Source organism: Neolamprologus multifasciatus, chromosome 16 (assembly GCF_963576455.1).
Source record: "Neolamprologus multifasciatus chromosome 16, fNeoMul1.2, whole genome shotgun sequence".
NCBI classification, from domain to species: Eukaryota; Metazoa; Chordata; class Actinopteri; order Cichliformes; family Cichlidae; genus Neolamprologus; species Neolamprologus multifasciatus.
The window spans coordinates 24,146,408-24,218,496 of record NC_140454.1 but is presented as its reverse complement, the minus strand read 5'-3'; the positions used below and the strand labels follow the sequence as shown (position 1 = coordinate 24,218,496).

General features: G+C 37.3%; 1 protein-coding gene across 2 annotated transcripts; it reads left to right on the top strand.

Moving 5' to 3' along the window:
• Nucleotides 1–31,306: 31,306 nt before the first annotated feature.
• Nucleotides 31,307–38,649, top strand: stx19 (syntaxin 19). 2 transcript variants are annotated; one of them, XM_085136219.1, is made up of 6 exons: nt 31,307–31,514; nt 33,693–33,850; nt 34,531–34,827; nt 34,947–35,183; nt 35,582–35,794; nt 37,912–38,649. In XM_085136219.1, the coding sequence occupies exons 3-6, from the start codon at nt 34,606–34,608 to the stop codon at nt 38,146–38,148; spliced, it is 909 nt and encodes a 302-aa protein (XP_084992345.1). In that variant the 5' UTR covers nt 31,307–31,514; nt 33,693–33,850; nt 34,531–34,605; the 3' UTR covers nt 38,149–38,649. The 2 variants fall into 2 exon arrangements, with proteins under 2 accessions (XP_084992345.1, XP_084992346.1); XM_085136220.1 differs by lacking the exon at nt 33,693–33,850.
• Nucleotides 38,650–72,089: the final 33,440 nt, after the last annotated feature.

Here is a 72,089-nt window from a genome sequence, read left to right as displayed (position 1 = left end):
GTACCATACATAGTAGGATAGTTAGGTAAATACATGGAATAAATAGAGAGCAAATTACCATCACATTCACGGAGAACATACAAGTATGACCAACCTTAAAGTATGAATAAAAATACAGCCTAGGTTCATGAGAAATCTATTTGTTCATTGAATTCATCTATTTCTTTTCTTTCATGCTTATATATCAGTGCCCTTACTTCTTCTCAACTTTTAGTGTAAGTCCCTGGTTGTGTATTTGTATTTTCCTTTTGAATCGCTGCCTTAGTTCTACAGTTTTATTGCAGAAAATAGAAATTAACAAAAGGCATTCATTGAGTAAGAATGCTGAATTAGCGAGTTCTTAGGATCTTTCTATGGCAAAAAGCTGTAAATGACTGTGTACACTCTTGTGAAGTGCCTGTTTACCTGCCATTGTCTCAGGGGCACCGTCAAACCTAATCCTGTTTGAGCCTTGCCTCTCGTGTTCCTGCTTCAATTTGACCGAATACAAATCAGTTTTGCTTCAAGCAGATAGAAACGTTGTATGTAGAATTAAGTGCAATGAAGCCAACAACAAGCATACAAGCAGTAAACACAATTTATTTTTTTGTGGGTGTGATACTAAGATACTGATTGATTAACTCTCAATTAGCAGGCTGTCAGTCTCTTGAGTAGCAAACCAGTTGCAAATTATGGATGCCCTAACCAAGACTTGATGTACAGTATAATTTATCTAAACTAATAGCAGGGTTGGATTCAATATCCTGTTGAATGTACACTGCTCCAATGTAGACTAAGTGACGTAATTTGCAACTTAATTCACAGTCAGTGCCTCTTGCTATATTATTCTGCGAGCAATCATAACGAAACATGTTTTTCACTCGGGAAATAGTGTGGAATTAGTTGTTCCAAGTGGGAGAGAAGACTAATCTAGAAATGGATGTTTATTGACAATCTCTCAGTGCTGTAGAAGAGCAGCTGCTGCCAAACGGGAAACACAATACTCATTGCTTGGCTCACTTGACACGAATACACAAAAATGCACACACTTCCAAGAATGTTTGCCAGCTGTCATACGCCCAACCATGTGCCAATTTATCATTAAGATGAATGTGAGTTTTCCAAGTCATCGTCATCCTGTCACCCCAACAAGACAGAGTCCGTGGAAGTGATATCATTATTGAATATCAGCTTTTCTCACAGCAGGTGTGTTCACTGTAGGGGGGCTGAAGCAGTCAATGTCAGTGGTCATGCCTGTGGAAGAGCAGAGATCAGAGAGAAAAGAGTTTGATAGACAGTCTGATCAAGTAGCCTAGCCAAGGGTTCCTAATGGAGATGTCCATCTGGTGCTTTATGTAAAGTACATCCTCAAAGAGCAGCAGTACAGGGTATGAATTACCGGATAAACTACTGCTCAACTAAGACAGTCACTGGATGTTGCGCTGGAATCTTGTTTGTCAGATTGATGTTATGTCATTGTCACTTTTGTTTCAGAAAACAAGATCTTCATATTTTAAGAGTCTGTTATGTCCTGTGTTTAAATGTAGCTTCTTGAAATAGTGTTTGCTATAATATTTGTTCAGATCAGTAGCAGACATACACCTGTGGAAAACATTGTTCCTGTCCATGGCAAAATGTAAGAGATCTGTAGCAACATGTAAAATGTGTGAAAGATGAAAATGACTTCAAGTGTAAAAATACCAGGTCTTCTATAGACACATACCATGACTGAATATAAATAAAGACAGGCAGGTCCATGAATCACTTCACTATGGAACTTCAGCCGTGTCCCTTTTATTCCCTGCAGCCTTGACGATAGCAATAACAGCTGCAAGACTGGGAAGACAGTGATCAATCTGCATTACATTTACAAACTACTAAAACAACACTCACCTTTTCTCCTTGCTGCACCATTGCATTGTAGCTGGGGCCTGAAGTCGAGGAGAGAAAGCATTAAACCAAAAGGTCAGCCCTCAGTTATTAGGCATGGCACTGTTTGCTAATAGCTCTGCCTGGAAAGGCAGCTATTGATCAGGATCTGTCCCTGCTCCAACAGTGAGGAATACACACATTTTGTTTGTACTACCTAATTGAGCAGGTTCACCTTGTGGGTAGTCCTCCTACATGTACAGATGTAGCTACAAGTCAGCATAAGTTCTTCTTTTGGACAACAATCAAAGTACACAAAAACACAATCACTGGCACATATATTTGTTACTTGTTACTTATTCAATTTAACCCAAAAGGTAAGTGCGTCAAGAGGGCAACACAGATAGCAATTTTCCTGCGGACTTCTACAGACAGACAGACAGACAGACAGACAGATAGATAGATATGACATAACTGCAGATTTCAAAGAAAACCTTCAAGGCATTGTGCTTCTAGCCACATCCCATTCAGCTCTATACATTTTGGGAATAAATTGTGATTCACAGTGTTGACTCTGTTTTCAGGTAATGCTTTGCCTCTACATTTGGTGAGATAAAAACACTTCTGTCAAATGAAGCCAAGAAAGTTTAAGTTGATAAATTAGTTCTTCAAGTTCAACCTCTTTTGAACTGAGCTGTTGCTGTAGCAGAGACCTGATGTTTGTAAGTCTGAAGGGTACCCAAGCACAAACTTGTCACAATTGATGATCTGTCTGTCACACTTCACCTCTAACATGCAATGTGCACTGCAGTTCAACTTTTTGCTTTAAAATGTCTCTTTGCAAATCCTAGAAGTTTATGGGAAGGTGAATTGAGAGCTGGTTTTGCACTCACATCAGCAACATCAATCAAATGTCAATCTGGCGGTTGAGATTCTCAGCTTCAATGCATGTAAAACGGTCATGCTCTGAAATGCAGTTTGCTGTACTACATGTGGAAGTGCAAGCAGCATTTGTTCTGGACAAAAAATGGAAGCCAGAGTTTCCCTCAATTCATAAATTTGTGTCTTATGAAAAGCCTTTTATCCTTAGCCATGAGGCATGTGATGAATTGCTGCAGTTCCACTAAAGCCTCTGTTCTGTAGGAGGTCAATAACTCATCTATGATCACTGAGTGTGACCATCGTGACGCACTCTGATCAAGAGAGTATAAGACTCTCTGATCTACTGCAAATAAGTCATTGCTATGCCTAGTGACACAACCTTAAACAAATCTTTAACAGCTTGATGCCTTTCGCGGTTTCATCAATGATACTGTGCTCGGCGAGAAAAGTTCTTTAGTCTAGCCGCCCCACACATAAATCATTTGATAATTATGCATTGTATGCAACGGCCTGGCATGTTGACAAATTAAGCAATCTGAAGAGGCAACAAAATGCAAAGGGTTTAAATGAACCATTAACAGATAACTTGGACTTTCGCATGCAATGTATAATCCCTATAAGTTCCTTTCATGTCAATATAGAATTATTTATGATGATTGTTCATGATTATATGTGATTATATGAAATATGTAAGACTGCGTTCTTCCATTTGCGCAACATCTCTAAAATTAGAAATATCCTGTCTCAGAGTGACGCTGAAAAACTAGTTCATGCATTTATTACTTCCAGGCTAGACTACTGCAATTCATTATTATCAGGATGTCCAAAAAACTCACTGAAAAGCCTTCAGTTAATCCAAAATGCTGCAGCAAGAGTACTGACAGGGACTAGAAGGAGAGAGCATATTTCTCCTGTTTTGGCTTCCCTTCATTGGCTTCCTGTTAAATCCAGAATTGAATTCAAAATCCTGCTCCTCACATACAAGGTCTTAAATAATCAGGCCCCATCTTATCTTAATGACCTTGTAGTACCATATCACCCTATTAGAGCACTTCGCTCCCGCTCTGCAGGCCTACTTGTTGTTCCTAGAGTATTTAAAAGTAGAATGGGAGGGAGAGCCTTCAGTTTTCAGGCCCCTCTTCTGTGGAACCAGCTTCCAGTTTGGATTCAGGAGACAGACACTATCTCTACTTTTAAGATTAGGCTTAAAACCTTCCTTTTTGCTAAAGCATATAGTTAGGGCTGGACCAGGTGACCCTGAATCCTCCCTTAGTTATGCTGCAATAGATGTAGGCTGCCGGGGGATTCCCATGATGCATTGAGTTTTTCCTTTCCAGTCACCTTTCTCACTCACTATGTATTAACAGACCTCTCTGTATTGAATCGTATCTGTTATTAATCTCTGTCTCTCTTCCACAGCATGTCTTTATCCTGTCTTCCTTCTCTCACCCCAACCGGTCGCAGCAGATGGCTGCCCCTCCCTGAGCCTGGTTCTGCCGGAGGTTTCTTCCTGTTAAAAGGGAGTTTTTCCTTCCCACTGTCGCCAAAGTGCTTGCTCATAGGGGGTCATATGATTGTTGGGCTTTTCTCTGTATCTATGAAGCACCTTGAGGCGACATTTGTTGTGATTTGGCGCTATATAAATAAAATTGAATTGAATTGAATTGAATGATTGTTTGTTGGGCTGGAGATTGACATTTCTTAGGTCTTTAAGTTAGGAGCATGAAGAATAAAAAGAAAAATGAAACATTAGTTAGCTGTGTCACTTCCTTAGCATTATGGATGAAAAAAATAATCTGCATGTCCCTCTTAAATGTTTTTATTAAAACAGTTTAAAACGTGAATGGAAAAGTTAATGTTTATATTAAAAATGTAGATGTAATAATAATAGATGTAACTCGTTTGTGCTGGAGTTCTTTGGAAGTAGTTATCCAGTTAGTCAAAGTTATCTTTGACACTTTTATAAAACACAACAATGTGGCAAAAACACTGCTGACACAAATGATGCTGTAGTTAGGTTTAACTTGTCCCTATTGTTATAAAAAGAAAAAAAAAAAGCCCTTTGGACCTAATATCACAAAAAAAGAAAGAATCATGACTGCAGTACAATATTGAACACATTGAACAGCTTGAACACTATATTGTATGGCATCTGTCCAGCAGAAGGGTGAATTTGGTATTCATTGTCAATGAAGAACATCACACCAGGGATAAATATTCTTCTTCACAGCACTTTTATGGGACAATCACGGGGGAGGGACTGAAATAAGAGTTTAGAGAGTGTATGTGAAAAAAAGAGAGATAAAATGACAAGGAAATGAGGAAGTGTACAGAGAGAGCAGAGGCAGCACTGTGGAGCTTATTAGGATTGACTCCCCCATGCTGCAGACATTTTAATAACTGTTCTTTATGTTATAATAACACAGGGCTGTCCTGGCATAGACGGTTTCAATTTCTCCACCAGTGTCCATCATCCACTAGGCAGATTAAGGGCCTTGTGTGGCCTAATCGCAGACAGAGTCAGATTGCCCTTAGCGTGGCTTCGTTGGCTGTTAATGAGTCAATTTTCTTGGAGTGAGCTCCACTCAGGGAGAACTAATCTTTGAGTGGTGTGAAGTAGGGGCTACAGAGGGGGCAGAGTACAGCACTGAACTCAGGGGAGGGGGGGGGGGGGGAGTTCTTATATCAGTGTCATCAGGAGGATCTAAGGATTGTAGATAACATCAAATATTAAAAGTTGCTAATGTTGTCATTAATAGTATAGGTGTGATGCATGCATGTGCTTAGTATTCGAGATTTTGCAGGATGAAATGTTTAGTTTCCTTTTTTTTTTCTCAAGATTTCCGTTTGTTTTTTTTTCATTTAAACTGAGCTTCATCGTCTTGTGGCGTGCCTTGTGAAATGCAATAATAAATTATTATTAAATTCCAGATGATACATCAAACAGAAGGATTATGGAGCAAAACCAGACACACTAGACACAGGACAGGGACTATAAAAGGAACAGGAAATACAGAACACAGGGACGCCACATGACAAAACCTATAACTGGACTCAGGAAATACTAAAGGGTAAGGGAGCAAGAGACAGTGAGGAAAAAAAAAATCAGTGGAAATCTAAACACAAAAAATGTACAAAACTCAGAAACACTGGGTCACCATCCCAGGACCAGGACAGAAGGACTGTGAATAGGAAGTTCACTTCCTGTGCTATGACATTATTGGATGTCATGGCATGACAGCTGGGTAGTGTTAACAACTGCTGAAATATTACAATTTAGAGTTATTAACTTTTACCAATATTAAATGTATTGAGGTTGAGGGGTGGTGAATTTTACCTTCCTGACTGCAGTTTTCATCCAATAGAGAGCTGCAATTAACATTTGCATTTTAAAATATTTTTCTTCAAACGCAGAAATTTGGAATGTCCTCTTCTAGCATCTAATAAAACCATCATATACAATAATCATTACTCTGGTTTAAACTCTACCTTTGCCTAACTCTTACTTACACATAAACATACATGTAACCTCACAAACACTAACCCCACTATAAAGCAACTTAGTCCCAAGCAAAATTTGAGACAATCCAAATGTTCCCAAGTATATCAAATTAGTCAAAGCACAAAGAGTACCAGAGCACATACAAAACTCTTAACTTCCTGTTAATCTTGATGTCCTAAAAAGTGAAAAACATTAAAAGCTTCCTTTTGCTCCCTGTCAATAGACATATTGGCAAACAAGTCTCATTTACTGGATTCACTAATACGCTGAAATAATCCACTTGTCTGTTGATGATTAATAAGAGCTTTAAAGCATCTTGATTCCCTTTATTAAATTTAAACCTAATCCATCTTAGCAGTCTGAGCCCAATGCGACTTTGTCAAATAATATATTGACTGCAATATATTATGCAACACACCGGTCTAACTATTAAAGACCACTTACTTCAAAAATGTCAAAATTGAAATTGATGGGTGGGAAGGAATAGTAGAAAGAGTTCCTGAAATGAGGATATAAATGTTATGTCTATGAAGGTAACAGTTTCATCATAGTTAAACTAAGGTAAGGAAGGTCAGTGATGTACAAAACAGCCACATGAATCATCTTTTTATACACCACACACTTTTGCACATGATAGAACATTTTTAGGTAAAACAAGTGTATTTACATAATTAAGTTTATCTTTAATTCTGCAGGTGTTACAACACCTGCAATAGTTTAACCATTTCAAATATATCAAAATATAATATGGAAATTCAAATATATATAAAATAGATCTGCAAATCAAATTCATGTTTTTGTGATTTAAATCATTTCTGATGCAAACCTGAGTTTGCAGTTGTGCTTGCACCTCTGTGAGGCATTGAAACTGAGCTGAATTCCATTAGTTTGAAAGTTTTTTTCAGAAAGTAAAGGATTGGATAAAGATAAAATTTCACCTGATGCTGGTTGAAAAGTCAGGAGACAACATTCCAACCTAAAGAACAAGTAAATGTTTGTACCGTATTTCATGGCAATCCATCAAGTAGTTTTTAGAGACATCACATACAAATCTCTCTATACTATATCAATTCTAGAAGGGGGCCTCCTACGTTATTGACCTTGAGGATTCCATATTTCAAAAGTCTAAATATAGAGAGTGTTATGTGGTGTACAGTTTGCAGTCCCTAAAAATGGTTTGCAATGTCTGATAGTGGCCCATGAAAATAAATCAAATTTACCCTGCTACGGCCCATACTTTACCATGCATTGTGAACTCTTACACAAAGATGGCATATTAAAACCTTACAACAGCCACAGAATTCACTGGCATTGTGGTTAAAAAGGAACAAAGAAGGCTAAACGCACCAAAAGAGATGGAAAGCAGCAACAGTTGAGGCTAAGAAGTGAGCTTACAGCATGATTGAGACTGTTCTGTGCAGTTTCCAGGACCTAATTTGTGGAACTGAATAAGTTGAAGACTTAAAAGGTAAATGCAACAGTGAGGACAGACACAGTTACAGGCTGCCTAGAGAAAGAAAGAACATTACCAGCGAGAGGGAATGATGTACTTGTGACACAGACCTTGGCAGGACAGGATATGTCTTTGTGTGACGGATGGCAGTTTGGACACTTAACAACTGGCCATTTACTTCCACTGACCTGCTTCTGTGGTGTATTTTGGGAAATCTCATTTCCTACTGCTTCTAAAAGGTTACCATCTACATTTAGGAAATGTGATTTTGATTAGGCATTTATTAGTGATGGTACAGACAGGCCAAAGGAAAAAGGAAGGTTGGGAGTGAAGGAAAATGACAGAAATTAAAGACTTGAAAGTTTATCCCATCCAAAAGTGAACCTGTGATCTTTATAATATAGTGGGTTTTTTTTCTCAAATATATATTGAAATATAATTCAATATATATATATATATATATATATATATATATAATATTTTTCCATTTCTCCCCCCACTTTGCCTTAAGCAATCAGTTTGTTTTATATTATAACTATATTATAACTAGATCATCTTTGTGTGTTTGTATGTCCACTATTTTATACTGTATGTTGGGTGTCCAAGGATGCCACGACAAAATTCTGTATGTCTGGCATGAAGCAGTCTAAAAAGTCCAGAAACTAGAACACATGATGTAACTTAGAATTATATTTTTCACCTTAGATTGGCCTCTGAATGAATGGCTTAGATACGTCCTAAATTAATACATTTGTTTATATGTCTCTCATATTGACCACATTAAACACATTTACCTTCATCCACTCCCACACACAGTCTCAGATCATTGTCTTGCCCTGTAGGGTGAGTGAAGGACAGTGTGCACCGGAGTGAACTCGTAGTTGATGAGAAAATCTGCTCTGGTGGTGGAAGCTTGTCCCAAATGAGTCAGTGCATGAGCAGGTGTGAATGAGTCAATTAAGAGTTTTAATGAGGGGGAGGCTAAGATGAAGGAAGGCATGGGGATGATGGAGAGAGGGGTGTTGAGGAGGGGAGGTGGTAGTGGATCTGCATACCTAAGTGAAGGCAGGATTCTGATCTCTGAAGGCTCTCATGTGGATCGGATCTCTGCCAAGCTTGGGCTCTCAGTAGTCTGAGAGCCTGTCTGTCTGCTTCTGCCAGTTTCTGTTTGCCCTGTTTGTGGAGTCTCTGTTGTAACTCAGTTGAGCCAAAAATGAAGATACTGACAGACTTTTGGTGGAAAAAACTTCTGATGTTCTTTTATCATCATCCCATAAAAGGCTCTTACTGTTCTTGTATGGTGAATTGCTTGTACTGCATTTTCCTTCAGCTTTCTAGGAAGAGTTGAGACTGCAGCTACAGTTTGAAAAAGTCCTAACAAAATCCACTAATAAACTTTGTATTTATGAGGATATGAAAGACAGAACTTATGTTACACATAATATTTCAAAAAAATTACAATATAAAAGGTTTGGATTTTGTAATTGTGTAATGTTGCTACCAGTGAGCCTTTTACGATCAATACTATTATTAATTCTTTAAGACTTCTTAAAGGTATAGTTAAATCTAGGCCATATTTTCCGGGTCACCTTACTTAAAATGACTGAAATGTATGATGTACTGATTGCTCAGCAAACCCGCTACATGTGCAACTAATCAAGTGTAGCCAAAAAAGTGAGGCTTTCAATTCTCACAAAACTGCAAGGTACCTACTATGCAGTTGTGGTTTCATAATTGCCTGGGTCAGCCAGTTTTGGATATATTTTTGTCAGGCTTGCCAAAAAAAATGGATGGAGCTATAGAAAACATTGACCCAGTTCTGAATAGAGTTCTTTATATTTCGTTTACTCTATGCCTTTCTCTGCAGAGCTACTGGTTTTTGTCTGTTCCATTTTCATGTGTGACCAGCTTCTTTCTCTTGCTCATTGACTGGGCCCTGTTCCCAGGCCAGTTGGGATAATTAGATGTGGGAATGCAGAGAATAAGTCAGTGCTCATTCCAATACACATCCGCACACACACACACATACAGACACAGTACATTCTGGATTATGCAAATTAGTAGCTCATGTTTCCTTTGAAATGTACAGAATGAGGAAGGAGGATGGTTTGCTTTAGAGATAAACACAGGGTTCAGATGGAGGACACGGAGAAAAAGTTAAACTTTATATGATGTAAATGAAGCTTCTAAAAATGGGTTGCGCTAATCAGAGGAACAACTCACAGTACAGAGCCTTTAATGCAGCGCGATGTGATGAAATCAGGTACAAATGGTATGCCAAGACAATGTCTTGCTTTTCACGTAATTTCACACCATAGAAAACACACTATCCTTGACTTTAGACCTGACCTTAACCTTTTTGCTTGACAGCAAAAAGATACATGAAAAGCTTAAAATGCCTAGACATGACAAAAGTGTCTGGATTGGGTGCCTTATATACACATTGTCACAAAAACACTGTGTCTTGTTATTATTAAGGCACCTGTTCCTTTCCATCGCACTATAGATGCACTATATATATTGGGAGTTAACAGCTAATTACCAATTCAATTGTGTTGTTTAATCACAATTATCTTCTTTGTATTTAACTGAATGCAGTTTTGTCCCTACAGTAGTATATTTCACCAGTGTTGGTGTTGTTGTTCAAAACAAGTATTACATATTATTTAATGTTGTATGTTACTTCATTTTTCACTTGAGAAAGTAATTTGTTACACTACTTGTTACATTACTTTCACGTTCACTTTCACACACTCTGCAAAATGACCTGAAAGGCATTGTCACATAATTACTAGTTCACAACATAAATCTTAGGCTACACTGTCACACATCAACATACATTCTTATCCTGATGAGGACACATATCTGGTCTAAGTATTAACATATGAACACAAAACTGAAAACAAAGCAAACAAAGCAAAAAAAAAAAGGTCAAAGGAACTTTATAGCAATCACAACAGTCCTCCTGTAGAAATATTTACATGTAGAAATGAAAGCCTGACCGCTCATCATTACTTTTGTTACCTGTTGAATATCAGCCTCTGATATGTGTTCTGCTTTACAATCATCCTGGTGGCTAGTTTTGCGCTAGCATGCTGTCTATGTAGATGTTTGCTAAGACCCGAAGTTTTGTTAGCAGTGTGAGTGCTAACACACTGCTGTCGTGGACTCAGTTTGCATATCACGATTACACTATAGTGCTTTTTGTGTAGTTTTGTGTTTTATTATTTAATGTAACATAATATTATATACATATACAATTATAGTTACATTCAGTGAAAGGTTGTATTCATTTGATCCCTGCCTGCTTATAGTCTGTATTTGGACCACAGTGGCTCATCATTCGATAATTCCTGGATTTATATTACTAAATAAATAATAATAGTATCTTTAGTGACAGACAAAAAAGAGACTTGTGCATGGGCCCACAGAGTGGTGGTGTTACAGAGTGCTGTAAATTTGTGATTTTATAATGACCTATGGATAATTTATGTTCATTTCTTTATACTGTGTTTAGTATGGCATTTGTGATTGCAGGTAGCCTATTGTGAATGAATGTCAATCTCAATAAACTGAATGTTTTGTGTGATGCTACACTAACGTTTTTCATGCCTTTCTTGTCCTCCACATCTTCAAGGTTGTTGCACATCTACTACCATTCTCTGTTCTTTTTTCACTTGGTCTGTTTTGTTGCCTGTCTGGACTTCTGTTTTTCCATTATCTCTGCATGTTAATATTCTTGTTAAAGCAAATCCCCTCTGAATGTATCCCTGTATTGCCATTTCCTAAATTTTGTTTATCATACTGTAAATATCAACAATATGGTGAGGTACAGCCATAAAGCCAATTATCCAGTGGATGGAAATTGCTGCAATCAAAGTTCAATTACCAGGACCAATACAAGGGGGAAATACTCCATTCCTTTGCAATGTTGGCTGTGGTAGAACAGTTGGTAAAGGATAATATGATCATCAATTTGCAATTCTCATATTGTTTCATTGTTTTATTTTTGCAGTTTGAGAAACACGGCTTTTGGTCACAACAAATGATACTAAATAACTTTTCTGGTCAACTGTAGTTTGACAACGTTTAGTTTTCGTGACATGTCTGAACTACAAAATTATACATTTTTTCATATTTTTGAAAATCTCTATGCTGATATCATACAGTGAACAGGATCTATGGTACATGTGGGCAATTAAACTGCAGAGGAGACAAAGGCGATACCACAGACTTGGGAATGCAGCCTCTATTGTTATCACCAAATGACCCATATCAGAATAATAGCAGTTTAAGTATGCATGAATTCCAAAGAATACAGGTAGAAAGAAACAATGGATCAGCATGGTGTGTGATTATTATTCATATGTTTGACAAATAGAAAGGAAGCTGCTGATATGCATCCAGCCAAAACAGAGAAAGAGTGAATGAGAGAGAGAGATAATTTATCAATCTGTTTGTCAGCACCTCTTTACCAACACTGGAAGTCTGGAAATCTAAGTTCAGTCTCATAGGAGACGGGGGGTTTAAAGTCTGAGAGGCAATAACAGAAGAAAAAAAAGTATATAAAATTGCATTACTACATATACATCATAAATAATTATTTTAATTTTATTTATTTATGTTTTAATTTAAAGACAGTTCCAGTGGCTGAACATGGATCTACCTAAGAAAAATTATTTACTCATTACCTTTGTTTGAAAAATCTGGTTGTGATTCATTTCAGTGATTCAACTTCTCAGTATTATGCCCAACAAAAGTCCCCTTAGGATCTTGTATCCTGCAATTCATTCCCAAGCCTGGGGAAATGTAGCCAGTGATGCAAACTGCTTTCCTGCTAAACACCCCCACAATCCACTGCTCTTGAGCTGTGTCCAGAATTCTTTCAAAGAAGATGATCAGGAGTATATATATATATATATATATATATATATATATATATATATATATATATACATATATATATATTAATGTCAGGTTTGTTTGAGATAAAAAGTAAATTGTGCACATGGTTGCGCATGGCAGCTGGAGAAAGCAAGATTCTTGGCAAAATGTGGTAATTGATGTATATTGTTCTCTTTAGTTGCTGATAATAGTCTGGTCTCTGTCATCTGTTACATAATCCTATTAACTGAAACTCAAACATCATGCTTCATCATTAGGCCATTACAACTCCGATGTAATCTTGGTTTATGAATTAAATTACCTGTGTCCTACATGACATTAATAGACTCTGAATGAGGGTTTATGCCAGCAGTGGGGCTAACGTTGATAGGAAATGAGTTATTCCTATGGGATTGCTAATGAAATAGCCTTAATGGTTAAAGTCGTATAGCAGGCACAGCATGACATACTTTAATGAACAAAAGAGAAAAAGCGATGACTAAGCAGAAATCAGATTGAGATGAACCCCCCCCCCCCTCCCCAAATAAAAAAGATTGTAGTTGCCCCGACACTGCATCAATTCATAGTTTTAGACATTGATATCATGATTTTGGATTTATTTTTATCCCTTCACACCTGTGGTGGCTTAAAGCTCAAAGAACCTGTCTTCTTTAGCTGACTTTACCAAGAGTTCATGTAGAGGGCATGACAACTTATCCAGACATAAACAACAACATATCAAGCTATCAATACCTGGCAACAACACAGAAGACATTCTGCTGCCAACTGCAGAGGAGCTATAAACACCCTTAAGGCATCTGCTGATGAGCCTTTTTACCTGGGTTAAACGAGGCCTGCTACACAACATTTGTTTTTCACCTGCTGCTCTGTTCGGGAATCTGCAGACATGAGTCATGGCAGGAAGAAAGATGTCTATAGGGGCTGTAAGATAAATAGGTGTGCTGGAAGATTTTAGTCTTTTCTTCAAAAGCAGTTTTACAGGTGGAAGGAAAAACAAACATACAAACAAGGAACCAAACTTTGAAAAAGTACATTATAGATTTGCTGTGTTAATAAATAACAGACAGGCATTCTTTGGGTGGAGATGGTGCTATTTTGGTTTTCAATAAGTGCTTATGAAATAAAATAATCAATCTTTGAGTATGTTTTCCCATTGTCATTAACCTGGACTTTTTTCATTAACCTGGACAATTACAGAAAAATAGGATAACATTTCCTAATCACCAGTATTCCTCTAAAACAGCAGAAATGGTGAAAACGGAAAGTGAATAGAGACAATGATAGAATAAAACCTTTTCCTTTACGGAAAGAGAATTGATATATATATACTCAAACAGGGCAATTTTATAGTGTGCATGCACTATGAATTTATTTATTGAGGTCAAACCACATTCATACGGAAGCGTAGAGCTGCCACCCAGGCAAAAGAAAAATACAAGTGTATCACGTTATAACGTGAAACGTTTATTGTTCTAACAAGATACTTTTCCTGTTTGTACAATATACTATCACGTTTGTACAATATACTTTTCACGTTTGAACAACATAATATCACGTTATTACAATATACATAATTATCACGTTCGTACAATGTAAATATCACGTTCGTACAATATAATTATTACGTTCGTACAATATAATTATCACGTTCGTACAATATAAATATATTGTACGAACGTGATAATTATGTATATTGTAATAACGTGATATTATGTTGTTCAAACGTGAAAAGTATATTGTACAAACATGATAGTATATTGTACAAACAGGAAAAGTATCTTGTTAGAACAATAAACTTTTCACGTTATAACGTGATACACTTGTATTTTTCTTTTGCCTGGGTGGCAGCTCTACGCTTCCGTACATTCATGCTATGCTTGGATCAATATGTTGTGACAGTTCCAGGTAAATATATTCATTGTCTCTCTAAGTATTGTCTATATCTCTCTGTGCAGTGTTATTAAAAAGTTCTAAGTATGAAAATCTGTCTCAGTGTTGTTCATGATTTTTGAAGTTTCACTATTCTGGAAGGTCTAAAAAAACATTAGCTCTTGTGGGGCCTTTGGGAATACAATGACCTGGCCGTTTGGCAGTCTTTGGAGCCATCAAGGGGTACTTAGCTACATGGTGATAGTATAGAAGTGGACTGCATTCTTTCCAGGGGGATGATACAAAGAAAACTGTCTTAGCAAACAATGCTTCAGTAGTAGTTATAAATATGCTCTGATAACACACGAATTTGCTCTTATTCTCTGTCTATGTTTTATAATACTCATCCATCTCAACTATTGAACAATTATTTTTGCAAAAGTTCCACATGGTCACTTCAGTAATTCACTAACAGCTATTAAACCCATAAACGTCTGTACCAGAAGTAAATTGGACTCAAGAATGAATACTGGAAAAGAATAAATGGTGCTCAGCTGAGCACAGTCTGCACTCACTCATACAACAGTAAAAACATCTGTCTGCATGGACCATGAGTTTGTACATGAGTTTTTATGTAAACTAATAAAAAGAATGTTGTTGTGGGTACTTTTGAGCTCTGAGAGACCCAGCATTATGATCTGTTAAAAAAGAAATAAAAGTCTGCACATCTGACAAGCTAGTTTGATCCAACCACTATGGTTGAAGAAAAAAATAAAATATAAGTGATGCAAAGTCCAACCAAAAAGTTCTGATGCTTGGCATCGGGTCGATCGTGGCTCAAGAGTTGGGAGTTTGCCTTGTAATTGGAAGGTTGCCGGTTCGAGCCCCGGCTTGGACAGTTTTGGTTGGTGTGTCTTTGGGCAAGACACTTCACCCATTGCCTACTGGTGGTGGTCAGAGGGCCCAGTGGCGCCAGTGTTCGGCATCCTCTGTCAGTGGGCCCAAGGGTGGCTGTGGCCATCACCCGTGTGTGAATGGGTGGATGACCGGATGTATAAAGCGCTTTCGGGTCCTTAGGGACTAGTAAAGCGCTATACAAATACAGGCCATTTACCATAAATAATAATACTCTTTAAAACTCTTGTGCACCCCTGGACCTATTTCAGTACTGCCGTTATTTTCAGACCTTTGCCTGAAAATCCACATGACCATTTATCCTTGGTCTCCGCAAAGCACAGTCCTTCTCCTCTGCTGTATCAAGAAAAAGAGTCTGACTTAATTTTTTCCAGGAAGTGGAAGCTGCATAGAAGCATCTGTGGCAAGTTGGTGGTGAACAGCTATGAAAACTGTCATTGTGACCAAAAACATTTTCAATATACTGTGTGCTGGCACACAGAATATAGTAAAAGACAATTAGCTACAGTGACTTCCTAGTAAAGTTAGAATGTTCAACATGTTGAACATACTTAGGGTTGCCAACTTTTTAACTATTGTACTCCCAAAGGACCCTACTTGGAGCAACTTTAAAGTGGAACACAACTCAAGTGTGTCCCACTTTAAATAAAAGTTTCAAGTGGGACAAAGTTTCGTGCACAGTGGCACGGTGGTTAGCACTGTTGCCGCACAGCAAGAAGGTCCTGAGTTCAATTCCACCATCAGGCCGGGGTCTTTCTGTGTGGACTTTGCATGTTCTCCCCGTGTTTGCGTGGATTCCCTCTGGGTACTCCGGCTTCCTCCCACCGTCCAAAGACATGCAGTTAGTGGGGATAGGTTAATCCAAATTGCCATAGGTGTGAATGTGGGAGTGAATGTGAGCGTGACTGATTGTCTGTCCCTGTGTGTTGGCCCTGCGACAGACTGGCGACCTGTCCAGGACATAACCCACCTCTTGCCCTATGACAGCTGGGATAGGCTCCAGCGCCCCCCGCGACCCTGAAAGGGATAAGCGGAAGCGAATGGATGGATGGATGGAAGTGGGACAAAGTATAATGCACATCCAGCTGGGCATTGTGTAAATATGCACTGTATGTTCACATTACAGTAAAAATGCAGTAAAATGTTGGTATTCAGTTTAATCAGTACCTCATCTAAAACATTAAAGAAAAATACAGTCAAGGATAACAAAAATGACATCGGCACTTCCTTTGAAAAGTAGGCATAAAAGAAATGTTTTTTTCAAATAAAACAGTGTAAATACAGGCTTCAACTGCGCAGTTTATTATGCTACACAGACCAAGTCACTGATGGTTGTGACTGGACACAAGCAATCGTCTGATACAACTGCGGTCAAATCTAATTTGGTATTTGTAACAGTGCTATCTCCTGGTCAGAATGTGACATTGCATTTAACAGTCAATATACAAGACAATTACGGGTAGAATAAGGGACAAACCAGTGCTCATTACACGCAATGTCCCAGCTAAAGCGGGACATTTGATAACCCTACATACATACTATGTTTGTAAGTTTACCCTTTTTCGCTGCTTCTGAGCAGTACTGGCAAAATGAAAGTTGCGCTTTTGCATAGTAGATCAGCCACAGAAAGTCCTTTCCCACTCTTTGTTGTGCTTAGAAACTTTTCCTTTCTTGTGAGACATACCTTGTGTGTCTTTGTTTCGCCCTGATGGGTTAATTTTCTTCTGTTTTCTTTTAAAGGTTTAAAATTTTGCTCCATTCTTTCAGTGTGGAAATACTGACTTCAAATTCCATTAGACCCTATTAGCCGCCTGCGCATACCAGCTACCAGTGGACTGGCGGAAATCACAAAGGAAATGTGGGAATTGTAGCATTTAAAGCTAATTATATTGATATGATAACAATTTGTTATCAGGATAGACTACAACTACTCTGTAGCATTGTGATGCATCATGGCTTCGCAAAAAAACAAAGTGGCTTGCAAAGCTGTTGCATGAGCGCTACATATGCAAAATAATTTGTCACACAGACAGTTTTTTTTCTAAAAGTGCAAGGTTTTAAAAGGTTACATTTTTGGGAATGTTCAATTATCATATTATACTGGGTTGAATAGAATAGGCAAAACATGAATTTTACATTTCCAAAGCATAAAATGTACATGCTTCCAGAACTGCTTTGCTGCATGCAGAAGTTGCATTACCAGCGGGGGAAAATATATGAATATCTATCTGTTACTGGACTAATGTGTAAACCACAGTTGCCCATAACAAACACCATGTTCGAAAATAGGGGTGTCCATAAGTGGCACCAGGACACCCACGGCCAAAGGTCGATGGTTGATTTTGCAATCGTATCAGACCTCTATGGGGGACCATGCAGGAGGAACAATGGCCCTCAACCACAAAAGAGTGGACTGCACACTCCAGGTCAGGGAAAAGTTATTGCCCCAAGTGGAGGAGTTTAAGTATTTTGGGGTCTTGTTCATGACTGAGGGGAGAGGGGAGCGGGAGATTAACAAACAGACTGGTGCTGTGGCTGCAGCGAGCATAAAAGTAAAAGTTTACAAGTCGATTTACGACCCTACCCTCACTTATGGTCCCGAGCTTTGGGTAGTACCGAAAGAACGAGATTGTGGAGACAAGCGGTGGAAATGAGCTTTCTTCAAAGGGTGGCTGGCATCAGATAGGGTGAGGAATTTGGCCATCCAAGCGGGGGTAGAGCTGATACTCCTCCATAGCAAAAGGAGCCAGTTGAGGTAGTTCGGGCATCTGACAAGGATACCTCCTGGGTGAGGTGTTCCAGACATATCACATATGGAGGAGGCTCTGGGAGAGACCCAGGACACACTGGAGAGATTATATCCCTGGGCTGACCTGGGAACAGCTTGATGTTCCGCCAGACAAGCTGGAGGAGGTGGCCGGGGGCTTCTCTGCTTAGGCTGCTGCCCCCCAACCTGCCCCTTGATAAACAGAATAAAATTGAAGGATGGATGGATGGATATTTTAGATTTGTTTTAAAGACAAAAAAATACAAATGTATGTTTCTACACAGAATAAAGTTAGACCTCTGTTCTACATTGAAATCATGTTTACATTTGTAAATCTATGGTTCCATTTTTGACTTTGTACCACAACCAGCGAGATGTTGGGAATTCAACTATATTTACTAGGCAGTGCTAAATAACTTATCTGAACAGGTCTTCCAACAGTCTAAAAATAGCGGTGCTGAACATGGTTCACAGACTCACAGCAAAATGATCTTGAAGAAAACTTTACAGCAATGACAGAGGAAGAGGACCCAAACAGACAGAGGCAGCTTAAAATCCAAAATTCAGTCTTTAATCTCTTTAATCCAGATGGTGGTCAATCACAGAAAGACAGTTAGAGAAGCCAAGCATTGTAGGCAAGGCGCAAGGAGAAATTAAAGAACAAGAAAAACTGGAAATGAAAATATAACCATATAGCTAAAAAACATGAAAACCGTGTCAAATTAAGACAAACTGTTAAGGTAGGTGCGAAAAGCAGGAGATGTATATATTAAGGAAACTAATAGGAAAGAGACAGACAAATCATGAGTGATAATAAGAATGTGGCAAAATAGCAAACACAGAAATAAAAGTAGGGTAACAGTATAAAAAGACCAAACTAAAAGAGGAAATATTGACAGACATCAAATCACATATGATAAATGACTTTAAAGACTAAAGTACCAGAATGTTATGATCACACCTTCTACAGGCAATTTACCGAAGAACTCTAGAAACTATCATCGATTTAAAAACTCTACTAAATAGTTTGCAAAAGAGTAAAATGACTCTGATAAACTTTAATGATGCTCACCTCTGACATCCAGTGAGGCTTTCAAAGTGCAAGAGTTACAAGGTTTTGTTTTTACCGTTATCAGAAACAATCAGGTTTCATTAGGAAATATTAGCAAATCCAATTTATTTATTAAATTGTAAAAAAACCCTTCTACATTGGGCCATTGGAGGAGAAATTGTCACAAAAGATATATGTTGTTTTTTGGAGAAGCTATTTATTTTTATCTGGGTTTCCAACTATGTCCTCCCTTGCAATAAATAGCAAAGCTACAACTTGGCCTTGTAGTGGGAAGGTGGTGCTAGTGGTTGTGTTGGTTGGTGCTTGAATGATGCATGCACATATTGCAGACAAGGGTAAAGGGAGAGAGAGAGAGAGAGATTTTTCCACATAAGTGCCTTTGGAGGTGCAGAAGGGGATGTGAAGGCCCTTGGCATTGGCTGGCGGGTCTAACGGACTGGAAACAAGGCTTTATATTCAGCAATTTATAGTCTCAATGCAGGGAAAGGAGTAGTAGAGGGAGGAGAGGAAGGAGTAGTGGTAGAGACCTTGGGAGGTGAAATGAAGGACATCATCCAAGACAAACCCTCATCAACAGATGTCAATGAGAGATGCTGGGCTAACAAAAATAAATAGGCTTGATTTGATCTCAATTTGACATGGCATTTTCAGAAAGCTTTTTACTCTGTTTTGCATTCATTCATTTTTCTCTGACATCCATCCACTGCGTATATTACTGAGCAGGCCAACTTGTCTGTTTCAGTGACAGCTAACAAGAGAAATCCAAAATATAAGGGCCTATCACAGCAAATTCAAAAGTGTTAAATGTTTTGGTGTTAGTAGTCTTAGAGTTAATTTTACTCTAAGTAGAGTCACATTCTTTTAATGTAACTCTGAGGTGTAAAATGATAGTAGTTAAAATCGAGTGTTAAAAATGAGTGTTTCTATTTCAAATCTGGAGGTGTTACAATGGAAACATTAACTCTTGACCTCTTAACTCTGAACTCCTACAGGGGCTATGACACCAATAGAGTAAATTCACAGACTCCGCCCCCAGCACGGCTCCAATCGAAGCTGAAGTGAAGCCGTTTCAGAACATTTTGCTCTACATATTTGAGTTGTTTGCCATGCTTGGTAAGTCATGTTTTCAAAGATTGTTTCAATTATTGTTATTAGCTTTTACTTCTGTGGCTCTTTGGAGTTGAGACAAAGCTGTGTGAAAGGCATTAGCCATGTTGCTCGCTGATAGCATCATATTCTGTTTTAGCTAGCTGAAAGGTATTGTTTGCGGGCAAATACCACAGCCTTGAAAAAAAGCTTGCATGTGAATTTTCAGTCAAATTTCTTGGTCAAATACACTTAAAACAATGTCTAGAATGTGAAATGTTGATATAATGGTGCTACTTGAAGCCTGAAAATGATCTCCCATAAAAAACGAGCAAACAGCAGTAGCAGACATCCCGACTGAGTTCTACGTTAGCATTTAGATCCCTCCAGAGTTTTGTGCACACGGTTTAGGTAAAAATGAAAAAGGTTGAGGTTTTACATTTAGTTCAGTATTACCTGTTGTCTGTGTCCTTGACTTTTGGGAAAATACTTTACACAAGTAATGGCTCAAAAAGGATTCTTTTTTTTCTTTTCTTTTACTGTGCTGCAATTGATTTGTGCCATTAATTAGTGTCAACTAATTTTTATTCAATCTCCACATAGGATATGCTTGTGAAGATGGAATATGGGGGAGAGCAGAAGTGCGTTGAAGTTCCACAAAGTGATGAATGAAGGACATGCATATTGTATTTTGTATTTATTGAAATAAGTGATGAGAATGCTGTTATTTGCATTTACCAGCTCACCTATGTCAGACCTTTTGATAAACGAAATTCTAATGAAAGTGAGAACATGTACACTGTTACATCTTTCAGAAAATGTTTTGAAATTGTGGTGCACAGTTCAGAATAAATGTTTTTCAAAAACCATTGCGTCTTTTTAGTAAATGTTTATTTCCAAAAGAAATTTCTAGAAGTTCAGAACAGTAAAATTCCCGCTTTTTAGAATTAATTAGAAGATAACTCTTACGTAGTTAAACTAAAATACTCTTTGAGAGTTAATATATAAACTCTTAACACCAAGTGTTAAATTATCAACTCCAGAGAGATTTGGTGTTTAACACTAAATCAGAGTTAACATACCAACTCTCCAAAAAGAGTTAAATTAACACTCTCTGGTGTGGACCCATATAGACACTTTAAAAGTGTTGAAATCAAATCTGACAGTGTTAATTTGGACATGCTGGATTTAAATGACAGTTTCCTTCAGAATTTTTTGGACAGTCATGTAGTAAAATCAAAACACACATTTCTAGACATTTTGATCTAATTTAAGAAAGTGAAAGCATAACGACGTGGTATCCCCAGTATGTCTTTTTTTTGGCATTGCATTACAAAATATGCAGTCCGAGTAAAGCAAAATGCATAGGCTTATTTGTTTCCCCTCTCAGTTCTCTCCGTCTTTCCCTGCTGTCTCCAGGTTTACTGTTGGCTGAGTCTCCCTATCTCTCTTGGATGATTATGTTGGCAGGTAGTTATGAGACCAGGTGATTAATCCCCCAAGGGAGGGGAACAACATTAACCTGCCTCTCTGCATTTGCCACCACATGACCTTAGAAAAAAACACATACCAATCCAATATATTTCCCAGTAAGGGCTGGGTTTTCCATGAAATCCTTGAAATAATTAAAACATTCAAACTAATGCTCTTGAATTGGGTACCTGTGACAATTACACTACCAAGACTGAGTGAGTGACTCCAAGTGACTCCAAGTGTAAGCTGTTAAATTGATTTAATTTTCGAGATAAACATTTTTCATCCTTTAAGCTCAATCGCTGCATGACTTGCATAAGAAAATTCCTAAATATGAGAACTGGATTTTATCATCTTTCAGCATACCAGATTTTTATGTAATGTTTAAGCTAAAAGCCACCTTGTGACTATGAATGATTTCTTCTAATATTAAGTGCTGTATTTTCCCCCTAGGGGAATATCTTATCTGCTGCTTGAGCACAGCTAAATAAGGAAGAGGATTGTTAGGAAACATGGTTCAGATGTCTAAGCTGTAATAGGAGATCAGTGACCTGTAAAAGACTGCCAGGGATAGAAAGGCTTCACTAGAGCAGTCTGCCCAGGAAGATAGAGAATAAACCCTCTACGGTAAGTATGTCTTCGAGCACGTGCAGCACTTAGGTGGCAGATTGGAGTGGCCTTTGCAGTGATATGTTCACTGTTAACACAGCATTTTTTTGTTCCACTGGCAGGAATGTTAGGGCCAGTATTTTAACAGAAAGAACTTGAACAAAGAAAAAAACTGGAAGAGCAATAAAAAAGTATAAAGAAGGGAAAGTCATATGTCCAATAAATGACCAAAGCCAGTTAAACTACATGTACATCTTACTAACAAGTTGCTCCTGGACCTTAAAACGTTATCACTTGTAAAGGTAAAGCTTTCTTTATTAACCCAAAACCTCATGGTAAATGAATGCCACTTTTCAAAAAAAGCTTTGAAAAATATGAGAAACTGTGCTTTTAGCCTTTTTAAATTTGAGTGAAAAACCTACAAGTTTTACTTCATTCATCAAACCACCAGATGTGGTGTTTGTATGTCTTGTCATGTTTGAGGACAATCATCTTGTGTCTTCAGCCAGAATGTCTTACTTTCAGACTTTTACATACTCTAAAAGAAACTCAGAGAGCACAAAAGAGTATTAGAATTAGGACACTATAACAATAAATGTTTTGCCTAAATATATAGTCACATTCACCTGAAATTTAACTTTCACTGGTCCTGAAGTCATGCTCATCCTTCAGAGTGAAATCTGACTGACTGAATTGAATCCTTGAAGGGTTGACTGACTGTGTTAAAGGACTCTACTCGAGTGTCAACAGGAACATTTTAGTCCTTACCTTTTGTTTTTTCAAAATTGACTTCAAAAACAGCTAAAAAAAAAAAAAGAAGCTGTTACTACATATACTTTCACTAAACAAATGGATTTATGAATTATGCATTTCTTAACCAAAAGCAGCGTTTATTTTGTTACCTAATATATTTTTCATTAATCATTGTCTGTCTTCCTGTACCTGTCTCCCTGTGCCACCCAGCTTTCAGCCTTGGAATCCATCTGTCTTCCTCTCTGTTTGGTGCAGATGGAGCAACATGACAAGGGCACAGGAGCCAATCCATTCCCACCTTGTCATCTGCAGGCATTTCGATCTGCCACAGCACTCTTCCATCTCGATTAGGGGTGTCCTGCAGCCGGGAGACAAGCCTGTGGATATGTATGTGCATGTTTATATAGCTCTGTGTCTGTGTATGTGTGTGCACGCACTGTGGAAATAGGGGCATGTGGTCTGTAACTGAGCCTGAACCACAATATCCTGTACCACAATATCCGCCTCTCGCTTCTTCCGGTCAGCCACTTGTCAAAGCCACCATCATTGTCATAACGCAGACCTGAAGAACATTTCCACTTTAACCACCAAAATGAAGTTTACTGTTCCCTTGAGATGTCAGCCAACAAAAGTCAATCTCAAATCTGGCATTTCTCATAAGTGATGAAATTGTATGACTCATTTGTATATTTGGTAGGAGTGGGGAGGGTAGTTTGTTTTGTCAACAACTCCAACTAGGGGAAGTTCAAGTTAAGGGGAAGGTTAAAGAATTTAACCACGTTAGAAATGATTAAAGGTCACGGATTTGAAAACCACAGCATAAAACACACGTGTTCAGAGATCTTAGCTGTTTATTTAAGCTTTAGTTTACGGTTTAGCTTTACCATATCCTCGTGGACCATACCCTTATTTACAGAAATGTGCTTTTTTCCCCCATTTCTGCTGTTTGCTTTATTTTTGTTTAAATCCCCGTTGGGGAAAGTATGGAGAGGCAGAGTAATACAGGGACCCAGGCACGCACACAAACGCTGAACTAACCTCCACTTTCTGTTTGTCCTGATTAAATATGTTTACTCATCTCATCAGGTGGACACAAATCTCAGCAGTCCATCCTGGATAAATTACATAATAGTGTACTGACATATTGATGTCCTTCAGAACTCGCTGACTCCACTACAGTAATTGTTATAAAATGTTGACATGGTTTTTCTGTGATCTTTGCAACATTGCATGAAATTGTAAATTAATTGAATATACTTTTTTTTTATTCATTAAGAGGTGCAGGGTTTATGGTGAAAGACAAAGGTAAACTGGAGTAAGAAGGATTAATAGAATATAAACAACACCAGAGATATATAGTTTTCATTGAAAGAAAACACAGCACCAGTAAAGCATAGAGAATGAAAGCACAACTAGGTTATGTGTCCTTCTGGTCTAACTTCATGCAGTGCTTTTAACAGTCTGCCCTTTTCTACACAGAGCAGAGAATGATATAACTGCTTCATGACACTAGGGGGTGAAATGACCCATGTTTGAAGTGCTAACTTAAGCAGAGGGGGAGAGTCCAAAGCTACACTGACATAAAATGTCCCGGCACTCATGAGTGGACTGAAGCTGACTGCTTTCAGCCATTTAACCAAAGTAGGTGCCGGTTTAAGGGTGATACAGTTAATTAGATGAAGCAACTGAAGACAGTTCATGTTTTTGTTCAGTTTGTTCTTCTTTAAAAAAAAACCAAAAAACGAGTAACAGCATCTCTTGGAATTTAAATTTGTAGCTCCTCTACCAGAAACAAAGACAATCTTTAGACATTGTGGCCCAGCACCCTGTACTATGCAGTCACATCATGTTTATCTTTACACACATCTGCACAGTATTGTTCTGTCATCTATCAAACTTACACAAGCTCTTGTTCATTTTAATGAAGTCAACAGGCAATTACAAGATAAAGCTGTCCTTTTTTATTGTTCTCTGTATTCTCTGTATATGGTTGATCCACTGAGTAGTAGCTATACTGAAAATAAAACAAGTGAACACTAAAAAACTGGTAATGCTTGTGTAGCAAAGAGAATTTTAGCACAGTTAGCAATTAAATTTTAAGCTGCTCAGCTGTGAATTAAAACCCCAAACGACCGAAGGCACAATACCGCACAGTTCCCACAGGGAACATTTAATATCCAGATCACTGATTGCCTCATTTTAGAAGGGAAAGCCACCGACCCCAGTATCAATCTTTCCGATTGGCTTAATGACAATGATTTTGACCTCATTATCCTTGCCCCTCTGACCATCTCTCTCTCTCAGCTCACTCATTTATCTCACCCTTCTCTTTCCTTCTTTCTGTGTGTCTATAACCCATATATCAGAGAGATACAGGTCTTATATTAAAAGTCGGATATTGCCCTGTCATGTAATTCTCATACGATGTGATGGAGGTACCTTCGTGGCTGCTGGTAATTTAAGTTTACACCATGGACCAATTGCAGTTATGCTTGCAAAGCAAAGTCATGAAGTGACTAAAATGTGCATTTGATGATACAAGTTTACCATTTTAACTCACTGTTTAAATATTGTCTTTGCAATACAAGATGTTTTAATATTACCGTCCTCCCTGTCAGAGGAGAACTTTTGGGATCTGTTGAGAAAAATGGTTTGTTTAAGTGCTTCTAACTCACACCAAGGCCAGGAGTTTATTTATTTTTGATTGTCTATTTTGGTTTTCTCTTATGATAATACTTAACTTCACACATATGGAACATATTATTAAGTTAACAAGAAATTAACAGTATCGCTATATCAGTGTATTTCCCTCGAAAGCCATACCAGTTCCTTGTCATCCTTCCTCCATGCTTTCCTTAGAGACACAACACTGGTCAAGACTGTGACCGAGAGGCTGTTTGGGAGTTTTTGTCTTTCCTTCTCCTCTTCCTAGCTCTGTGGACCTGAGAGTGAAGAATATCAAAGCACTTCTTGTGACATTCCTTCAATTAAAGAAATACCCAGAGAGCTCTCATACCGCTATATTGTGAGGGGAGCTCTGCTTGATACAGTGACATTGCAACCTGACACGCTTTTTCATATTGAGAGTATTTAAGATAAAGCTTCAAGGACATATTGCATTTCAATGTTTTCCAAATAAATTCTTTTACACTATCTTTCTTAAACTCCTGTTTATGTTGACGGATTGTATGCTGTCTGGTATTAATACTACACAACCAGTCAATCCTGTTCAGCTCCTTTTCTTTTGAATCTTCTCTGTTCTGCAACCTTTTTTACAGGAGCACATTTACACATTTTTTAACAACGGTTATCTTCCTTTGTAGGCCAACATTTTTGTAACACTTTTTAAAGTAGCCAATTTCATTGCCTTTTTAAAGTAAAATAAAGAGAAGTATGCACATATATCGTACATTCTAAAAGTTTTGGAGTCGTTATTCAAAAAAAGCTATATATTGCACACTTCTTTTCTTAAAAGTAATGCAGTACATTACTTAATTACTCTTAGGAGAAAGTAATTCATTAAACTATTTGCTGCAGAGCTTTCTCACTGTAAAATTATCTGAAATGCATTGTGCCATAATCACCAGTTAATAATATAAACGTTAGACTACAGTCCCACACACTAATACCAATCCCTATCCTAATGATAATATGATCTTTCTTTTAGTATTTACGTAAGAACACAAAACCAGTAACACAAAGCAAAGTTGAAAACCAGCACAAAGAGACTTAAGGGCACTCAGATGCCTTTACCTGTTACCTGTTGAAATTCAGGGTCTGGCTTTCTGTGATAAAGTCAGCAGTCACCCGGCTGTATCCTCACTCTGGGTTCTTGGCTAGCTTTGTGTTAGCATGCTAAATTCCGTTAGCAGTATAATGTGGTTGTTTCTGTCCTGGACACAGTTTGTTTTGCCATAGTGCTTCTGTCCTGAAAAATTAAAAATAATAACTAGATCTCCACTTTAGACTGCTACACCATTTTTACACTAACTGTATTCAGCAGATTGTAGTAAAATTCAGCAGGAAAAAAACCTCAGATTTGTGTGTCTTTGATGTGTCTTTTTTTCTTTCTGTTCACTGACCATGCAGATAGCTAAAAAGTAACAACAGAGCTGTAACTTTAATTATATTAGTACTCATTAGGAGCTCAATAAATGTGCTTCTAGTGAAGTTTTCACCAAATTGCTCATAAACTGCTAAAAAGTGTATCAAAAGTAAGTTGTGCAATGGTATTGAAAACCCATAAATCCAAACAATGAGCTGGAAGACACTTGAGTACTTCGTGAAAGCTGAGCAGTAATTTGATGACCAAGAAAGTGACCCATTCAAAGTATCCACTCATTTGAGCAAACGTTAACACCAAATTGATTTAGAAAGTTTTAAGAATTCATTCTTACTTTTCGCCATTAAACTGTATAATAACTCTTCATTTTCTGACAGGTGAACACACCTGTAAGTTATGAGATCCCAAAGATGTATTTGCATTATATCTTCATGCAGCTGTTTTTCTTAGATTTTTAGTGTACATATGGCTTATTAATGCAACTTGCACTTACTGTCTTACACAGTGTCTTACTTTTACTGTTTTTAACTAATTTCATTTTTACTTTTCTGTTTTTGCTAATGTTATAAATATATACATTCCTCCTCTATCACATAGTATGAGGAGGCCATTACCAGGCGACTGTGGCACTTTTATTTTAACTCTGTTGTTTATTTGTTGTTTATTGTAGAGTGTACAATTTTTTTACTGCTTATCATGCTTCTGTAACCTAAAAATTTCTCTTGTAGGATTAATAAACGGTTTATCTATCTAGTTAATCCTTTTGTCCCTCTGTGGGGGGAAACTCCCACTAGGTTTATATCTGGGACTCTCCACCATTTGACCTTAGAACTGAAGAAGCTTCTCGGGTGAGAGGTGAAACGTCTTCAAGTAACTTAAAGAAGTCCAGACGCTTTTCTTTGCAAGCTCCTTTGACTACGATGACCTGGATGACTGAGAACCTTCACAGACATATCTAGTTAATTATTTGACAATTAGTTTCTTAATATACAAATTATGTTGAACTTGGACATATTTTTGGGTATATTTTTATGTACTCAAAAAACAAAAAAAGTGAGAGAGAGTGAAATGTCAGACTGCAGGCCTCAGTTAGCATTTTAAATGCTTAACTGTACAGTTAGAAAAGGACTTTAAAAGTATTGAAAAAACCTCAAAACAAACGTCAAGATAAAGAAAACACAAGATATCTGGAACAAAACCAGCGAATCAGCACAAAAACCCTGTACTAAACATCAAGCACAGTGGTAGATGAGCGATGATTTAGCTGTGTTTTGCAGCCCCGGGACCTTGCAGCCATTGAATTGACAAACTCATCTTTATACTGAACGATTATGAACTGAAATTGAGGCCATCTGTCTATAAGCTAAAAGTACAATAATCCCACACCACACACCAAAAAGTCTACATTAGACCGAATCAAAGGCTTTCAGTGATCCAGTCAAAGTGCTAACCCTAACCCAACCCAACTGCAATGCCATGGTAAAACCTTAAGAGAGCTATGCATAAATGAATGACCACAAGTCTCAGTGAACTGCAGCTGCATTGTAAAGAATGGATGTTGTTATATGCAAGGATAGATGGCACTGTTGTTTGTCTGTCTCTTGTTTTCCTGGTGTAGGGCCTCCACCTATTGGCCCATTCAAACTTCATTGGTACATGCCTATGCCTACTGATCTGGACACAGGTGTGAACAGATGTGAAAAACTGATAAAGTTATAGAAACAACAGTTACTTCAACGTATTGCTGATCATTGTAGTTTTGCAAAATGTTGAATGGGTCTACTTGGGTTTTCACACATAGCTTTACTTTTTTGTAAAATAAATAATGGCACTGTGTAAAATTTCATTGTTGTTGTACAACAGAGGGTGCATGTACCTCAGTTTAAGACCTGCTAAGGACTGGATCATTTCTAATTATGTGCTGATGCATACAAACTTATCTTGATTCCATCCATTTCCCTAGACAGTGATAAGGCATAATTGTGAGTCCAATGATCTTGGCAAACAAGTATTCCTCAGATTTAGTTGGGATTTCTCTTCCAGTGTTTTGGTTCTAGACTAATTTACACAGAGCTGCTTAATTAAAGGTTGAGATGAGATCTGTTTTGCCCAAAGGTATGGAAAGGATTTAATAATGAGATGTGGTTTGAATGTGTGTGTGAGAACAATAGCAAGCAACCCTAACAAAATCAGTGATGGAAGAAGATATTTAAGAGAAAATAATCAGGAAAAAAGAACAGGAAACAGATTTATACAGCAACATGTTCTCTGTGGTGCTGATGAAGGTGAGTTCTAATACTCAGAAATCTTGTTTTGTGTTGTTGTCATAAAATCTTGCCATTAGGAATAGATAACTCACAGTTGACACACCATAGCAACGCAGAGAGTTATTACACACATGGTGTAGCACCTGGTACAAGTGATCAAACTTTAACATGGTAATCACCATGTGGTTAATGTTTTTCTTTCTTTCTTTCTTTCTTTTCAAATTTGCATCATCACTCCATCAAACCTCTTCAGACCAGTTCTTGTGTAATTTGGCATACCTCGGCCTTTCTCCCTGTTTTCCTTCCTTAAGAATACGTTCTTGACAGCTACCCTTCCACAGAGACCATTTCTGATGGGGCTTCAACTGAAGGGCCAGATGTGTCTTTCAGATCCTATATTTGTCTCTGCTGAAATTCTTTTCTATTTCTTGAGGACATGCCTTTCAAATACTGTTCATCCACTTTAAATAGATTCTTTAGGCCTGCCATTTCTACTTTTGTCTTCCATTTGCCCAGTTTCATCAGTTTTGTAAGAACACACTTCACACCATACCAAGTTATATATCAAGTTTTTGGCTATTGTCTCTTTTGGAATCACTTTGTTGGTGCAAAAATGCTATATTATGATGATCAAACTGTGTTATCTTTGGTAAAAGATAGGTTCTGGTAAAATGGGTTCTTGGTTAAGTTGTGTGTCATGTATATGATTCCTACGTCAGAGTTAAATGACTTCACAAATAAACAAAAAATTACTCCCCTGAAAATGGTCAGATATAAGGACTGGGCTAAAAATAAGCAGCCAATGTCCAAAGAAAACCTTTGAAAAACCTTCAGAAAGGCTGGAGAACTATAGCTCAAGACCACTTACCAGACGAATTACAAGCAATATACGTGTTTTGGAAGTAAAATATGAAGAAATCAAGTAGAGCTTATTAGTCTAGTTTTGGTACTTGCTCTTCCTCTTTTACGTATTTGTCTTTGTATCACAAAAGTAGGAAACATTATGGAAGAGGTCTGTTTGTAATATCCAAGTGCTCTGTCCTAATAAACAAAAAAGAAAAAAATGAGCAACATTTTAAAGCTCTCTCGGATGAAGTAAATAAACAAAACAAAACAGGAATATATGGTGAGTCAGTATATCTCATTATTTCTGTTCTTTCTCGCACAGATATAGTTTCCCCATCATTGCTTGACTACCAATCTGAATTCTGAAAAACAGTTGCCACAGTTCTTGAAAAAAGACAGTAATTATGCAACCAGCATCCAAAGTTTCATCTCAAAAAGAGTGAACTCTTGTCCCCACTGAAGTCTTCTCTCATCCTCAAAACTTCTCTCCCCTCTCTTTCTCTGACAGCGCAGATCAAACAGCTTTGCACAGCGTGTTATGCTGCATAGCACAAAGTGACTGTGTCCCTTCTTGTGTTGAAAAGGCTCCTAGGTTTCAGGGAGCTTGTCAGTAGAAATCTGTCAAAAGTACTCAGCTGGGTCTGTTGGACTAATACCCAAAGACCATGAGGGCTTACCCCAGGAATCTGGACACTTCACAAAGAAATTAACTTAGCAAATCAAAAGCTCAACGCCCTAGCTGACACCCTAACCACAGTCCCCTTTGTTTGGTTTTAGCAGTGTACACAATACACTTCTGTTTGCTCTGCTCTATTTTCCTGCCCAGGAGTAAGCCTGAGGGTAGGGTTTGTGTGTTCTCTGTACTCACCATCCTGTCTCTCCCTCTTCACTTGTTTCTGTATGTAAGCAAATAAGCCTCCAGTCTGTGTTCCTATTGGCTTTACCCAGGACTTTCTCTAAAGAAGGGGAGGTCCTTGAAGCCAACTCAACCACACTTCCTCAAAACTTTCCTGTGAGGGTTTGCGAGTGTAACTGTCTTGATAGTGGCATAACTGTTGCAGTGTCGTTCTGATGAACATCCGGTAAATGTAAGGAGATCTAAAGGTGATCTGATATCATCAAAGACTGTTTGTCTTGGACTACATTCCTGGTGGGAAGGGTAATCCTACCAGGAAGCCTATGATGGAAAACTAACAACGTTAAGGTAAAATACATATTTCAGATCAAACGATTGTTATAGCCTCAGAACTTTGTTTTTAGAAACATACTATGATTTGTATTTGAAGGGCAAGAAAACGAGACTACGAGAAAAAGAAGCTGAATGTCTGTGTATGTTCAGTGTTTTTATTTATTAATAGCAAGCACAACTCCAGCTAAAGAAAGAGAAAAAGTTGGACCAACTACTTTATCTGTTACATTGTAAATGAATTCTTTCAAGACCATCTTACAACATACAATTGTCTGACCTAGTAAAAATAGGCTACAATAATTGAGAACTCCTCCTTCTCTACCTGCATTGAAATGGGAGAATGTCATCAGAAACACAGGAGAGGGAGGAGATGGATGGGTGGAAGGAAAATATTTGCTTCTTTCACAGACCAAAAATGTTTTCACAGAGTGAGACTGAGCTCCTTGAATTAAGCTCTATTCTGTTCCAGGTTTTTAGGCTAAACACAGGAGAATGTGCTCTCAAATCCTTTGAGCAATTTTTTTAATCGGCTCTTCCATGCAGAGCAGGTAGGGAGAGCAAGAAAGAAAAAGAGAGAGGGAAAGAGTTCACCTCAAACTATACTTGTACATTCTTTGAACTCCTATGAAGTTTGTATAAGTTACAATGCACGCTCACACTCACACACACACACACACACACAGGATCTTTCCTGTTTGAAATCTATTCAGAAGTGGGATACTCTGTGATTTGAAACACTCCATTTCCTCCCACACAATCATGTGCTTGCAAAAGATTTATTTACTGCCTCTAAAACTCAAATCCCTGTGTTGGCTAAAGCATTTTAAAAATGTTGGTATGACCATTTTAATGGACAGAAATGTGCAGTTGAGTGCACTTCACTGGTCAAAAGCATGTAGAAAATCTAAGTCAGTATCTCATGACTTCAATCAATATGCAGGAAACCAAAAAAACATCAAATTAAATGCTTTCTTTAACAATGTTTCTTGAGATATCGTTTTAATAAACTTCCAACTAAATAATCAGATGTTTATCCAAGTGACGTTATCTGTTCTCTGAATTATTTAGAATGCGACAACCTGGCGACAACCTTCTCCGTCTTCTGTTTTTGTTGTGTGTAGAGTTAAACACAACCAAGTCAGTTCCCATGGGAAAATGAGCTCAAGTCTGTTTGGCTGATTCCACAGATAAACTTTCCCCCTGTTTTTCTTTCTTTTTTTTTATATATACAGTTAAAAATGCTCCGTACTAAGCAGAATCCCAATATGACTCATCATTTATGCTCATCAGAACAAATAAAGTTATTACATACATACAGAGTCAACTGCAAGATTAGAGAGAGAGAGAGAGAGAGAGAGAGAGAGAGAGAGAGATGCTCTGTCATAGGAATCTAAGGGTATCTTAGCTGTTTTTCCCTCTTCTGGACAGAGACCTGGACTCTCCTAGCGCCAGTCTTCCTGTTTTACGGTTACAGCTCCTAATGCTCCTATTATCATTGCTCCAGTTGTTCCTCAAGTCCCTGGTACTTCTCTGTTTTCTTGTTCTTCATCTTCTTTCTGATGTTATCCGCTGGGATTGCTGTATCGATTAAACCACCACTACGTCTAGTTGGTTGGTCAGCAGCTGTTTGTCTGGAACTTCAACTCCCACAGGATCTTAGCCCTGTTGTTCTCAACCACCTTTGGTGCTGTCTCCCATTGGGAGTTGGGGACTTCTAGTCTATATGTAGCACAGATGTTGCTAAACACTGTCTCAACCACTTGATTGTCCTTGTCAGTGTACACTGTCCCAACTTGCGTCTTACATCCTGCTACTATGTGTTGGACAGTTGCATAGTCTTCAACTCGGGTTCTGTCAGCTGTGGTAGACTCCTGCCTCTATGGATCTGGTGCTTAGGGCTTGTTCTTGTGCTGCCATGATTAGAGTGTCTTGGTTGTCCTTTAGGCTGGCCTTTTCTAGCCACTAGTAGGGTTTCTTGATGTCAGGCACTTTCTCTGTTGATAGCATATCCTATGCAGGGGCTTGGTTGTTCATGATAGTTCCTCCTCCTGTCCCTCGTTTCCATAGCCATCCTTGGAGTAGCTCATCTTGTGGACCATCTTCATGAATTAACTGTGGATGCTTTGTGTTTCCTCTTGAATTGTGGCTCTGAACCCCACTAATTCTTGCCTTCTCTCTTCCCATTGCACTTAGAACTTCAGGCCATTGGACATTGGGTGCAGAACTCCATGGATTTTGAGAAGCCTCACACTTTTCCAATCTGAATGACGCCCCAATGCCCTTGCAGTAGATTCTGCAAGCTAATCGGCTAGTTCACTCCTGGCATACAGCTTGATGTCATCATATGGGAGGTGAGTGAGGGTCAGTCCACCCCTGAATCTATGTCCATATTTACTTTTAGTGATGAGCTAAGTTGAGGCTTACACAGAACAAAAGCTGGGATAGCGCAGCCATCTTACAGCAACCTTATTTGTGCTGCCACGTATTCATTCAAGTGGTCTTAGTGTCTTCAGACAGTAGGGTTGGATCATATAAGGACCGAGTGCTGTCTAGCTCTTCACTGCGGATACTCATTGAATGTTCAGAGCACCAGTTATGGATTTTTTATAGTACAACTTAGAAAGAAAATATTTTTTAAATATAAAAAAAATATAAAATATTATTGTATTTCATATTTTAAAATCATCTAGTATTGACAGAAGTAAAAAGAGCTCATTGCCCGTGACCCTATTGTCTCAGCTGTTTCCCTTTAGAATAATTGATAGAATACTCAGACCTCTTGATTTAGTGTCACTCTTAAAATTTAGAAACAATCCAGACATGAACTCTAAAAAATATCCATATTAGAACTACAAAATGTTATTGCGTGCTTTTGGTGAAAACAAGGAATAGGGACATAGACACTTTTTTTAAACTGATTGACACATTCTAGCTTTACTATCAGTATTTCATACTTTTGTACTGTATATTTTGTTATTATTTACTACAGTGTGTCAAAATGAATAATTTTTCCTTTATTTATTCTGTGCAGGATTTTCTCATCAGCACTGGCAAGATCTTTACATACTGTAATAACTTATAACTGTGAGAAGAGTGCTTTTTCATAATGAGAGACAGATTGGTGGAGTTGCAGCAGAAGGCTCAAGAGTTATCTGCGGTTGCAACTGAGAATACCAATCCTTTCTCAGCGGAGGATGATGATGACGACTCTGTGGCGTTTGGGGTCATAAAGTCACAAGCTGTGGTGTTTGAGGAGGAGCCAGTCATTCAGGACTTTCTGTCAGAGGTTGAGCATATACAAGAGGACATTGCAGTGCTGGAAACAGAGGTAAAAATGACTAAACTAGACTTGCATTTAGCAGTTGTTTATTTATTTATTACATGATATTTGCAGGATATTACTTACTATGTTATTAACGTGTGTTTCCAAATCTTACCTACAAACAGGTCCTTAAGTTCACTCAACAGCAAAAGACCATGGTGGCAACTATGCGTCGTTTTAGTGTGATGAAAAAAGAGAGCAGCATAACACGAGACATAAAGCTCAGGGCCGAAAGCCTCCACCGTCGTTTAGACAGCCTTTCAAAACAGGTCCAGAAAACTATGGAGCAGCAGGGACCTACTGCTGCTTTAACAAGAATACAAAGCTCCCAACATGCAGCACTACTCCGCCGCTTCCAGCAGGTCTGGAGTATATTCTTACAATTTTTTTTTATTTTGATATTTGACTCTTTCTTTCTTTCTTTGGTAGATTAGTTTGAAAAGAGTTAAAGTTTCACACACACAAACACACACACACATACATATATATATATATATATATATATATATATATATATATATATATATATATATACACACACATATAAATACATACATACATAAATAAATATATACATTTATCTGTATTTGATAACATAAAAAGAAATGCAGTAAATGCACTGTGAACACTGTGAAAACTGTCACTGCACCAAAGACCATGTTTATGTTTTCTACTGATAATAAAAAACATGGGACTAAAATGCCTCTCATTCTTCATACACTGTCTTCCTCTTGTTTCTTTTGGCTGTAATTATTTTCAGGTAATGCGAGAGTATAATGAAGGCCTGCTGACCAAGCAAGAGCGCTGCAAGCACTTCATTATCCGGCAGCTGGAGGTATCAGGAAAACCTGTAACAGAAGAGGAGGTGGATGAGATGGTGGCCACCGGAAATTGGGAGGTGTTCAACGAGAACCTGCTGAATGATGTCAGAATCACGCGGACACAATTATCTGAGATCGAACAGCGACACAAGGTAAGGGAAGCACAAGTAACTCACTGGACCAACACAAAGGTAACAATAGATTCTTGAAGGCACCTAAAACAACCAGGCATTCATGGCAAATAGTGATGGGTCGTTCGCGAACGAAATGGCTTTTAGAGCCGACTCTTTGACGTGAACCACGAGCCGGCTCCTTATCGCGAGCCGTCACGTGGGTTTTTGGTTTTTTTTTCTTTCTCTCAGCCTCTCTCTCGCACTTTTTTTCTGCTTCACTCAGCACGCGAGCCTTGTGCTTTACGCTGGGCAGAGGGGGGAGGGGCGGTAGTTACACTCAGTAGCACAGGAACAGAGCCAGAGGGAGAGAGAGAGAAAGAGAGCCAGGGACAACAACGTCACATTAGAAAGGTAGAGTAATCATCCACAACTATTTTCAGTTGCAGATGATAAAGGATTCAGAAAGTTTATTCATGCAGGCCCATATGACAGAGAATATGCATGTTCTTTTTGTTTTTATATTTTCATTTATATTTAATTGTGTTGTGGTTTGCAGTGTTTTGTGTTGTTTCACTTTAAATTTGTAAAAGGGAAAAGCTGAAAATTTAAATAGTTAAAATTTGAAATGTGAATAGTTGATTTTTGTATTATATGATTTATTTATTACATTTTATGTGGAGTGAATAAATAAAAGTATATTTACGGTGGCCCCTACAGACAAAGCACACACAAACTTCAAATCACGTACGGACTCTGAAGCAAGTACAAACCCTGAAGCACGTACAAACTCCAAAACACGTAAAAACACGTACAAACTTCAAAACACGTAAAAACTCCAAAACATGTAAAAACACGTACAAACTCCGAAGCACGTAAAAACTCAAAACACGTACAAAAGTCAACAGAAGTGCTCCAGAATGCTAGGCGCAGTGTTGAGCAAGCCAGCAAGTACCAACGACCGGATTTGGTGTGTGGTAGTAACAGGTAAATGAACATTTTTTTTAAATTATTTGAATATATATATGAGTGCCTGTGTATAAATACACAAACAATACACACATGCTTTCATTTGTTTAATTTAAGTGATCTAGTAGCTCTGCTTTGGAAGTTCAGTTCATGCTAGAAATGTGTTTTGGAGTTTGTACGTGTTTTGTCTCTAGGGGCCACCGCATATATTTATATATAAACATATATAAATAAAACCACTTTTTTTTTACGTTAGTAATTCCTTTTGTGCATAATTTTATATTATTGTTAATAATAAATTAATTAAAGCAACAAAACAACCTGAAGATCCAGTTTGGAGCCGAAAGAGCCGGCTCTTTTTAGTGAGCCGAACCGAAAGAGCCGGTTCTCGAAAAAGAGCCAGAAATCCCATCACTAATGGCAAATAAACTAATTCAGTGCTCTTTATTTGATAGAAATTTGCTCCTTGCTGTAGTTAGATATCCAGTCCGTTCATACTGTGAATGTGAGAATCTTTAATAACAAAAATTAACAAGAGCGGTTTGAGAATGCATATGAGATAATATATCAATATTCAGCAGCAATGCTAAACAATCCTTTAAAAGGCTCTTGGATCTAGATCTGGATCACCTGTGAAAGCTAATAACATTGAATCTGGCCCAGACCCAACCTCTGATGAAATTTTCATGCAAATTCATTCGCTTTTTGATTAGCCCTGCTAACAAACAGTCAAACCTAAACAAACACATATCCTCTTTAAGAGAGGTAATAAAAAAGTGCCATTTTAGCATGTTTTACAAATACACTACATCAGTTGACGCAAATGGGTAAAGGAGCAGAAAAGGTTTGTACTGGTTGTTATTCTAGACATTTATCAGAGATTCGTGTAGACCTGGGACACCAGGTGAATAAAATTGACTCCTTGAGAATAGAAAGAAGTAGTGCTCTCTGTCCTAACAAACACCTTTACAGCCAGTGTTGAATACAAAGAGATGTGTTAGGGAAACAGGACATTAATCACTAAGTATATAAAAGTCATGTGAATGTCGAGCATTTTCCCATGCTCAGGTCATGTTCTTCCTCAGCCTGCTCCTTCATTGCGTCTTAAATCTTCTGGTCCTTTCTTCCATCATCTGACTAATGTCTCTCTTACCTGCAGTATTAATCCCACTATCCTTCTCCATCAACAGGAGTTGTTGAGCCTGGAGAACAATATGAAGGAGCTTCGGGACCTCTTCATGGACATTTTCATGCTGGTGGAGGAACAGGGGGTCTTTATTGAACACATTCAGACCAATGTAGAGATGACGCAGGATTACGTGGTTGCATCTAATGAGAAGTTTAAGGCAGCTGCCAGGTATAAGAAGAGGAACCCAATTCGACAGCTTTGCTGTTGCTGCTGCCCTCCATGGAGATGCTGCTTGTAATACATAGAATAATTTGAATCATAACTTATTGGAAAACTGATTTTACTTCATTTTACCTGTTGGAAGTAAGTAACACTGGCTTTCAGTACCACTAAAGTGACGGGAAAGGTACTGAACTTTTGGCTGTTGAACAGAGCAACAGTGAAGACAGATTCAACAGAGCATAGAAACCAATTAGGGGGAATGGGCCAGAATTGGTATGGGAGGCACCTATTTCATTCAAGAAGGTGTGAAGCAGCTGCTATTAGAAGAGACAGTTCTGTGAGTGCTACTCACCAACACTGTTGCTTACTGGAGACCTTCACTGTCATCTGACAGAGGTCACAAACAAGGGGAGGCCACTGACTTTGCTACATCAGCAAGACTGATATCTCACCGTTTTTCTTTTTTTTTTTTCTTTTGTCCTGCTACACAAATTCTTGATAATGACTCGTGGCTTGTTTTTAATACATTATCTGCACTTTAAAATGTCTTTCCTTTTCTTTTGAGCACAAACAAAAATTTACTTTAAGAGTGGCATTGAGCCATTAGATATTCATTCCAGTCTTGGTCCACATGCTGATGGAAAAAAGTTGTTTTACAATTAGTCATTAGTCTCATTTGCATTTCAAAGTAAGATTATTTTCAGTGAAAGAAAAAAAGTAATTAATTTATGCACACAGACACACAGATGTATTCAAATAAAACTTTGAATAATGATGCTTGATCAAAATATTTCTGCCATAATCACAAAACTGCAGGAAATCATCGAAGCCATTTGTGTAAAAATAAGAGCAAAAATTACATTTGAGGGAATTCATTAAATTCTTTATGTTTTGCATTTTGAGTGTTATCAATTCTTTTGGACCGTTTCATTGTTCAGATGAATATTTTGCACCAATATGCATCATTATTAACCAGACTAATACACTACACAAAAGGGAACTGATTTCAGAAGTATTACTGGGAATATGTCGACTGAAAAATAGAACCAGCAGACTCGCACATGATGATAAGTAATGATCTTCTTTCCCCCATTTACTTAAGTTAACTGTATAATATTAACTAACAGTCCCTGCTCATGACAAAGCCAAAAATAAGTGCTGCATTAATTCATTAATTAACTGCTGACCTTCCTCACTGGAACAGCTGAAACTCCTCTTTTTGTCTACAGTGCCAGTGATGTTCCTCAGTGAGTCACTGACCCATGTTCTCAGGTATCCGGGACAAAATACAGGTGAACTAGGTGTGTCAGAGCTAGCCTGGATAATCTGGTTTGTCTACTATCCCAGGATAGTTTCCACATAACAATCCCGCATTCCTGTAGGAATACTGTGTGTACACATAGCAGTTCACTTCAAACGCATGGTAAGATGACATGCCTTGGCCAAATAGTCTTCTGCTTAACTATATATTTAGTTATATATATATATATATATATATATATATATATATATATATATATATATATATATATATATATAGTGTTTATGTAGTGTTTAACTATAATATACATATAGTTAAACACTACAAGTATATTATAATTTTAACTCTAGCTGTAAATTAAGAATAAAATTTGATCAAGAAAATGTTAAAAAGTTACAATAATGACCTTTAAAATTTGTCTAGTAAATTACACATCTTTTTTACAACTTTTAAATGTAAAAAGATGTTTAATTTACTTGTATTATACTGTTCCCTTACATTTAGAAGGAGAACAGGGTGCGACATGTTTGATGGCTTCTTCTATCTGACTGAAAAAGTATTTTCCTTAATCTAATCTTGCGTGTTGTACATCAGCCTTTCCAAAATAAAAAGACATCTTGAAACCAAGACATTAATGCATGAAATATTTAAATTTAATTGTGTATATCAAATAACAATACACGACAGTGCATAGTTTATCCTTTTACACTGACATAGTCAGAAAAAATGAGACACTGCTGAAAATCGCAGGGTTACTGAACAGCAACAATGCCATCCAGTGTTCACTAAGATAATTACCAGTTTTTTAAAAAGTTATTACTGAATATGACAGGGCATGATGATGACATGACTATGTAGTTATGAAAGTGCTGGAACAGAAAATAAACAGCAGAGAGTTTTCTCCTAAAAGTGCAGAGATTTATTTTATAAATATTGGTGTGGGACTAGTAACACAAATATTATTCAGATTAGATGAACACTGCAAGGCTGTATCAAGATTCAGCTCAAACCATGATAAATACAAACAGTTGTCAGCAAAGCCTAGGAATAAAACACCTTTTTTTTTCTTGCATTGGTTCTATAATCAAACTGCAGAAGAATTGTGTTTTTGTGGTCTAAGTAAAAACTGTTCAATTAAAATGCAGATGTAAAATATCTGTGAGATATTTGCCATGACAAATGGAATAACCCCCTTTCGACTCTAAGTTAAATGAATGTATTCACACAGCATCAGTGATTGTGAAACTTAAACATTACTATTGTGAAACTTATATCTTATACTACTCTATTACTCTAGTAGCCCATGACAACAGCAGGCTGCTTGAGAGCAGTTATCAGTTCATAAAGCTATGGACATCCATTCAGACTCACCAGCTTTTACCCAAAAGTCTGTTGCTTTTTCTTCCTCCTAGCAACAACTTGCTTCTCATTCAAAAGGTTTCACTCTGTGGGAGCGGCTCTGTTCAGCAAATATGTTCAGTAGTTGAGAAGTTCCACTGTGGATTTATCTTGTTTACCCCCAACACTCAAGCCCTTATCCAATATTTCATCTGAAACCCTCTAGCCTGGAGCCAATGTAAAGTTTGTTCCTTTTAGCCAAATCAGATTTTCTTAGACAGTCGGTTTGTTTGGACCTGCTCCACCAGGCCTGCTCATACAGCTGTTATGAGAAGTCTGGACCTAAAAGCAACATGTCCTTACTATCCACTTGTCCAAAGAAGGACACGTTTTTCACTAGTACAGTCTAACATATGAAGCAGCATTTTGGGGTCCTAACCTCTTAAAGGTTTTTTTTTAAAGTTGTTTTTTTAGGAAGTTGTTTTTTTATTTTTAGTTATTTTCAAATACCAGAAAATGCTGATGAAGGATAGGTCATACTTATGGTTTCTAATTTAATGCTCATGCAGTTCTCAGTGTGGTACATTTTCATGCTACCTATTCATGCTACCTATTTGTCCTTGATGTAAATATGTAAAAATTGTGTATGTTTCTGTTCTGTGTCTTATGTACTGTTTGTTTGTATATGTGTCTTTCTTGCTGCTGTTACACCCAAATTTCCCCTTGTGGGACAATTAAAGGATTCTTCTTCTTCTTCTTCTTCTTCTTCTTCTTCATTATAGTACCACATATTCATTGTGAATAACTTTACTCAATTGCCCAACAGCCCATCAGTCATGTCTGATTTAACAATAATGTGAATAGTGTTCGTGGGAATTTACAATGCAGATGACAGCTGACAGGGTTGCAGTGACGTCTGTTTGTGGTTATGTACTGTCCATATTTCTTCTGTCTGCCCTGTCAGTCACAACATTGATCCCAAAGACTTTCTCCAAATGTCTGTAGATCATCAAAGCAGCCCTCCGGTGAGTAACACCAGCTGTGGTTATAGAGAGCTGACATTACTTTACTGCCCGGTTTTATCACACCCATGAAAATCTGAGCACGGAGATATCAGTACCCTCAGAAACACATAAATCACAAAGAAACTGTAATGTCAGAGTGGCACCTCCTTTGGAAATGAGTATGGTTAATAATTCCATAGCAGTGCTGTTTGGTTTCTCTGATGAGAAGGCAATGTCCAATTTCTGATAAATTTGAACTATTTCTTGACCATATTTTATACCTTTTATGTGTGATGAAAATGAAGTCAGCATTACTGTTGGTTTGAAACAGGGCTGATTTTAGCCAGTTATCACAATGTACTTGGAAAAATAATAGGTGAGAAACTCGGAAGGTATGTGTTACCTTAGCCCAGAGAAAAGAGTCCATTTCTCAAGGTACAACTTTGCACAATGCCCCAAAAATGCACTATTTAAACATTAATTCCCTCCATGCATTTCATTGTGTGATTTTTCGTAAGCAGTGTGTGACCAGTCTGAGGCATCAGATTTAATTCTGTGCGGCAGATGGGTTCGGCTTCAGGGATCTTAGGTTTCTTGACCGTAATGGGAAGTAGTGAGCAGTGAGCAACTTTGGAAACAGAGTGTATGGTTCATACTCAATCAGTTAAATGGTAATGGTGTTTCCTTTCCTGTTTTCTCTCTCCTTTTTAAACTTTTGATTGGGTGGGAAAGACACACAATGAGCCCCTGTCCATAGCTCTGTCCAAAGCTGTCGCCAGCCTAGGTTTGAAACAGGAAATGAACAATGCTTTGTTTGGCCACTGAGGTGCTCCAGTCTTTTTTAGTCTAATATAGTCTTTATACATGATTTTCCTCAATCATATTTATAACAAGAGTTGAGGGAAATAGCATAGTGTTCTCACAGAGATATTTTTAGGGTAGGTCAATCTTCATTAAAAAAATGAAACTGAAATTGTTTGAAAGAACATAATCTTAATATATAATTAAATTTTAAGGATGGGCACCTGGTTTTCAAAAAATAAAATCATTGGTGCTTTAAATATTACAACCATTTGTAATAAGTATCAGACAGAGTAGTTATGATAGTAGTGAGGTACAAAGTTATAAAATCCAAGCTATGGTTTTGTTAATACAGATAGTAGTTAGATAATATAAGAACAGTACTTTACAGGATTGAGATCAGTTATTTTTCAGTAAGATCTAGAGAGAATGTATAACAATTTATAGAAGATCAAACCTTCTGTCCATGATAATGATAAAACGTTTTTTTTGTCTAAGTAAAATCAAAGGGCTGTTCTTTCTAGATGCATTTTGTTTATGTTAGATATTTTACATTGACCTTATATTGACTGACATAATATCTATTCATTCAGAGTCAGTGACTGCATGAATAGGTATTCAGACACTTTCCTTTCATACCGTGCTATCATTCCTAAAGAATATAAGCAAGTCCATAATATAATGGATACAGTGAGCCATCTGCTCATGCAATGTCATAATTTGTCATTCTACATTAAAGACTTTTGAGTAGAAAAAACATTATTTCTTAAATCTATTGCTCTGGTAATTATTAGATATAATTGAGAGTGAGAATATTGGAAGGCCAAGGACATTAGCCTCTATGTACTTAACTTTGCATAATATTTGTCACTTTTACACCTCTCAAAAGTTGTTTGTGCTCTTCTTTCCAACTTATTCTAATCTCTTATAATAATTTCTTAAGATGCAAAGGTAAGCTATGGTAGCCCAAGATTTATAAGCCAGCTAATGTCAAAAGTTTACTCTTATATATATTACCTAACATAAGATAAATGTCCCAACTTAAATCTTTTCTCACAGTGATATATGAGCTTCAGTAATAAGAGCTTTGAGAAGGTCAGAACTTGATTTCCTTCTGTGAGCCATCTGTGACGATCCTATGCAGATACAACAAATGGTGATGGCCACATCTGTGTGTATCTGCTGCAGTGGCTTAAAAGATATTTTCATCTTCTTGACAGGTGTGTGGATCACCACATGTGAAACTTGTGTAAAACAAAGAGAAGCAAGTATAGTACGTGTCACATGGCATCACTTTTATGGCCACTGTTCACTGGTCACTTTGCAGTGATGGGAGAAAGTAAACTGTAACTGTAAATCCACACTGGGATCCTGGCATTGTATCAGCTCCCCAATAAGAGTAATAATGTTTGAAATGCTCGTTGTATGAATGTTTATGCATGGTTTGATCTTTGTGTATTTTATGCTCCTCGAGAGATACTCAGCACGCAACACTCAGATTCCTTTGGCTTGGGTTCAATCAAGATTTTTCCTCCAGAATTTTCCTATTCCTCTTGACATATGGCGTTATGATATTGACAGATGTGTGTGATATGGGAAGACGCGAGAAAGCTTTCAGCAGGGGTGACGCATGTTCCAAGCCACAGCTGCAAGTTTGAAAAGAACCTGATGTCACATCACATCAATTCAAGTGAATATAAACTGTCAATCTGCGATGCACTTTTAATGAAAAAAATTAAAACCTACACAGTCATCATTTATGAGCGGATCTAGCAAGATTCAGGCAATAAAAGTATTACTAACACAGCTGTCATTACATTTTTTTAATAATTATAACATAAAAAAACAGAATTTAAATTCATATAACTTCATTTTTGAGATACAAATACATAAAAAGTAAGATATTCAAATTACTTCTGTATTTAAACATGCAATCAACACATAGCACAAGAACTGTGTAAACAGCATTTACAAACCTACACATATCTGTGGACAATAACACAGAAATCATAACATAACAAACTTATCCAAAAACATGTAAAACGTTTAAATGGTCCTAAGCTATTTTTTTTCACGACTCTGCACAATTCTTAAATACATTTAATACAATACAAGCATGTGGTTGCTTCTATGTAGCTATTGAAACTTTGACACGTCTTAATTTTTCAGGTCTTTAGTTGTATACCTCAGTATTATATATAATGATTCAAAGGCCTTCACAGACTTAACAGACTAAGTCATAAAAACCATATGCCTTTTAGTCATATCTGCTGTCTTAAACTTAAACAAACAACAGAACAGACTTGTATACAGCTATCCACCTTGGTATTAAATGTTTACATTTAGCAAATATGATAAATTTCCCAATTCAGACTCTAATGGGTATGTAGTACTTGTGACTTATTTTTAATTGCTTGTCACTTGATGACTTGGGTCAGAAGTTTGTATTCCAGTCTTATGTTCAGTGGAAACATTCTGGATAACAGTTTATTACTAGTGACTGAATTATTGAATGAGCTCTCTTGTTAGGCCCTTCATGAAATGGGAATTGACCAGCAGAGGGAGCCGAGATCCAAGAATTACCATACTACAAATGCTTTGGTGTCTGTGACTTCCCAACAAAGTAATAAAACAATTCTCTTTTGGTGCGCACTGCAGTCGTGAAAAAATATCTGTTACTGGTCTTAAACAAGATAAAACCTGCATTTAGATGTATTGTAACTCCAACCTTTATAGCATCGCTTTTTATTCTGTGCTGTTGAATATTGATTCATGGCCTCAACAATGAAAGGTGAACAGAGGCAGGGGCAGTCAGGCCACAGCTGACACACACATGAGGATGGAGGAGAGGTGAAAATGAACTGAGACGTGGGTGAATAAAACATGTCTCTGAGGACTTTGCCTTGTTTCACTCCTCTGTGGGCTACAAGAGAACTGTGAGCCTCCCTGATGGTAAATCCTCTCTGTAATAGGAGGGCAAATACATTTAGTCCCCTGGGCAAATGCACACACACACAGTGTAAGACATGTACGTGCAACGTATTCACAGGCCGAGACACATTACTCGCAATATGTTGTACAGCTGTCTTTTTAGTGCTGTTAGCCTTCACTTTTTCAAAGTAGCGTTATCTTTTGCAGCACTGCCTCTTATTAGTCAAAATGATTGCAAGTGAAAATGTGCTATCGGTTCAGGGGCTAAATACGCAGGACATTTGTCTGACCTTGTAAAGAAAAAATGCAGACAAGCTATTAAGACCTATTAACATGATGCTGTCGTGGTCCACTCCATTCTATGGAATAAGTAATACGATCTTGACTCCATGCTTTATTCTACCTTGTCATCAAACTCTGCAGAAAGTGATTAGATTTCTCCCTGAGCTTCATAATGTTATTTACTCTATTGGATAACAGTGTGGGGGAAATAGTTGTGTGGTCTACTGCAGAAGCAGTAAGTGCATTCAGCACAATTTCTGCTATCATAATCAAAAGTGGAAAGTTGAGTCTAATCTCAAAGATAGACCAAAGTGCACTGCTGACATTAAGATAAACTGTAAACTGTGACCATGTGTGTATATAAAGACTGCAAACAATGCCAAATATACATGTTTTTAAGAAAAATAACAAATTATTTTTTTCATTGTAACATTTTGATGGTTTAAACTTACAATAGAATTTTAAGTTTCAGCTCTACCATCATTAAGTTGATAACTCAAGATAAATGAAACCATATAGACTGTTAAAAAAATATTTTTGCTCACTTAGATAAAAATGCAAAACACATTTCCTCCAAAAAAGGAAGACTGATAAAGCACAGGAACTAAAGTTTGGGATTTCAGAGATTTCTTCTCTTGAACTGGGAACAGACAATATCTGCTTCTGCAACATCTGGCATAACTGTTATAGCATAACTGATAAACATGAGCATATAAATGAACAGTTTACATAGTCTTGAAATAGTCTTGAAAGCAGTGGTTTTTCACTCAGACGAGGCAAAATAAATATAAAATAAGCTGACACTGACTTTTTACCACTAAAATTTGGTTCAGATTTTTCAAAATCCTAATTATTGATGTCTTCCTGACACTGGGGAATGTGAAGTTTAGTTTAGTTTTTTTAAATTAATACATTTTTAGGCTTGTGATAGTGGGCACGGCAGTGTGAGTAGCATTTTTGCTGAAGGAATTCAGGGAAGTCTTTTCAATGCTCACCACAAGATAATGAAGTTTAAAAATATCTGAAATGTGCACCTTAAATTAAGAGAGATGCATTAGCAACAGCTTAAAATCTCCAAGCAAAAATTGATTGCTACGATTATAATATCGATTTTTTTGGGGTATTTCAGTGAAATAAGTACTACTGCTCCAGGAAGAAAGTTGAGCAGCCAACGCTCATAAGGGTTCTCTGGGTTATGGATTACAGTGGTTTCACCTCAGTTCAGAACTCACCTCCGGGACTTCATAAAGCTCCTGACTCTTGGCCAGACTCTCATTAGGCCCACACAGCCCTTTGCCCTCTATCCGACAGCACTTGGCAAGCGCTGTAGTAAATGGGAGTGAGTCAAATGTCTACATTTGTGAAGCCAAACCATATACATCACAGCTCAGTGACGAGGACATAAACACACGCATTAAGACACAGTCCTATGCGTGAGTTACAGCAGTGAGGACAGCTTCTCTCTGAAACATCAGAATTCGGATGCATAATCTCCTTAAATTCTGCCAATTATTTATTTATCACCACTTCCTGTTAAGATAAAGACGCTCCAGAGAGCGTAGGATGTGTTCAATACAATGAAAAGAGACAGTAAGAGTAAAGGACTATGTGCTTTATAGCTATTTTCTAATTACACCAAATGTTTCTTTTGTAGTACAAGTAGATTATGATAGTTTTTCATGCTATTCTTTCTTTTTCAATTAAATCTAACCTCATTAATCCACATGGTTTAAATCTGTGACCACCGTTTAACTAAAAATCTGAACCAAGTCATCAAGTTTTTGTTCAAGCATTTTGTGAATCAGAATCACTTACCACTGCAAAGTAAACACCACAGTACAGTACTGTGATCTGTTACATTGCACAGTACTATTGCATTTTATGCTGAATGAATTTATCTCTATAGACTTTGATATCATATCCCTTTAATTTCCTCAATTTATTTGAATTCATGCCTAAACTATTTCTCCTCCATGCTTGTCAAAACGGACGTTGGTGAAGAAGCAATGTCATTTACTTTCACTTTTCATAAGGCATTCCATTTTTCACTGTCTGTGAACAGCCTCTTGTGTCGGTTTAAATGGAGTGTATTTAGAGGAGATACTGGGCTTCACCCTGAAAATGACTGCTGACACTTTACAGACATTCACTAAACTCTGTGCTGGGAATGGAAGTGGAAAAAAAAGAAGACTAATAATGAATAAATTTTCCCTCATCCACGTAGCCAAGATATTCTATTTACAACCCATTTCTTTGGGTCTTTATATCCAGTTAATGAGATTTCAAATAAATGTAAAGTGAACTGCATTTAAATTGCTATTCAGTCTGGAAGCATGGCACTGGAAAGGGGAAGGATTCCGCCAGATGACAGAAGAGCTATTACCAGACCGCTGCGTTCGGTGAACAGAGCAGGTCTAGGAAAAGCAATAAATGGTAGGCACGGGTGAGGATTGTTTGAGGGCTTGAGACTTCTAATCTAGTGAACATGTCGAGAGAGAAAGAAAATAAATAGAGACGTGAAAACATGTTGATAATAGAGCAAATGAAGAACTGTTTTTGAGATGTACTAACTGAGTGTTTTAATTAATCTTACACATCAAATTACATCATCTTATTTTTATCATCACACACTAAGGTTAAATATGGAGTTCCACAGGGTTCCATATTAGGACCAATTCTGTTTACATTATACATGCTTCTTTTACGCAAGTATCATTAGAAGGCATACAATACATTTTAAGTGCTATGCAGATGACACCCAATTTTATCTATCCATGAAGCCACACCAATTATTTGCAGGAACGTCTTAAAGGAAGACATGCAGGAATGTCTTAAAGACTCAAATTTCCTGCTTTTAAATTCAGATGAAACTGAGGTTATTGTATTTGGGACTAAAAATGTGGTTTCTAGCCATATGCAAAATATGGATGGGATTATGCTAGCCTCCATTAACACTGTCAGGAATCTTGGAGTCCTTTTTGACCAGGATATGTCATTCGATGGGTATATCAAACAAATATGTAGGACTGCTTTCTTCCATTTGTGCAATATCTCCAAAATTAGAAACATCCTGTTTCACAGTAATGCTGAAAAACCATGCATTGATAACTTCTAGGCTAGACAACTGTAATTCGTTATTATCAGGATGTCCTAAAAACCCTTCAAAAAAAGCTTTCAGTTGATCCAAAATGCAAATTAGTATTTTTTGTACTAGTATTTGTATTATAGTAGGGTCTTTACCTTACAGGCGATTGCGGCTCAACAGTTGGCAGTTTGTCTTGTAATCAGAAGGTTGCCAGTTCGAGCCCCGGCTCGGGCAGTCTCGGTCGTTGTGTCCTTGGGCAAGACACTTCACCTACCGCCTACTGGTGATGGCCAGAGGGACGGATGACGCGATATGGCAGCCTCGCTTCTGTCAGTCTGCCCCAGGGCAGCTGTGGCTACAACTGTAGCTGCTTCTACCAGTGTGTGAATGTGAGAGTGAATGAATAGTGGAATTCTGAAGCGCTTTGAGGGTCTGGAAAAGCGCTATATAAATGCAATCCATTATTATTATTATTATTACAATATAAAGTGCCTTGTGACAATTGTTGTCATGAGTTGGTGCTTTTTAAATAAAACTGACTAAAATTGAATTGGACATTTTAAAAACAAGCACACTTTGTAATGTGTGATACATAAACTAAATGATGTGAAAATAATTTTCACAGAGGTCATAAACCTATTAAATAACTATTTTGGTTGACACTTACATTTCCAAATGATATGTGTGTGTGTGTTGGTGTGGGTTGGTTTGTTGACAACAACTTGGTAATCCTCTGTGAGATGAGGACACACCCACATCTGCTCCATACCAGTGTCATGGAGGATGTTACGGCTCTGAGTCAGTTTTGTGGCATCTGACACCCACACAAGAAAAACAGCAAACTTACTGCAGGACAGACTGCCTCAGTGATGATTGACTCTACATCCTGCATCCCTGTTTTATGAATTATATTTGAGAAGAGTACAGTTATTCACATAAATAAAGTTTTTTGTTCTTTCCAACTGATCACTGCAGTCATACTACACTTGGAAAGAGAAAGAGAGAATATGGAACTTGTTTAGTTACACATTCAGCAGAACACAATTATCCAGCTTAAGCGGAATTATATATAACCATGAGTGTTAGTTCCATGACCAATTAGAGATCACCCTCCTAACACCCAAACTCATTTGTTGTTTGCATTTTCAATTTCTCCTATTAGTTGGACATTGTAAGTATAAAAAGTAAGAATCACCTTTGAACAGAAAGTGTTTTTAAAAAGGTGTGACATGAGGACAATGGGTTTATCTTGCAGCACAACACAAAGCTGCCATATTTTATCAAATTTTAAAACACTTAAAAAGCAGAATGAAGGTGCAGAAAAGCCTAAACCAGACAAATCATACATGGCATTTTCAAAGAATGCAAACTTTATTATTACAAGTTGCCAAATCTGCCAGAAATAGGCAGATTAATCAGTCATTGCTCTCTCTCTCTGGAATTGCTGCACAGAGGATGTAACATCTATAATACGCACTGAGGTTTGTGTCCTTGTCAGGATTAAGCCATCCTCACCCTCCAGGTTAGGAAAAGTGGAACAGAAAATATTCACATACATCTTTCCACAGCTGCTGATGAATTCTACAAAAATAAGAAACAGTTGGTTAAAAACACTTTCAGGTCAATTTCACCACTGATTTATCAGTGATATCCATTTATTCAAAAAATACTGATAGGTGGATAACTGGAATATATAGTTTATAATTTCAGCAGTGTAATCTATAAAATGCTAGATGTGGTTTGATGTGCTTGTGTGATTTTTAACAGGATCCTATAGAACTTTACAGTAGTCATGCTACTTTACCAAATTTTGATGGCAAGATGCGCAGTTCTTTTGACTTTAAGTATCAGAAAGTAATGTGGTAACATCTGGACTGATGTGTTTACAGACATCATTTTAATCACAAGTTTAAAGGTTGTAGGCTGCGGCCATTGCTCTAACACTGTGTATAAATGTAACAGGGCTCAGTGCTGGTTCTTACAGTTTCAGCTGCTTCAAGCTTCATTTGTTAAGCGCACATTAGCTTACAAAAAACGGTAGCTAGCTTGTACATTTGGCATGTAATATTTTCATAAACTAAGATGATCTTTAAAAAATAGCTACATGCGGTGATCCTAGCATTAGCCATGTTAGGACTTGGCACGCTCTGAGGTTCAGCTCAGTATTTTACTGCAGAACCCCTTCATTCTTCATACATCCGTGATGGGCACAGTTCAAATACTGAGGCTGAATTACCTTTGTACAAGCACAGACACTTCTTAGCAGTGCAAAGCTATCAGCACAAACAGCACTGTAGAAAAATCCAAGGGGCCAGTCTGTATCTGTCTAACCAATCAGAGAGCTCCTTACATCACACTGCATGGCTAATTTGCATTGCTTGGAGAGTTTGGAAATGAGCTAGCTAATCCAATAGTTGATTCCAAAGTTTATCCATTTGCTAATATAATAGCTAATCCGTGAGCTAACAGGAAAAAGAAATGTAGTGAGGAAATGGATTTTCAAATGAGAAGTGGAATCCCCATTTTAAATGTCAGAAATAAGTTTTTGATTTTTGAATCTATTTACCTATTTCTCTATTTGAAATTGTATTATAAAAAGATTTTGAAAATCTGTCTTTGAAATTAGGTTTTTATTGATAGTTGAATTCTTTTTGTAAAATCAATTTTTTTATTGATAGATTAATAATTCATTTTGAGATATCGATTTATACAAAGCGTTTTGGAGTTAAATTATTAGATAATAAATTACTTTAGTAATGTTCAAATAAATAACCTATTACACATAGTGGTCACTATGGTGGACAGCTATTCAAATGCTGTTTTCTTGTATTTGTGTCAGTGTTGATGGTATACTTGCACAAAAACCTCTACATTGGACGCTGATGTGTCACTCCATACACATCAGTTGTCCACCTAAGTGGACATGTAAAAAAAAACTCTTTGAAAAGTATATGTTTAAAAAATGAAGTTCAAAAATCTTTTTTTCATGCCTAACGATGAATAAAAGTACTTACAAAAAAATCCAGATTGAGGTTGTCTTAATTCATGCATGAAGGGGTCAAAGAAGAAATTCACAAATTTACCAATTTACAGTTGCATATTGTATTGCACCATTAATTATTTAAGTTATGTCAATGCATGTGACTCTTCTTGTCCTCCATGAAACATAAGGATCCTACATAAGGATCCTACGCACTTTGACAAGCTAAAAATACTTTTTTAAAAATTTTTTATTGTTTTGAGGTATAATTTGTGTCTGGTATGTTTTTTCACTTAAATGTTGTATATTTTTACATGGTGAAAATATACAACCATGTAAAAATATGGTTGTATATTACACACACACACACACACACACCCACCACCACCACCACACATATTTTATTGACTACATAAAGTGCCACTGCCACAGTGGTTGCATTGACAATCAAATATATTGTTAAATATCTTGTATTTTCTCATGAAGTAAGTTATAGTTGATCTGGGAGTAGTCTGTCATTCCCAATGTACTTATTTTCCTCCCTTTCCAGTTTCTTTGGCTCAGACTCCTCCAAGTCCCTACTCACAGGTTCCACTGATTCCGGATGAAACCAATACCTATGGATTCCATTCCATACAAGAAAATGTATGGAGATATCAACGCAAGACATGAAAATGACACAGCTGCAACAGTCATGCTTCTAAAATTTCCTGTCTGGACAGCACTCATAAATACTCTTTGGACATTTTGACTTTTGGACAGATGGTTTTCTAATGCTGCAACATTCTTCAGATAATAGTTTTAAGGGATTTTGGAGTCAATGTTGCTTTTCTTCACAGTTGACATCAAGAACTAGGTAGTGGTCTAATCCATCTTGTCAGGAGTCCAACGGTGCCCCTCACTGTGGGATTCCTGCTCAAATACTCAAATTGGACATTTATCATAACTGCTGCTGTTTGTACTCATTTTGACCTAGATTTTGACTTCAGCAGTATTTTCTAATGGCTTTTGTATATTCTTAATTTGGTGCAAAGTTGCTAAATTAGATATGGAATGTGGATCCCTTTTCTAAATAATTGTTACGGGTCTCTTTAAACCGTGTATGATAACAGTCTTTCTCTAACCTCAGCGTACATACTTCTAATTGCAGATGTGGTTTTGACACTGTGACATTAATGCTTTTATTATCTGTTCAATTGCAAGCTTTTGAAAGAGACATGTGCATGCCACTGACCCGAACTAGACTTGACTTGACTTAACGTAGAATGTGATCAAAGAGAAAAAATTTGAGAAAACGTTTTAAACAGAGAAGTTAACATCAGACACCACCCCTCGTTCTTTCAAATTTTTAATATTGCAGTTTTGTTCTGTTCTTTTCACGTGCTTTCTGTCCTCTCCTCTCTTCCTGCCTCATGGGTTTTCCTGACAGCTGGTTTCCCTGACATGTGTTTGCTAACAACAGGCTGGTGAACAGTGATCACTCAATTCTCCTCTGTCCAAATATTTCAGACTGTTTCCATATCAGACCCGAATCATTGGAAACTCCACAGCATCTCTTATTCATGGTGACCATAAATTATTCTCCCTGATATGAGCTCCAGTCACGTAAGGAAAAACTGGAGACTGTGGCACACTTTGACAGAGAGCGAGTGACAAACGGAAATGAAAAGAGAGAAGAAGCTAGACAGCTCATGCTGAAAAACAGATTAGTAGAGGATCAATGAAAATAAAATGAAAAATATCAAAAATAACGGAATGATTCCTTCTGGGCCAAACCTTTCACATAAATTCACAGAAGGGTGCAGGTACTGTATTGTGTATCCACCGGGATCTACAATATTAATGAGCAGGCTGATTTTTTTTGCTCAATGAACACTGGACACCTGTAGGATTTAGACTTTGAGCTTGTAAAATTTCTTTTATGAAGCTATTTCTAAATAGTAAATTATGCTGGTTGGATTGTTACTGTTTTTCTTCATTTGTACTTATTGGTAAGTTGCTTTTATTTTATTTCTTTACTTTTTATTGCTGCAAATAAACAAACTAATCTGAACTTAACTAAGTTGTTGAAGAGATAGATTCTTGATTTTTTTTATTGATGGTTTAGGGCACTAGCCTTTCTGCCAGTTTGCTATAAATATTTTGGATTTTTTAATCAAAAGTAAAGCAAATCACAATTAGTGTAGTTAAAAAATGAATTGGGATTTCCTCCATGAAAATATACAAGCCGCAAACTTAAATACCATGAGCCGTCTGGATTAGAACCTTATTTGAAATAATTGTTCGCAGTTTAAATTTCACTTGAACTCCAGAATGCACAAAAAAGAAAGCAAATAAACACTTTAATGCAATTTATAGTCTACAGTGAAAAATTGGAATTATAAAAGTGAATTGCTAAGAAATAAAATCTGTGAAATACTCAATAATATATTTAACAATAATACAACAGATGAGAAACATGCAGAGCTATTTTAATTTTTAAGTTTTAATGAGTCAGTTTGCTGTCCAAAGAGATCTTAAGTTCCTTTTGGATCAGTGTAACTACAGTAAATTCTTTTCAAAACCCCAATTGCACATTTTTCCCACGGAAATAATTAACTTCTCACAGATAATGATGCTTTTTGTGGCAGAGCAGCTGGGAAAACATTATATGACTGGGTTATGACACAGAAAACCTTTGATATGGTGGCACTGGTTTCCTTGATCTTTTTATTATGGAACATTTAAATGGCATACAAAAATGCTGCATCTTGGAAATTCCCTTTTCTTTTTATGTTTTTTCAAAAAGAGATGTGGGCACACGTAAGACACTGAAAAAAGCCCCAAACAGAAACAAACAAAAATAAAAACATTTGCAGTCATTAAATATGACTTTGAGCTGTTTGCCAAACACTTTTTTTAATGTGTCAAGATAGATTGTTTCACACAAGGAATCGTGTTTGCAAACTGTATGGTTAAGAGAAAATGAAAGCACTTACATAGCAGCATAGTCTCATTTGTCTGAATCGTCACTGTGTGAGGAAGTGCCATTACATTTCATTACTACTTTTATTCAAAGAAGCTCAAACACACACACACACACACACAGACACACACACACACACACTGTAAACACATTCAAGGTTATGTTCTTACAAGCAAGGGGGCAGATCAGCTCCATAATAAATCAGCTCCCTGGTTGGTATTGGTTTGTGTATTATTGTTAAACCCACCATAGCGCAGCACTTAAGGCCTCTGATCCATGAAGAGTGCTGGTGTGTGTCACAGTGATGGATATAGTCATTACCATGCCCTGCTTATCTCTGTACCTGTCCTTCTGCTCTGTGGCTTGCTGTGCCTTCACTCCACATATTCCTTAAAACTTTCTCTTTGTTACAAATATTCGAGACGTGGAGGCTGGAAAAGAAGTTACAAGTGATGTGACAGGCGGTGTAGGAAAACATGAATGAAGGTAGATTTTGGTTTTGTGTGTGTGTGTGTGTGTGTGTGTGTGTGTGTGTGTGTGCGTGTGTGCTTACAACAGCTTTGGACTTTGTGAATATATGCAGATTTAGACTGTTGCTGTTCATATAAATCAGTTAAAATGTTTTATTGGTTGTAAAATTTATTTTTAAAAGTGTTATGAATTGAATCATTTTATATTAATTTATATAAATGCGTGCATTTGATATGAATTCATTCATTTAAGATACTTTACATGCTTGTATATAATAGATTTTTAAGTTCTGATTTCGTGGTGTAAGTTCATTCTTGAATAAAAACTTTAAAATGAGTTATTGAACCATGATTTTCCATTTAATTTGATTAAAATTTGTTTTTTGTTGGTTTTTTTTTGTTTGTTTGTTTTTTACCAAGAACTACTATATAAAAATCACTTAATAGTTTATAGTTTTATCAACAACACTATTTACTTACAGACTATTCTTTTCAGTTGTGGATTAATACAGATTTGACACTAGTATAAAATACACTATACTCAAATACCCAATCAAAGTATATTTATTATATCCAATAATAATATATTATTGGACTGGAATATTACATTTATGGATCATTGGATATCAGATCAAAATCAAAGTTAAAACTGCACTCATCTTTTAATAAAACATGCAGTTCTTCTTTAGCCAAGAGAAGGATTTCTGTTATTAACTGGCTTTGACTTGAAAATATTTTCCATGTTTTTCAGATAAAATAGAATTATTAGAGCTTGAAGCGCTGGCATCCTTCACATTTCATTCACAGCCCATGTGTGTCTGTAGATTGCATGCCACTACACTACACAACACTACAGCCAACTGCTTATTTGAACTTTCACACCACCGCAAGTACTAATACCACACCAGAAGGTGTAAACCCACCTCAATTCACCCCCCGAAGGCCTTCAGGTAATCTCACAATTTCCTGGGTATTCTGGCACATTTGTTGTCTAACACATATGAGTCCTGCAAATTAGTTTCTTTTCTTTTATACAGACAGCAAGAGAGATATAGTACGCAGTCCATTGAGAGGCGGTATTGACCAAAAGGCACTACACTGCTAATGATCTCTACAGGGAGAAGAAGCCCCCCCCCCCCCCCCCCCCCCGCCCACACACACACACAGATAGATAGATAGATAGATAGATAGATAGATAGATAGATAGATAGATAGATAGATAGACAGACACACACACACTCCTCTTTCTACCCGAGGAGTTTTCAAGTAGCCGAAGGTTATGGCTGAACTTGGAAACTCTGCAATCACACATTAAACATACAGGAGTGTATGAGTAGGTTCACTGTCTTGTAGAAGAAATATTACCTTCACGGCTGTATCATGCCTCTGCAAAGAATCATGTGAACAACTATATTTAGGAAAGCAGGCCAGGGGTTACAGCGGCTCACAGAGGCTCTCAGCAGCTCTCAGAGGAGCTGTTGTGCACTCCCCAAAAACTGAACTACATACATCAAACAAAGCCCTCTGTTAATGCTGAAGTTGGGCCAATGCCAAACATGGACTATAACAAAGAGCACACAGAGGTTTTGTTTCATGTGATTATTATTATTATTATTATTATTATTATTATTATTATTATTATTATTATTATTATTATTATTATTATTATTAACAACAACAACAACAACAACAACAATAATAATAATAATAATAATAATAATAATAACTCTGGACATTGTTTTCTGGCTATGGCCCTAACTTTCTGCATCTGTAATAAGCAAAGCTCAGTACATTAAAAACAATTAAAAGTGTTTTCCAAGCATCAGTAAACACTGAATGGTGACAAAATGATGAAAAAATATATATATAAATTTTTTTGTTTTTTTGTTTGAAAATGTTTAGAAAAATATTATCTGCATGATAATAACAATCAAGTTCACTTCAGACTCATATAATGTGAACACCAGCTTCATGCAGTTTTCTCATTACGCAAGGAATTACTCATTGTTGTTGGGATTTTCTAGGTTATTCAGCAGAGAACAAAATATACAGAAGTGAAAGAGTAATATCTTTCTTTTCCTCGTTTCATAATAAGGTGGGCCTCGTTCCTAAGCATATGCAGCAGAGTTTTTAATTGAAAATGGAAATTTCTCTATTTAAGTCCTGATTATCATAGCAGGTGGAGAGCAATTAAAATAAATGAATGGTGATGTGCCTCTGTCCTTGCATTACAAAATGCTGGAGGCGTTTTAGCACACATTTGTACTCACCTACATCACAGATCCTCTTGCGACTCTTACTGTATCACAGACTTCATTTAACATAATGGTTGAAATTCAAAGGAATTAGAAGAAGGTGAATTATATTCATGTGTGGTTTGTTTGTGTGTGTGTGTGTGAATGTGTGTGTGTGTGTGTGTGTGCATGGGCACATCTGTTCGAGTTAGTCTTGGATAAGAAAAAATGGTTTACATTTGGCTTTTGGATAGTGGACAGCTGAGAATGCAGCAAAAACTGAGAAAGTTCAGTAAAACCATCTGCCATAAGAAAAACCGAAAAGTTCACATTGTACATAATTATCATCATCATGCAGACGTGAGATTCAAACCAATACACACACACACACATCCACGCAGATCACAGGATGTTGAGTCTCAGCTCGGAGAGAAAAATATGAGCCTTTTAAAGAAAGAAAAAAACAGATATCAGTGGCAAGTGTCTTACACTTGTTGTTACTTCTAAGTTCCAAGCAAGTTATATCAAACTTGGGTAAATATTGCAGTTGTGGGATCTTCTAGTTAGTGACAACTTCAGAGAGCCTCCATAGAGTATAAATGCTGTTGGAGTTAAATGGAGGCTTAACTTGCTGCAGCAGTCAACACTGTGAACATTTTGTTTGAGCAATAAATGTAAAAATTTCGATGACTTCAACATACATATGTCCACGAAAAATGTGGAAACCCCACATATAAAAAAGAATAGTTTGCTTGGTTAAATTTACCATTCATCACATGATTATGTGGAGATGTCTAAATTAGGAATCTAAATTGTTTGATGTGTGCTCTAAATTCTTAAGTTGCAAGCAGCTTTACAGAAAATCTGCTGCGGTTTGCACCAGATACTTGTGTAAAGTATCCCTTTACCACAAAAATGAAAGCATGCGAGGGCTGTTTTATGTAGATGTTGGAGTCGGTAACATAGATGGTGGTTGTCTTCTGATTGGAGCATGTCCTGCTGATATCATTATACCCCATCAAGGAGATGCCAGCAGCTGAGGTTTAACTTAAAGCAGTTTTCCAAAATAGTCATAATGCATTACTGCCTCACATCTTTGCAACATGCCTGTGTGCTAAAATGTGCTCTGTTATGTTTGTCATGTTAACCAGACTGGCTGGGGTTAAATGCACAAGAAAGAATGAGACATATGTTAACATAAGGGAAATCTCAAAATAAAGTGGGACCAAATGACAAAGAGATGCAACAGAGCAAGCATAAGAGTAAAGCAAAGAGGCACGGAAATGTAGTGGTGATACAAAGAGACGTCAGAGGTGTGCTTGATAGGAAACACAGCCGCGGTGTCGTGCTATGCCCCAGTTGGGTGTCGTCTTCAGCTCCAGCCCCCACTGATGGATGATGAGACACTAGTCTGAGTTGAATAGTGAGGCGGGGGACGGTGAATTGGAACCAATGTCTAAAGCTGCCTCGTTCACCATAAATTAAAACAGGACAGCAAGGATTGAATGGCACAAGTGTGTGTATGCACAAGTGATTGCTGTTCTTTCTTTGTGAGAACCAGTTTGACTTTAGATTTAGTCCAGTCTGTGGAGTACTGGTAAAGTGACATCATCTCGGAGTTAGAGAAGATGACAACAATTGTATAAAATATCATGAAATCGTGAGTTCATAAATGTAATTTATTTCAACACAAAAATAAATAATAAGAAATAATGGTATGCGTGTGGCAGTTATAATGTCTTCTACAGCATAGGTAACACCGATATATGCGTAGATACAGAGAGATACCGTGTTAGCTGTGCAAATTTTAATAGTGCCATTATATGCGTTTGTGCGTGCTTGCCCAAGCATGACTATCCAACCGTATTGACTAACATATGTTTGGAAGCTCATATTGCATCCAGATGTCATGCCAAATCAATTTAAGTCAAAGAGAGCCAAATGTGTTCATGAGGCTCACAAGCCCACGGCAGGTGCAGCCCTTTCCACAGCTTTCAACAATGTAGCCTAGTAACACGTGTGGAAAAATAAAAGCACAGACTTGACGTTGACCTGAAATATCAGCCTTATATTAAGCATGGGATATAATCTATAGACCGCCGGCCACCTGTGATACAATTCCAATTTATTTCAATATTATTTTACTCCAAATGTATAACAAGGATTGTTCTGGAGCAATTCTAAATGATAATTAAATGGTTAAAATGAAGGTTAAAACAAGGAAATCGACTGTTAGTGGCGTACTTGTACACAAGTGTACAATATCTTGATGTGCATATTTATTAAAAAGAAAGTTTTTTAAACTATAGTGAGAATGACCAGCCTGTCATTGTGGGACTAGTTAGGCACTGCATAAATCCAGCAGCTATTATATAATTTATCCCTCGATAGTGAAAGATGTTTTATGTTATATTCAGTTCTCTTTTTTTGGTCAATATGTTCTTTTTTTGGTGTATTTTATTGTATGTTGCTATTCTACATATCGTTATAGTTAGTCACTCAATTATTATAAGTGATACCACTTAACAAATATTACATTTTCCACGAGATTCTCGTGGAAAAGGTCACATAGAAAAGTAACAACACAATAGAAGCTTAGGTTTGATCTGTAAGTGAGCTACGCTCAGTTCCACTGTCTACCTCTCAATCAAATGCATGCAGTGATCACGCTCCCTAAGGTCGTTACCAACATGACTCTATGACCTGCAAACTGGATATATCTGTTCAATCTATTGTAAAAGACATGTGTGACACATTTATGAAAAATATCTGCAAAGATAATGCTTTCAGTATGTCAGCTATTTCAAACCTCCAATGTTAAATCCTCTGTCGTTCCAGTACAACATGATGCATTATCCCAAATGTCTATGACAAACAATTCTTCGTGAAGAGACTAGAGTGAGAAGTAAGAGGGAAAAGGATCTCTGCTGGAGAGAGGAAGCAAGACTGAGGGGGACACTCTGTCATCTGTCTGGTTTATATCGTGCTGCAGAGAAAATGTACTTGGGGTGCACAAAGAAAACACAATAAATTACGCTCTGTGCTCCTCATTCATAACCTGGGATTATCATCCTCAATCCATACATCACATAGAGAGAGTAGTTCGTATTTTGCACACATACACAGCCATATGGAAATAGGCAGGACTAATGAAACGCACATACATGCAACACCAAATGTAAGCCAAAAGCCATTAATCCACTGAGTGACTGGGAAAAGTTCCAAATGGACCCATGTTTGCATGCATGTGATGAGTTGGTATGCAATCAATTTCCCGTATATGCTAAAATAATTATCAAGTTGTCATCTGGAAATGCACCTCAGAGGGCTATCACAGCAACAAAGAGCCGGAATTCAAGTAAACACAACATATGCTTTTTAAATGAATAAAACATTCATTTGTTTTTCCTTTTTATTCTACGAGCTTGGGGTGTGTAAGGCTACGATCAGTAAATTAATACACTAACACTGAACACAGTTAAAATGAATACAAAAACATTTCCCTTCCCCCTGAAAAGTGGTACAAAGTGAGCAAGGAGAAGGCATATATTAAACTGATTAAACATATTTTTTCGTTTCTTTTATATATTTTTTTATTTTTTCATGCAATCACTGTGGATTTTGAATATGACTACAAAATTAAGTTTCATCTATGCACTGGTACACATCCAGACATACTGAAGCTGGCTTTATTTAATAACCTCCATGATGTAATTAGGAAGGAGTTTAGCCCATTCTCATTTTTTGCATTATACACTAGGTTACTGTTGTGGTAGGTCTCACTCTACCTCAAATCACGATCTCTCCCTAAACCACACTCAGAACTTTTTAGAGCTGAACAACCAAAAAGAAGAACAATTTCAAAAACTAAAAATGATTTCATAATGTTAAGAGGGGTTCATATTGAATAATTTAATTTCCTTCTATTCTTAACATTAAACACAAACTGAAACAAAAGCTACAGCCTTTTAATCCATCAACACTCCTGTTCACCACTTTAAATTAACGTGTTGCAGAAGTAAGTCAAATCGTTCTGTAAAGTTTTCCAGCATCTGTCAGGTGGTTATTATAATCGCACATTAATATGTAAAATCCATGCAGAGAAATTTGATGTTGCGCTTTAGCATGTTTAATTCAATTAACTTACCTTTCCTAGAAACAAGTTTCCAACAACATATCCTGCTGTCTCTGCTGAGACTGTATTCATGCTACTTATTTCAAACTTTTTCTTCTGTCACTTAAGGTATGTTTTATTCTTAAACAAAGAGATGATGAGGCTTATATTTTGGAATAATATTGTAGTTTTTAATATTTTTCTACCAGCTAACATTTTTTCTGCACTTTAAAAAATATCTGAAGAAGCTGTAAACAGTAAATGGTAAATGGTCTGTATTTGTATAGCGCTTTTTACTAGTCCCCCCTAGGGACCCCAAAGCGCTTTACACACCCAGTCATCCACCCATTCACACACTGGTGGAGGCAGCAGTTGTAGCCACAGCTGCCCTGGGGCAGACTGACAGAAGCGAGGCTGCCATATCGCGCCATCGGCCCTTCTGGCCAACACCAGTAGGCGGTAGGTGAAGTGTCTTGCCCAAGGACACAACGACCGAGACTGTCTGAGCCGGGGCTCGAACCGGCAACCTTCCGATTACAAGACAAACTCCCAACTCTTGAGCCACGATCGCCCCACATAACATAGTTATAAGAAATCCACTGGAATCTGTTGGAATCCACTTAAAAGCTGTCTGTTGACTGCTTGAGTAACAGTCCAACATTTACACCTTTTGACCTTTTATCTGCACCAAGGAAAATGTCTGTCTATGTCCTTAGAAAATAGTCACAAAGCAACTAACCAACTAAAGAAGGATTGAAGTCATGAACTGTCTCTACTCATTTATCAGTTTTTAGGGAAACAACCACAAAAAATGTTGAGAAAGGATAAGAAATAAAAGTTCCTTTGTTACATTAAAAATGATCCACTGTTAAGATGAAAGTATTGATTAGATCTGCTGTAAATTATGGCCGTATGGACTAAATGTTGGTCTTGTCTGGGAAAGTTGATTCCCATTCAGGTAAAGCGCACTTTCAGTTACATTTTGAGGTGTACTTGCCATTGATTTTCTTGCTTTCCTATTGCCACTCTTTTTCAGCCAAAGAAACATTTATTAGGTGATGTAGGACTGATTATTATAGCAATCCAAATAATGAACAAAGACCAATGTGATTACATTTACGACTGGGTTTCCCATTTTTCTAAACCTTACCTCACATGTACTTTTTGGAAAAAAAGTAAAAAAGAAAAAAAGTACAATAGCTAAAAAATGAGGGAAAGTAACGGTGCCAGTCAGGAGTCACCCAAGTTTGCTTGGTGAAAGTCTTGTGACTTTTACCACTGTCAAAGAAAGTGTGATATATCTTTTTCTTATTCCTCAACTTCTCTTGGCACCTCTTATGACCAGGGAAGGATGATGACAGGAAAAACATGCTGTCACACACCTGCTTTCTCTCATTTTCAGCTTGCCATCTGACCATCTGCTCCCACGCTAACTTATTACACACATCCACAATCCAGACTAACTCATACAAACATCCTTCAGTGGCCGAGGGAAGGTGAGAAGATACATATGGTCACATGTGATTCAAGCAAGGAGCTTGCCCATATTCGGAGTATGGATATAGATATCGTTAATATAAAGGATAATATTTTACTGATCATATATAAATATTAATAAATTAATGTGTTTAAATGACAATCTGGACACTGCTACCCTCCCAAGAAGCCCATTGTACTCTGTATTGATAGCTCCATAGGTTAGAGCAGGCATACCATTTTTAATGTAAAAGTTAGTGTACACCCATTTCTCAACATTTTCCAGGAAAACACATTAAAATCCTAACCGCAAAATAGCATTTTAAAGACAGATAGTATGAAATATAATCAATAAACATCAAATAAAAGTAATTACACTTTAAGTTTGATTTTAAGAGGAAACAGTGTCTTCTGATTTGGAAAAAAAGGAAAACAAACTATCAGCTGCCAACAGCTTTCTACAGACCTCACCTCTGTCAGCCCTCTTCTCTGCTCTCCACTTGTAATTGTAAATCATTTCTTTTATCTTCCCTTCTCGTCTCTTCTCGTCTTTTCTCCGATGAACAGACAGGCTAACAGTAGATGAGATGAATAGTCTGGGACAGTAATATAGATGGTGACTTTGACCTGTACCAACTCCTCAAACTCGTTCCAAATCAATCTACCATTCCATCACTGTGACCCAGATGTCCACCCTTCTTCCCTCTCTCTATCTTCTTCCCTATCTCTTGCCAATCTCCATTCATCAGTGGTTCTATCTCCATTCTCTTCTCTCATCTCTTCTTCCAAAATGACTAGAGTCAGATTTTCTTGACAGTGAGAAAAAAGTTTTTTCTTTGTGTGCAGTACTTTAAAGAAGAAATGAATACTTGAAAATGAATTGGACTTTCAAAATAAGCTTGCCCTGAAACCTTTTGTTCCATTACTCTCATGCACTATTCATATATCTGGATGAACTAGCTCTCGCTTTGCTTTTTTTCACCTAACTAATCAGGCACAGAGTTAATGACCTTGAGGCATTAGCAAAACAGCGTGACTCACACCTGCCGCTTATTTTCTATGCGCATGTGTGTGTGCTCCATTAGTTTGTCCAGTTGTGTAGGAAGGTGAAACAGAAAGCTCTTCCTCTGTCCCACCATGTTTTTTAAAAAAATATTAAAGGCACAGTTAAGCAGACACGGATTAAAAGAGAACTTCTATCTGGAGGTGGAGCAGAGTACCAAGCTGGTATGTGTTTGCTTGATTGTTTGTAAGGCTGTCACTACCTTTCTGTACACCTGTCCTAAGTTACAATGGTGACTTTTACAGCAGAGATATGTTAATGCTGTAATCATTACAGCCACACCTCTGGTAATATTGTCGCTTGACATGTTATTGTGGTATTGTGTCAGGAGCAGAATGAGATCGGGCTAAATCCTTTTTTGTCCCTTTTGTAATCCCGTGTCTGCTTTCCGACAGGGTATTAAAGCCACAGCCGACATGTGAATCGATGATGGTATTTGCACAGTTCTTATCACGTTGCTTATCTACTGTCATAGAAACCTAAGGATTACTTTCACCTCCGGCTTATAGCTGACAGTGATGGAAGCAGCGGGTGGCTTCTGTGATTTGTTTTCTTTCTTTCTTCTTTCCTTGATCTTTCTATATGAGGCGCAGAACATATTTTTAGGTTTTTCGTGTTTGGTTTAAATGTGTAAAGATAGCTTGTTTGTCTCATCAGAAGAGTCAATTGAAAAAGGTTTGGATTTCACTCAGCTGATCACAGAAAAGCAAGATCAGGAACAGATGTGAACATTACAGGGCATCAGGCAAGGACCGAACCAAAGGATTACACAGGGATCGCAACATGCAACAGACACCAAAGGAAAGGGAGGAAGCAAACTCAGAGGAATACAGAGCAGCTTTCTGACCTTTTATGATGATATTTTCAAGGTTTTGAAATAGGTATTCCACAAATTTGAGTAGAGATTTGTTTTTAAGACTTTGGTGAGTTCTGAACTCAACTCTTGCTTTTCATTGTGTGAGAAGGGTAAGCACTGCAGTACAAGAACAAAGAGCTGCACCACACATCTGTCCTCTCTATTCTACATGCAGGGGACCACCTCCAGCTGTCTGCATAATAAACACTTTCTAACACACGCACACACACACACACACACACACACACACACACACCAAAAAACAAGAAAAAAGTCAAGCATACACACAAACACACACTCACACACCCACACAGTCCTAGTGAACATTGCTGTGAGCGCAAACATTAAGATGTTGTAATTTTTGGGGTAATTAGTTGGCCTGTCAGTTTTATGGCTGTACCTTGCTAGCTCCAAGATTAGGCCTCTGAGACCTCCTGCTCTGCTGCACACACGGCTTTGTACCAGTGTGTGTGTGTATGTGTGTGTTTCTGAGAAAGCAAGAGAGATGGGTGGCGACAGAAAAGCAGAGAGAATACCACAGAGAGGGAATATAATGCGGCTATTTAATTAGCAAAGCCCCATTCAACTTCATCTCTTCCATCAGTGATTCTGACTCCTATCACCATTAACAAGATAGAGATTTCTGTTGTATTTTCTAATGTGTCTTTGCACATGCAGCGATTTTAAATTCATAGCTGTCATTTGCATTCAAATACCCTTTGGAATTACTGTAATCATAACTCTACCGAGCAATTATTTCAGGCTGAATGAGAAATGCTCATAATAACTTTGAAATTGTGATAATGGGATCATCCAAAAGATTAAAGAAGAGAAGAATATGGCCAGGCCTGTGGTGACAGCAGACTATATTTACTTTACATAAAACTCCCCTTAGTACTAAGAGTGTCCTGAAGTGAAATATTTAAATAAAGGAAGAAAAAAAGTAAAGCAGTAAATATGACGTAGATAAATTATAATCATACAGTAAGCAAGTACAATTTTAAGATAATTCATCCTCTTGAAATAGTAAAATATAACATCACAAACACATGTGAAACCATGTTCACAAACTGGATTTGAATTTTGAAATAAATAATAATCAAACAAATAAATGTTTAAGGAAATTAGTAATAAGTAAAAGAGGCAAGCCAAAGCTCAAGAGACAATGTCATCATTTTATTTAGTAGCTTGCAGCTTGTGGACATATTTAACACTGTGTTTACTGGCCGCGCTCCATTAACTCATACATTCTGTTAGTAATTCATGTCCGTAGACGTACACAGACAAAGACAGACTCACTTACATGTTCAGTGTAATTACTCAAGACTTGAAAGAGGAGAGGACAAGTAATTGAATTATGTTCCATATAAACAAACTTGGGAGAAAAAAGCCTGCTGTTTCTATACTCCCTGCCTTACACTCAACCTCTTGGCAAGTAGCCTGTGTGTTATCCACATAGACACACAGTCTTGCACACACAAAGACACACACTGAAAAGCTATTCTGTTAATATATATATATATATATATATATATATATATATATATATATATATATATATATATATATATATATATATATATATATATATATATATATATATATATACACCTAATCTTCTCATTTAATAGTTTCTTCTCCATAGGAATAAACCTTTACTAGGATAAGTTTGATGAAAATAACCCTACTTGTGCTCTACTCTAAATACGTAAACCTTTGTATATGCTGTGTGTGCCTTTATGGCTCTTTTCAAGCCTATATAGAGTTTGGATGATAAGTTACATTATCATCCATCTCCTGAGGAAAGTGCTGACCCTGGATATGGGTGCCTCTCTAAAGGTCCTTTCTTCCTTGTCATAATCAAAGACTTGGTTGTAGAGAGGTTTTGAAAGGAAAGAGCCTATTTCCTCATTTTTTTTACTTAGTGTGAAGGTAAAAACTGTAAACACATCAGACAGAGCATGCTAGGGAGAAACAAGAGCCACTAACGATGTCTTAGTTAGGTCCATTCATTTTTGGTTTAGTCCAGCTGACAAGAAAACTATTATTAAAAACAGATTCGAAGCAGTCCCAGTCTGTAAAGCACTTAAAGGACAGAAGATAAAAGTATAGAACAGTAAAATAGGCAATGCTTGAATTCATGGTTTATGATTTAAATGCAAAATCTATTTAAAAATGTGTCAATTACAAATCCTTGAATTTATACCTACATTAGAACTACATTAAATGTTTTGCTGTATGACCTGATGACCCCTCCAAAGCACATGGCACCTACCAGAAATAATGCTATACTGTGAGAACTGCCCAAGGTATTACTCAGTTTACTGCTACTACATGTACACACACAGACACACACTCATTTATACACACAATTTCCCCTGGCCCTGTCCCGGGCAGCATATGGCAGACCTTGAAGTTCAAGGACACCAGTGTTTCTCAGATTTAAGAAATCCATCACTGACAAACACATTCATCTCAGCCTCACCCTGTGGAAAACACACACATGCAGCCTTGCATGTTCACAATCATATGGTCACTACACGACAGAAAGGTCAGACAAAGACAGAGGTAGCGACCAACACTGCACAGATTAGCTCCTATCTGACGACTGGAGGTCCATGATAGGAGTTTAAGGGATGGCTAAACACACACACACATGCACATGTAAACACACAACATGTCTTTTGTTGAGCTTGCATATCCACAAAAACATTTCTTTCATGAGGCTATAACCCTCATAACTCTTTAACAGTTTATACATTAAAAGCTGTGTATATCCCCATGCTTACCATTTCCTTCACCAAAGTGAAATCTAGAAATGTGCTTGTTTTGTGCTGTTGATGTGGATGGGATTAAATTTAGGCCAGCCACACAAATGCTGACATATGCGCTGACATACAATCAACAACAAACACACATTGACCAGCTTCTCTTATTTTTCAGCAGCCCAGCCTTGGTGTCTCACCCTGACATGTTTGAATAATTCAGGTTGTGCTTGAATAAGCATAGCGCCTATGAGCCTCCCATATATCCGATGGATCATAGCTGTTGGCCCAAGCATTTGTCACAACAAAAGGAGAAAACAGACACTATGACTAGGGTATCTTACATTATGTCTAATGCCTCACCGATCATTGTTATTTATAGCAAATGTATTGTGGTTACACGAGTGTGCTGCATGTGTGTGTTTGCACTTTATTGCTATTCTATCTTTATTTTTTCACTTGTTTATAAAGCTATACTGAAATCTCTTCTATTGCTCTAATTATCTAAGATGTTTGTGTTTGCTGTAATTTGATTAACTGGACAGTTTTGTTTTGTTTTAATTACAACCCCAGTCACATTTTTGCAAAAATACATCTAGGGTATAAACAAAAATATTAAACTACCTTTTTTGAAATAATAGGTCACATCATTTCTTTAATGTTGGTCATGCTTGCTTGGTGACACTGTTTGCCTTACATTAAAGCTACACTTTTGTAATCTCAAAAGGAATATGTGTGTTGGTTGAAAAAAAAAAGTTCAAACCAAGCATCAGAATTGGGAAGAAATGTGATTTGTGGCTGTGAACATGTCATGGTTGTTGGTGCCAGACAGGCTGGTCTGAGTATTTCAGAAACTGCTGATCTACTGGGATTTCCCCACACAGCCATCTCTTGGGCTTAGACAGAATGGTCTGAAGAGGAGAAAGTATTCAGGGAGCAGCAGTTCTCTGGTTGAAAATGCCTTGCTGATGTCAGAGGTCAAAGGAAAATGACAAGACTGCTTTGAGCCGATAGAAAGGCACCAGTAACTCAAATAACCACTCATTACAAACAAGGTTTGTGACTCCTGTCAGCTCAGAAGAGGAAACTGAGGCTTCTGTTCACACAGGTTCACCAAAGTGGACATACCAAGATTGGAAAAATATTGCCTGCTCTGATTTCAGCAGTGAAGTTCTGATTGTAGAGTCAGAATATGGTGTAAACAACATGAAAGCCAGTAGAGCCAACAGAGCACTTTTGGGATGTGGTGGAACAGGAGCATCACATCATGGCTGTGCAAAAAGTGCAGCATCTGTGTGATGGTGTCATGTCAATATGGCTTACAATCTTGGACTAATATTTTCAGAGTCTTGCTGTATCTAAAACAGGAAGACTTCAGCAATTCTGAAGGCAAAATGTGTCCAATTCAGTACTGACAAGGCTTAACTAATGAAATGGTCAGTGAGCGTATATAGCTTTTACATATTATAACCTGTTACAGTAATTACTATGAATGTAGTGCATCAATGAGCATGACTGTTTGTGTGTGTGTGTGTGTGTGTGTGTGTGTGTGTGTGCGTGTGTGTGTGTGTGTAGAGGACTAATGAGCTTGTTTGTTCTACATGCTTTATAGGTCCTGGGGGGATGACAGGAGATGGGCACATACACACCTTGCTCCCCACAGAGGCCATCTGTTGTGCAGACACTCAGAGATACTCACATTCATCCACACACTGCCAAGGAAAGCCACCATAAAACTGCTGATGAGGGAACAGATATTGATGGGATCACTCATTTGAGCTGTTTGGAGATATTGCTCTACTGACTGTAGAGCTGATACAATGATGAAGAAGAAATGGAACAAAGGCTCAGGACAAAAGGTGTCTCAGAAACATGCTATATTAAAAGAAATACTTACTGAAGAATCTAATTGGCTCTACTTTTTTGTGCACTAAAGTTATCTTTTCAGGTATAGTACATTCCACATAGGCCACCAGTTTTCCCACAGACAAGATGCACTGTCCATACCTGCTCCCATCCCGGGCGTTCAGGCCCCCCACAGTACGCCCCAAAGGGGCACGGTCGTCCAAGGGGCTGGTGATGATGTCCCCGTCCCAGTTCAAAAAATTAACCAAGATTTGGTTTTTATTATGATTTGTTTTGTGCACTTGTTTATCATTAGGCCATCGCGACGTTTCGGCGAATTATGGGCCTTCTTCAGGCTGGCCTAACGTGTCTGTCTCCATGTGTGTTCTGTGTGCCTAAGAATCTTGTTACTCTTGTTCTTTTGTATTTTTCAGTTAATCATAAATGGTTCCTAACAGTTTGTTTGCCTTCTTTTACAACTGATCTGCTCAGTATTTAGCGTTTTAAAAAGCTTTTGTAGGACAATTAAAATAATACAGCCACATTATTTGTGTGCTATTATTAATTATTAACTACTTCCTTCACTGAAATCTATATTGGATTTAACATTTCTGCTGAACAGTATGAATTTTCAGAATGTATAGTTGTGAAAAAATACAAACAAAGCAATCTACCATTCTCTTTTCAGAAGCTGCCAGCCTCGAGGCAATGTACAACTCTGTGAAATATATTTAATTACCGCACTAGACTAACGCTGCTCACACAAGCTGAATAAACAGTAGTTCAAACAACAAGGATCTCCCACTGCACGCCATCAAAAACTCCCCAGTAAAACGAAGAGGTAGAGGAGTCAATATTCAACCTTTCTGAGAGACACATAGCTATGAGACTGAGCTATGATGGAAGCTCTTTCTCACTTGGCTAACCTTCAATGAAGCCTCAGATGAGAAGAAAATACTATTTTCACCTCACTTCTGGGCCAGAAGTGGCTCGCTATGGGCTGTGTGTTGTGTTGTCTTGTGTGTGTGTGTGTGCGCATGTCTTTCCATGTCTCTGTTCTATTTTCAGTCTATTTTCAGTCTGAGATTGCTTTCATACAACCAAGGCTATTTAATTACTAAGTTACTAGTTTATCATCTACACCTGTACCATCAAATTCTTTTTTTAATCTACTGCAGTGCAATCCCTTTTTTGCTATTTCTATTCCTATGATCACAGAAATGTGCATAGATGAATGGAACAGAGCATAAGAACTGACTTTGTATCTGCAATGCAACCCAAAATTTCACAGATTCCCATTGCCATTGCAAAATAGCACAGTTGTAGAGCTACTGGAGTGCTGTAGGTTGTGTAATATTGCATGTATAAGCTGATTAAAATGTTTACTACTACTGAGTAGTAAACCTGAAGCAAAACTATTGTCCTTTTTTGTAACAGCAGCTCTGTGAGTCTGTTCCTTGCGTGGTGAGTCTTAATGCAGAAGGTTATGGTAAAAAATGTTAATAACAAATATTGTAATGATTGATCAGAAACTCTTTATTTATTCATTGATTTGTCATTTTAGGTCCCTTGAATGGGAATGCTGATATTGTAAAACTGTGACTATTCAAAAAAAGCCAGATTAGGAGCAGATATGTAAATGTTTTGGCAATCCCTGTAAATGTGCTTACTAAAAATATCACCCAGAGCTGCACCACTGATATCAGCCTTAAAACAACTCTTCTTTGTATTAAGGGCTGTATTAAAATTGCCTGAAACCCAGATAAGACTTAAGTTAACTCAAGGCTTATTCCAAATCTCACAGAATGACTGAATAAAGCAGAACTCCTTTACTATCTTTACATTAAAAATATTGCAGCAACCTGTTTTTAAATGGTGTTTACTGGGTGGACTTTTTTTCTTTTGCATTAGCAGAAATGACTGTGCATGTTAAAGACCCATTTGATTCCTTTCAATGATTCTTGAGCTGTTGGTAAGCTATTCAATCTGTGAGGGCAGTATCTTAGGTCAGTAGGAATTTTCCAATAATAGTCCATTCATGCAAGCCGGGAGATTCGATCACAGGGTATTAAAGTTTTAGTTGAACAGCTCAGCTTGAATAACACCAGGTGTGTGTAAAAATTAATAGATCCTGAACATGTAAAAAAGTTTCCTGTAGTCAGCTTTTTATTAAAGTTTGGATGTCTCCAGATATCTATAATCCACATATGTTAGAGGGATTTGAAATGGACTGGTTTCAGACAAGTTGCAAGTGGGTTTTTTTTTAATTATTAATTATTATTATTTTTTGAGCACCAAAATGTAAATAAATCATAACAGATATTATGACATTGCTTTTCGTCTTTAAAGTTGGGGTGGAAAAGGTCTTTGAACCTTACTTTTAACCCAGTATATGACCCCGCAACTCCTTTTCATACCAAAAAACAACAATGAGATGAGTGTTGAATAGAAGAATGAACTTGCAAAAACAACATCTCCTGGCTGTACATTTTTTTCCATTAGACCTCCATCATTCATTTTCCCTGCTGGCTCTTGGTCGCTCTCTCT

Excerpts from the sequence above, each read along its gene's own strand:
- stx19 (XM_085136220.1), top strand. The coding sequence starts at position 34,606 with ATGAGAGACAGATTGGTGGAGTTGCAGCAGAAGGCTCAAGAGTTATCT. Across the intron at positions 35,184-35,581 it reads TACTCCGCCGCTTCCAGCAG|GTAATGCGAGAGTATAATGA; the intron begins GTCTGGAGTATA and ends AATTATTTTCAG. Across the intron at positions 35,795-37,911 it reads AGATCGAACAGCGACACAAG|GAGTTGTTGAGCCTGGAGAA; the intron begins GTAAGGGAAGCA and ends CTCCATCAACAG.